The sequence below is a fragment of the Excalfactoria chinensis genome, chromosome 4 (assembly GCF_039878825.1).
Source record: "Excalfactoria chinensis isolate bCotChi1 chromosome 4, bCotChi1.hap2, whole genome shotgun sequence".
Classification (NCBI taxonomy): Eukaryota; Metazoa; Chordata; class Aves; order Galliformes; family Phasianidae; genus Excalfactoria; species Excalfactoria chinensis.
The window spans coordinates 12,556,885-12,628,973 of record NC_092828.1 but is presented as its reverse complement, the minus strand read 5'-3'; the positions used below and the strand labels follow the sequence as shown (position 1 = coordinate 12,628,973).

At 39.0% G+C, this 72,089-nt stretch overlaps 1 protein-coding gene across 1 annotated transcript; it reads left to right on the top strand.

The window, feature by feature from the left end:
- The first annotated feature begins 46,304 nt into the window (after nt 1-46,304).
- Nucleotides 46,305-57,117, top strand: HS3ST1 (heparan sulfate-glucosamine 3-sulfotransferase 1). The gene is made up of 2 exons (XM_072335140.1): nt 46,305-46,454; nt 54,408-57,117. The coding sequence occupies exon 2, from the start codon at nt 54,534-54,536 to the stop codon at nt 55,494-55,496; it is 963 nt and encodes a 320-aa protein (XP_072191241.1). The 5' UTR covers nt 46,305-46,454; nt 54,408-54,533; the 3' UTR covers nt 55,497-57,117.
- The last annotated feature ends 14,972 nt before the right edge of the window (nt 57,118-72,089 follow it).

Below are 72,089 nucleotides of genomic sequence, written 5' to 3'. Positions count from 1 at the left end.
CAGTGCATTCTTGAAAACTGCTTTCTCCTACAATTTCTCCAGCAATATAATAAATCAGTAAGGCACTAATCTTCATGTTGAGTGATACCAATCTAAGCGATCTCCATTTCAAATGAAATATTAGAGGCCAGATTCAAAGACATTTCTGTATTAAAAAGACGGATGTTCCCTGCACTGAAATCCAGATCACAAGTGGCAGATTTGCACCCTCAGTAAAGTCCATTGCATGAGTTGGGCCTTTCAGAATGAGATACAGAATGATCTCGATCTATTAGAGCTTGCTAAGGGTAGTAGAAGCAGAATGCCAAAACCTAGAACTAACAAACTAAGCATCTCTGTACTTTGACTTTTTATTCAGAAGCATCTCACCCTACTTGAGTGGAGCAACTACGTATTTTCTTTCAAGATTAAAAAAATAATAATAATAAATAAAGCAGATCTGTGTTCACCAAATTATTTTAAAACAAAGTAATAAACAAGATCCCCCTTTGCCACAATACAAACACAAGTAGGGCTATTTGCCACAGTATATAAGCTCAGATATGAAATGGTCTAAGTAAATCAATTTGTCAGATTGAAAAGATAAAACTCACCAAATTTCACTGCCTTGGAAACTGCACAAAACATCAAGAGTGTTCTTTTCAGTTAAATTATGACAATGGGGAAAAGAAATCTGAGACTATTATTTAATTCTTCCTCATAGCAAATTAGGATGTACTTCACAAGAAGTTTCAATAAGTGTGTACATGGCCATTTCACCTGAACACCCTGAATTATTTTTATGTTCATTTTTGGAAGGGAAAAAAAGAACAGCCTTAGGGACAACTATCTGTACAATGTAAGTGTGTTGTAGTTAAAAGAACAGAAGTCCAAATGACAAAAGTTGAATATTCACACTAAAAGAAATTACAGAGGGTTTTTCGAAGTTTTGACTGAAACTGTTTTGGAAAATTAAGGGGAAAAAATAAAATAATAAGAGACACTTATTATTACAATTTTATTTATTTATTTATTTATTTATTTATTAATATCCAGTTTAGGTGAGCTAGTAATAAGCCTGTTTTATCGCTTAAGGTCTTATTGTAGTAATAACGCAAAAAAAAAAAAAAAAAAAAAAAAAAAAACATCATCTTTAGTAGTAAGATTCCTTACAATCATAAAACTATGCTTCATAGATATGCAAAAATATTTAGAAATACTGCAACAGACTGTGAAATACTCTAAAATCTAGAAATGTGCATGTTTATCATGTAATAGTTATGAGTATGAGCTGATGAGGTCATCAGAAGGAATTCAATGAGATTTAGTACCATTGTTTTCATCAAAGAATAAGAAAAAAAATGTCCTCAAAGCAGCCAGTAAGTTCAGGAAAACGACAAATTCAAAGGCTTAGTGATATTGTAGCTTTCCAGAAGGAAATTAACCTGGGAAAAGCACATGTAATAAAGCATTAAGTAGAAGATGGGTAAAATACTGGCTAATTAGCAGCTAAGCTAATGAAACAAGCCCACAAAAGATGGAATAATGTGTTGAAAGTTTAATTAAGACATTAGGGTTGTAGACATAAACAATTACAAACTAAGAACTGCTGAGAAAACCTTATTTATTACTCCTTGATCAATTGCCAAGCTCAGTGCTAAAGAATCCACTGCACAGCTCCCACTGATAGTGGGTGATGTGATCCACGAATGCTGGTGCAAAGCCAACTCATAACCATATTAGGCAGAAAACCCACATCAGGACAGTGTTAAAACCTGTTGTGGGTGTTATGCTCACCCTACTTGAAAAACAAGTGTGCAGTGAAGGAGCTGCAAACTAAGCTCAAAGCAAGAACATACAGCAAAAGTGGGTCTCAAAGGTGACAATGAAGACCAGAAAAGACTAGCAGATATCACTTAAAAGTAAAAGAATAAGGTGAACCACAATCTAATTTATCAGTGCAGGAGGTGCATCAGCACAGCATGTCACTGTCAGTAAACGTGCACTAAGCAATGCAAGTCGAAGCTCAACCAATGCAAAGGTGGTTATAACAAAGAATATTAAGATGGTTGTAAAGAGAGGAGATTTCACAGCAGGAGACTCTTTACAATCAAATCAATCTTGTTATTAAAATTCTCATAACTGGGAGGATTTCAGCAAACTGAGAAGTTCATATTATGCTTATAGAAAGAGCTGAGCAATAGGTCTTTGTGTCTTCTGAGCACTGGTACCTGTTGCAAAGTCCTGAGAGATCCACATCCTCAGTTGGCCGCATTAGGGACCAACTGAGAGTGCACTTCCTGGCACATGTGAAATAGGTTTCCTTTCTATTAAGATTCAAGACAATGCCTCTGCTTGTGTCTGGAATGAGGTCAGGATGCATGTGTGACCAAACCAGCCCTTCAGGCACATATCCAGGCCAAACACCATAGGAAGTCAAAAACTTATGGGTGACAGAGAACAAGGCAGCAAAGGGAGCCTTGTGACTAGTGTCTACTACAGGCCACCCAATCAAGTGGAGCCTACAGATAGAGCCTTCTACCTCCAGCTACAAGAGGACTGAGCTCAGCCCTGCCGAAAAAGACCTGGGGGTACTGGTGGATTGGAAGCTGGACATGAGTCAGCAATGTGTCCTCACAGTCAAGAAGGCCACATCAAAAGAAGCGTGGTCAGCAGGGCAAGGGAAGTGATTCTGCCCCTCTACTCTGTGCTGCTGAGACCTCACCTGGAATGTTGTGTCCAGTTGTGGAGTTCTTAGTGCAGAAGAGATGTAGACCTATTAAAGCACATCCAGAGAAAGGCCACAAAAATGATTAAAGGGATGGAACACCTGCCCTGTGAGAACAGGGTCAGAGTTGGACTTCTTCAGACTAGAGAAGAAAAGGCTGCACAGTGATCTGATAGCAGCCTTTCAATACTTAAAGGCAAACTACAAGAAAGAAGAGGACAGAGTCTTCAGAAGGGTCTGTGGTAACTGATCAAGGAGAAGTGGCTTCAAGCTTAAAGAGGGTAGATTTAGGTTGAATATAACAATAAGTCTTTTACAGTGATGGTGGTGAGGCACTGGAACAAGTTGCCCAGAGATGTGATTAATGTCCTCTCCCTATAGACCTTCAAGGCAAGACTGGATATGGTTTTGGGCAACCTGATCTAGCTGTGGATGTCCCTGTTCATTGCAGGGGAGTTGGACTAGATGACCTTTAACAGTCCCTTCCAACTCTATGGATACTATGATGCCAGGTATGATTTCAGGTAGTGCCAAAATTTGCCCTAATTTGTACTAATGAAACTTAAGTCAGAATTTGTCCTTTGCCTAGCACCTCACTCCACAATTAACACAAACTATGCGTTTAATATGTGGGAGAGAGAAGAGAGCACTCTTACCCTGTGACAAGCTCCATACACTTTGCCTGTGTAGTCAGTGAAGTTTGGTTTTACTGAGAGCTGATGTCTACCCAGATCGGCCTTTGCACAGAACCTAGAAGACTGGACCCCTTTTCTTACTAAGAATGGCAGGAGGTTCCTGGAATGCAATGCAGACAAAACATTTTTCTCTCACTCTTGGTTTATCTGAGGTCTTGTTTCTTCTGTAACAGAAATTGTGCTATATCCACATATATGCAACCCTCCATGTAGCAGAAAGGGGAATTTGCATTCTTCCCTTAAATTCCTTCCCGGTAAGCCTTGTATTCTAAGTCAGGTGTCAACAACTTATTTGCCATGTGACTTCCTATTTCCACAAATTCAGCAACCTGCTGTAAAGGTAGCAATAAAAATAGACCCTAAGCAGTGGTTCTCAGTACAGTCCAAACTTGGTTATTGACACTTATTTCTCCGATTGTTCAAATCTCTTGCTAGTAAAGTACTTGGGAAATTTCTTTACTTTTCCCTAAGGCATAACTTCCCTGTTAGTCTGAATACTTTCTGCATGATTAAAGCCACTCAAATTACTTATTTACCTGGCTGTATTCAGAGAACAATGGCTTTGATATAACCCACTTCCTGTTCAGAATCAGGGAAACGTATCAACTGTGCGCAACTCTCTCGCTCCACTGAAGTCAACAGAAGAAAGTTAATTTATTCTGTCCAAAGTTTTGCTGATGTGCAAATCTGAACCCAGCAGCAAAATGCATCATAAGAGCAACAACAAAGAGAGAGCACACTCTTCGCAATGTTATTAAAAATGCTGAAAATGTACTTGTTAAATAATAGCTTTCCTGCTTTCATTTTTATTCTTGGTAGAATGGGCTATAGTCAAAGAATGCTGGTGGATCATTAATTCTGGCTGATTTCAGTGAATTACAACGTGGTACAGTTGAACTCTCAAATTAGTCACTCAGATAACTGATGCAGAGACTCACAGACTCCCCACAATCCTTTCTAAAGAGATAACAACACTCATTTATTGCACTGACCACTACAGTCGGAAGCAGAGAGAAGACAAAGATACAGACCAGTTGCATTTGTCTGTTCATACCATCTAAACTTTAATTTTTCACTGATAAAACAAAAATCTGAAATTAAACATCCTTGGCAAGTATAGGTTGTGGGTATTTTCCCTCTTCCCTGGAACATATTTGTAACTGCTCTCAAATATACCATTTCACTAATTTTATCAGCTACTAATTTCAAAAGCATGGCTGGTATTTAATCTTGCTATGTGCCATGCTCTATAAATGAACTACTATAGAAATTTATATCTCTGTCCATCCATGCCAATGAGCTGCTAAGGCACTGCTGTGCTATATATTTATGAAGGTTAAGCCTGTATGCCATACTAATTCTACACCTTAAAATATGCCTACTTTGCTACAGCAGTTAGCATAGATCAGTTCTATGACAGATGGTATATTACTTATCTGCATACAGATCTGTATTACATAAACTAGCAAGACAACACAAAAAAAGCTACATTTGTTAAATCTTGTGCCAAATTTTGGCTAGTACTGGAAGCAGGTTTAGCTTTTTTCTTTCTCCTGTTACTGGAAAAATAAAGCTCTATAATTGTGAGGTATGCAAACCTGTAGTGTTCCTTTACCTGAAATTTCTATCATGAGAAAGTGAAACTGAAAAACCTGAGGCTTTATACAGCGAGGTGAGAAGGGACTACATTTTCTACTCATCTCTAAAAATAAATGAATAAAGAAAACACAAAGGAAGCCTTTCAAAGGGTTTCACTCAGTTCTGCCACATTTATGCTTAGCTGCAAAGATCTAGGCTTTTGGAGGTTTTTTGCACAGTTCCATGTGAAGACAAGAGTCCAAATTGCCTTAAGCATGCCACCCAGCCTGCAGTCATTATCTTTCATTGACTTCAGAGGCAGAGAATGAGACCTCAGAACACATTGGTCTGGTCACAAAGCAGCTCCAGAAAAGTGAGCGAAAAGTTTAGAATGCACAACCTGTGGAAACAAACTGTATCTGGCACTTTGGGATCAAAACAAAAAACTACAGTCCTTCTGTCATGAGCTGATAGAGCACTACGGCTTTCACTTGCAGAGATACAAGTAAGGTTCAAACCCAGATTATATCTGCCAGCACCTTCACTAAGAGAAAGTTCTTCAAAGAACCTCTAGGCACCCTCAAAATTTGCTGAATGGTGTCTGTTAAATCAGAAGTCTTACAGAGTACTTCTGCTTACACTGGGGCCAACACTGTGATTATCAGCATGAACAACCTGAAGACTCATTCATCTTTATCTTTGAAAAGTTCTCTACTTCTTTAGCAACAAAAGGATTTATTGTTTATTGTAAAGGGTTTCAGAGTAACAGAGAAAACTATATTATGGAAAACTGATAAAGGCCTAGATATAAAGCAAATACACAAATAAGTGTTATCATAAAAACATCCTTTGATTTTCCCAAGAAAGTATAGCTAATGCAAATGAAAGATAGTGGCATGTAATATTTCAATACATCTAAAAAAAATAGAACATTTTACTATTTGCATTACACTCACAGAGAAACAAAGGCCCCAAAAACTGACTGATATAAAGTAGCAAAGGCAAAGTTTATACAGCAAACCCATGACACAATATAATGTGGGGGCTTTGCACTAACTTATTCACATATTTTACAAGACAGCGTTTCATGATGTAATCACTTCTAAACGATCTGCTTCATACAAGAAGCAAAAGGAATGCTGGTGCTCCTTTAGAGCGCTTGTGCTTCTGTGCCCACTCTTGCTTGCACAGCAATGGTAACACACTGACCTTTGCTTGTTACTTCATTAAGCAGGTGAGTATTGCCCTAATAATTGCACCAAATGTGGTACTTTTTGTTCTCTTCCACAGCTTGTTTGTGCTGGCCACTAGCATTTCAGATCTATTTTTGAAGTAAGTGCAGTGAGTGAATAAGCAACAGGTTGGCTCACAGGTCCCATTCAAAATTATTGGGCATTAACTATCTTCAGAAAGCCCATTCCTTCATGAATGCCAACAATAATAAATACAAGGTGAAACAGCAACGTTGTCTGCAGTCTATTGAGCAATAATTGAGAGAAAATTTGAGGTAAAATCAAATTTCTGAAATCTTATGCCTACCAGTACAGTAATCCAGGTGAACAAAGAGAAATCACTATAAGAGAAATACTGTTTCGGTTCATTAGAAAATTCTTTTCTGGTCCAGGGAGGTCACAGAGCCTATCCAGTCACCATGCAGGAGCTGTGTGAACTTAAAGTATGCTTAGACCAAGGCAAGTCTTCAAATCAACAGTTTAATTGTCATGGACGCTACTCAGTGTTTAAGAAACCGGATTATTTTTGGATTCTTGTAAATTGGAAAAACCAAGATATTTTTTTCTCAAATTATAAACACATCTGTCAACTAGTATGACAAATAAACTGAATAATTAAATTGATAGACAGCCCTCAAATTTTTTAACCAACAAGTTCAGAATATATTTAGGGTCTGAAGTAGAGATGAAACAGTTTTTCCTTTAACTTCATTCTTAGAAATGGCCAAGCCATTAAAAAAAACTAATTTCCTGAGTCAAACATTCAGCATGACAAATGTTTGCCCAAACACTTTAAATTTAGCAAAGTTATACACTGCTAAAAACATAGCTTTGCAGCATAAATGCATTTATTTTGATTAATATGTTTACACTGCAGGATATAAACAGCCTAAGATATGAATTGGATTTGGGATTATCTACAGACTGGTAAACAACACAGAATCTTTTTTTTTTTTTTTTTTTTTTTTTTTTTAAATTTATTATAAAATACAAAACATCTTATAAATTTATTTTATTGAAGGAAAACACCATATTTTATACCTATGACTTGAATAAATACACCTGTATAATTGTATAATTTAGGGACTATCTTCTGCACATAAAGGTCCCCATCTCATGTGTACTGCAGGTCACACTCACCTGTATACATATTTGACTAGGGAAGGAAGGAGAGAGAACTGTAGTATTTCATCAGAGTAGTGAGTAGTGCTGGTTACATCCCCTCTATCAGATTACCAGGTTCTAGCACTTTTTGAAAAGAATGTCTGTTGATGAGTTACACTAAAGGAGTATAGAATCATAGAATCATAGAATCATAGAATCACCTAGGTTGGAAAAGACCTTGAAGATCAAGTCCAACCACAGCCTAACCAGTACCCTAACACTAAAAACCCTCCGCTAAATCATATCCCTGAGCACCACATCCAAACGGCTCTTAAACACATTCAGGGATGGTGATTCAACCACCTCCCTGGGGAGCCTATTCCAGAACTTAACTACCCTTTCTGTAAAGAAGTTCTTCCTAATATCCAAACTAAACTTGCCCTGGCGCAACTTGAGGCCATTTCCCCTTCATCCTGTCATTTGTCACTAGTGAGAAGAGACTTGCCCCACTCTCACTGTAAGAACCTTTCAGGTACTGGAAGAGAGCAATAAGTTCTCCCCTCAGCCTCCTTTTCCCCAGACTAAACAGCCCCAGCTTCCTTAGCCTCTCCTCGTAAGGCTGATTCTCCAAGCCCTTCACAAGCCCTGTTGCCCTTCTCCGGACCTGTTCCAGTACCTCCATGTCATTCCTGTGCTGAGGTGCCCAAAACTGAACACAGTACTTGAGGTGAGGCCTCACCAATGCTGAGTACAGGGGCAGGATGACTTCCCTAGTCCTGCTCATCACACCATTCCTGATACAAGCCAGGATGCCATTGGCCCTCTTGGCCACCTGGGCACACTGCTGGCTCATATTCAGCTGACTGTCCATCAGTACTCCAAGGTCCCTTTTCATCAGGCAGCTTTCCAGCCACACCTCTCCAAGCCTGTAGGGTTGCCTGGGGTCGTTGTGACCAAAATGCAGGACCTGACACTTGGCCCTATTGAAACTTGTGTCGTTAACCTTGACCCATTGATCAAGTCTATCCAGGTCCCTCTGTAGTGCACTCAATTCCCTCATCAAGATCATCAATGAAGATGTTAAACAGAAGCGGCCCCAGCACCGAGCCCTGGGGGACGCCACTTGTGACTGGCTGCCAACTGGATTCCACTCCATTGACCACAACTCTCTGGGCCCGGCTATCCAGCCAGCTCTTCACCCAGTGGAGCGTGCGCCCATCCAAACCACAGGCAGCCAGCTTCTCTACTAGAATGTCATGGGAGACAGTGTCAAAGGCCTTACTGAAGTCCAGGTAGACCACATCGACAGCCTTACCTTCATCTACCAAGTGGGTCACCTTGTCATAGAATGAAATCAGGTTAGTCAGGCAGGATCTGCTGTTCATAAACTCATGCTGACTAGGCCTGATCCCTTGGCTGACCTTTAGTTGATCCATGATGATACCTGAGATTATCCTTTCCATAACCTTCTCAGGCACCGAGGTGAGACTGATGGGCCTGTAGCTGCCAGGATCATCTTTCCGGCCCTTTTTGAAGACGGGCGTCACATTCACCAACCTCCAATCCACCGGGACATCCCCAGTCAGCCAAGACTGCTGAAAAATTATGGAGAGTGGTTTAGCAACCACATCTGCCAACTCCCTCATCACTCTGGGGTGCAACCCATCTGGCCTCATGGACTTATAAACATCCAGCTTTCAAAACAGGTTCAGAACCATCCCATTGCAGATCACACAGGGTTCATTTTGTTCCCCCTTCCCATCTACCAGTGTAGGGGGCTGTGTTCCCAGGGAGTTACAAGCGTTACTATTGAAGACCGAGGCAAAGAAGTTATTAAGTACCTCAGCCTTATCCCGATCATAAGTGACCAAGTTGCCCTCAGAATCCAACAAGGGATGGAGATTTTCCCTAGCCTTCCTCTTGCTGTTGATGTGTTTATAAAAATATTTACTATTCTCCTTAACCTTAGTGGCCAAGCTCAGAGAATATAAGAGAATATAAGAGAAGAGACACTCAAAGAAAATGAGGGGATATGTAAAAAACACACAAACAAACAACAAAAAAAAAGTATGAGCAGATGCTAGCAGTGGATAACTGTTCTTTTCCTGATACATTACTTTTCTTCAATTAATACATCAAAATCCCCATTAAGGATAGGTTTCTTAATATATATTGAGAGTTAAAAATGTAGTATTAATTTTGAGAAGTACATATCTGTAGACAAATGTCAATTCTTCATACTCCTTGAAAAGATATTGGTTAATTATTTTGTTGTTTTATATTTTTTGTATGGATTTTTATTGTATTTTATTGTATTTTATTTTATTTTATTTTATTTTATTTTTTTGTACTCATACATTAGTAGGTTTTGAACTTGCAAAAATTGTTTGCAGGAGGATAGACGTTAAGCCCTGTAATTGCTTGATGGCAGCATTCTGCCCTTTTAAGGTTAAAGCAAGACAGCACACGATTTCTTTCTCCTTACCCTCTTTCAACACATGAGCTAGGAGCAGACAATCAGTTGAAACAGTGATGATTACAAATGACAACTTGCAGCATGTGTTATCACAGTCACTGTATATAGTAATTCAGCCAACAATTCATTTTGCTAACAACCATGTGGATTCAGGGAAAACTGTTTATTTTCTGGACAAAATCAACTGCTGTCATATTGTTACAGTATGCTTTTCCCAGGATTTGTATTAGATAAGCAGACTAAACACAGTGTTAGTTTAAAAGGTCTTTGCAGATATTAGGTAAAAGCTGACCCCTTCAAAGCCAGAGACTAGCAGTGCATAGATGTTACGCAGACTAAGGTTATAATTATCCACACAGCTATTGGACTGTCAAATATTTTAAGTTCTATTTAGCCTGTTCACAACTAAGACAAATCTTCTCTCTCAATAGCTTCCTCAGTTATTTTAGTCAAATAAATTACATCGTAGGCTCTCAGTCAGGCAGGGATGTGACAGGCTCTTGAAGGTGTCAGATGTGAACCTTGCTGAGCTTGAAGTTTTCCTGAGGTAACTGAAAATTTTAAATTCATCTCTTGAAGGACACAGTTTCCCTGAGTGACACTTCAGACATATTAAATGTGGGCGATTAAGGAGCAGCTGCACTCCGTGGGCTTGTAGGAAATAAGTGATTAGATGGAATTACCCAGTGCACATCTACACAAAAGCTTTAGACATGTTTGGACAAAGGCATGATACAACTACATAAACTAAAATTTAAGGGATTGTAACTGAGCAACATCAACAATCCCCAGCATAAAATTAAAGTATGAGAAAAATGAGAAACCAAGAAATAGCTTTCTATATCTGAGTATGTAAGTGGCATCTTTCCTCACAGAGAGGCAAAGGGCACAGTGGTAAGGACCCCCCATTAGTCTTCAACAGCTATGGCAGTGTAGTACCAATTAGCTGTCCTATCTACTGCGACACTGTAATGACAACTTCCACAAAATTACAGCAGAAATTCCAGCAAAAATAGCCTCAGTTCACAGGTTAAGTGTGCCAGTGTCATTGTATTGTGTTCAGTTTTGGGCCCCTCACTACAAGAAAGACATTGAGGCCCTGGAACTTGTCCAGACAATGGCAACAAAACTTGTAAGCACAAATCTTATGAGGAGCAGCTGATAGAGCTGGAATTGTTTAGTCTGGAGAAGAGGAGGCTCAGGGGAGACTTTATTGCTCTCTATAGCTTCCTAAAGGGAGGTTGTGATGAGGAGGTGTTCGGCCTCTTCTCCCAGGCAACACGACGCAAGGAAATGGCCACAAGTTGTACCAGAGGAGGTTTAGATTGGACATAAGAAAAAAGAACTTCTCTCAGGGAGCGGTCAGACAGTGGAATGGCCTGCCCAGGGAGGTGGTGAAGTTGCCATCCCTGACAGTGTTCAAGAGGCATCTGGATGAGGAGCTATGAGAGATGGTTTGGTAGCTTATGGTAGCAATGGTTATGGGAGGATGGTTGGGCTAGATGATTTTGTCCTTTCCTACCTTGTGATTTTATGATTAAACTAAATGTAGGGAATAATCAAGCTCCAGAAATAGCAAAGGTTGGGAGGGAAAAGAGAAGCCACTTCTGAGAAAGCAGAAAATGGAACACAGCAAAAACCCAGCATGAGAAATTGCTTATGTTGCTGCGAAAGCTGAGGGCAAGGCTCAGAAAGGTATGTATTGACAGCTCAAAGACTCCTAGCAATGTTTTTTACTAACAAGGGAAGCATTTTAAAAGCATTTGGTTAGATTCTTTAGATTCAGTAATGTAAATCCTTTTGGTGCACTTTGAGCCTCTGTTTTTCATTACTGTCAAGTTCCGCTGTTATTTGAATTAACCAGATCTCTTTTTTCAATATCCTGGTTACATACCAACCCTACAGCATTACTGATGGTAAAAAACACTAAAATCTTCAAAAACAGTACACTGCCATTTCTAGTTGTTGTTTTTGATATGCATTTTCCTAAATTTACCAAATTTTGTGGCATCAGTTCAAATAGAGTTCACAAAAGATGGAGTCACAGCTGCTCCCTCATGTCTCAGCTTGCAAAATAGACATTGCTCTTACTTCTCCATTATTCCAGTGTTTAAATAGTTTTCATATGTATACTTAAGACACAGCCTCAGTGAGGTATCCATTCACATTAACAGGATGATATGAAGCTACAAATCCAAGTTTCCCCTTCAGATGGCCATACCAAATGCAAATATTTTTATATGAAAGATACCGCAATTAAATGTTACTACTATCATAAATGCAAAGCAGAAAATTCACACTTTTCATTCTCATTCCCTCAGGTTGAAGATTCAAGAGTGTATTTGCACTGCCAGGTCAATCTGAACAACTATAATGTACATAAAAAGTCTCTTTCACTGTTGCTTTCCCATTGTTCCCAACTGTAAAGATTGTGAAGCTATGAGAAAAAAATCCTGACTCCTTGAAAGTCCACATATTCTTCCTGCTCATACCCTTCTCTCAAAGCCTTCCCAATGTCATTTGTCTGATAAAACAATATGAAATATACACTTTAATTCCCTTAAATGCAAAAAAATAAAAAATAAAAATAAAATAATAATAATAATAATAAATAACCTTTCTTATATTTAAACTTCCAATTCAACTCAACTTCAACAATTCAACTAGGTCACCGTGTGGGGATGATTATTAAAAATTTCCTCTCGCTTTAGTAACTTGAAATTAATTTAGCTCACTGTGCTGCACACAAAGCTGCCTCAGAGTAGTACACCCAGTGACAGACATTTTCAAACAACCTTCAGTTGTATGATTCATTTCCCTACGGCTCTTTTACATGAGTATACTCAGAACTTCCCTGCCAACAAGGATTGGCCTCTTGACTTACTTGTTTGGTGAGCGTATCTTCTCTTAGGCGTTTATCTCATTACACTCAATTAGCAGTTAACATTTTATAATCAGAATTCACTGCCTAACTGTGCCTGGCTAAGTGTTGCTTTCTCCCCTACATAAATATTACTGACCTATTCTGACATTGCAGATTTGGTCCTTAGATCAAGATTATATGTGCAGACTTGCAGATATATGCTTAACAAGCTTCACCAGGCGAGCACTAGAGACAAGTGTACAATCTCTCCCTTCGGTTTCTATAGTACTTGTGGCCAAAATAAAGCCAGATATTTAAATGGCTGCAATGATCCTACTGATAGTAGGAAGACCAATGCAGAAAAATTCCAGAAAGGACACAAATGAGTCAGTACTTCCCATATAGCATGCAGGCTGACAACTGCATACCCAAACCTGCAGGATTTTAGTAATCCAGAGCAAGAGAGCAATCTCAGCCCAGTGAGATGTCATTTGAATTAGTAGTTTAACACTTAGCCTGCTCTTTACTTATATCTCCTGAGACAGTTACACTGTTTTTGGACACCTTCTAGCTGAAAAACAGGCAGCTTGGAGCATTGCTCCATATGTGCACTGACAGAGCTGGGAGTTGACTTTACAGGTCAGCTGTTTTCCCCTGAGCAGGTGGATACAAGTAAGAGCACAAAGATACCATCACAGAGCATCTGCTACGTGTTGCTGATTAACATAGACCAGAACTTGCCAGAAATGATTAGCATTGTAGAATGAGTCATTTTGCCTCAATGTACTCTGAGATACCATGCTTATCTAAAGGTACATAAGCCAGGACTAAATGAGTTAGTTGTAGAACAAAGGTAGCCGTGCTAGCACAGTATGATACTTTCTTCTCAACAGAGCTAATTAATCTGCACAGAATGCCATGGTAATACAGCTGTATTTTTTCTGGCAGCAGCCCAGCATGGGCCTTTCCACCACACCTTGGCTCTTTGTTTCAGCAACGTCAGCTCAACTTCAACAGGCACTTCCCAAGCATGTCAGGATCTAGTCAGATTACAGAAGTAAATTCTCACAGCAGCTTAGAATTATTATTTTGTAATAACACTTAAAATAAATAAAATAACCTTTTTCTTTATAATGCCACGTAATGATGCCTATAACAAAATTCCTTCCCAGAATCACAGGCCAAACACAAGACAAAACAATGAGCCAAAGAAAGGTGAGCAGAAAGTGGTTTTTAACCGGAGATTCTTTAGCATCTTCCATGACAGGAAATGAGACTTCTTTGTAACACATAACTTCTGAACCCTGAGACAGCCATCTGACATCAGTGGTTGCTTTTCAATGGAGCTACTTCCTTTTCTATCAGTTAAATTTGCTTGACATGGCCATTCAAGTCTATGTATAACAGTAAAATACCTTAATTTCCAGAAGTAGCTGCTTAATGAAGGTAGTGAATACTGATTCATACATTTGCTAGGTTAAAAATAAATAAATAAATAAATAAAATAAAATAAAATTCTATCAGTTTTCTGTTTCTGCTTTAAAATGTATATTATTATTTCTCAAAGGCTACTGTGAGTTCTTCGTTGATCAGGAAAAATTCACTTTGACTGGATTCTTGCAAGAAATGCCTGTTTTCCAGGCTAATTATTTATTTTCAGTTGATTAATGAATTACTCTAGAATGAAACCAAAAAGCCTACGCATGACCTCACAGTGCATATGCACACTTGCACATGTTTATTCATTAAAAAAATGAAAAAGCATTAAGATGTTAGAATAGTTTTAAAAAGTACCAAAGGATTGGCTTTCCATGCAGTCTTTGAAAAATAAAGCTAAGGAAAGGAAAGGCTCCTTCTGGCGATCAGTCTTTTTGCATTGCAGTTCTGAAGATAAGGGAAGTTTCCATAAGTTGTCGCTGCATTGTATGGAGACTTAGAAAGTGATGCCCAGTTCACAGTAACTGGAAGTTTATTGAGAGGAATGTTTCTAAATTCCTGTGTCCCCAACCTTTTAGCACAACTTGCTCCTACATGGCCAATTCACTGTGAGGCTTGACAAAACATCCGCAAAAAATTTAGAGGTGCTCCAATAATTAAAAGAAACATCAATTCTTTCATCATCATTTCTATTGTTTTCACTGAGTGGTGTAATAGACTTTACTGTCATGCACCACCAGCAACTTATGAATCACTTCTACTTAACTCAGCAGGACATGAGCATGAAAAGAAAAAATAACTTGGATGTAATTCCTTGTTGCTCTGAAGAATTCTGACGAAGTTCATCCTTTTGCGTGGAAGGGACATCAGTTCTATGGAAATTCTTGATGGCATAGATCCTTCTTGACCTTGCTGCTTATGTAAGTCAATAACACAACTGTGAAAGCCTATTTTTTCCCTAGCATTTTTTGTAAGATTGTGAAAGAGCAAGAGTAGTGCAGACAAGGTTACTGCAAAAAAACAAAAACAAACAAACAAACAAACAAACACCATTAGATTGCTTCACAGTTCTCAGCCTGCAATACTACTGGAAAATGTCTCATAGAAAACAGTCATTGCTTTTTCTTCCATCTTTTCTACACGATCCATTGTGCTTGCAGGTATTTGAACCAGGCTCCTGTTGAAGTAAAATGATGAATATTCAGTAGATGAAATGTAGTCATGTCTATACATACTAGCTTATGTGAACATTTGGCATCTATACTATGAACTGTAAGCTACTTTAAGGAATTAGTTGATTAATACAGACTAAATACTGATAAAATGTTTTTGCTTAGGTACTTCCACAGCTAAATTGATTGTAAAGGCTTGTGCTATGGAAGGAGTTTCTGTTCAAATGGAAAAAAATAAATAATAAATACCATAGAATCATAGAATTACTCAGGTTGGAAAAGACCTTAAAGATCATCAAGTCGAATCGCAGCCTAACCATAGTACCCTAACTCTAACAACCCTCTGCTAAATCATTCATCTCTGAGCACCACATGCAAACAGCTCTTGTGTTTACATCCAGGGATGGTGACTCAACCACCTCACTGGGGAGCCTATTCCAGAACTTAACTACCCTTTCTGTAAAGAAGTTCTTCCTAATATCCAACCTAAACTTGAGGTCATTTCCCCTCATCCTATCACCTGTCACCAGTGAGAAGAGACATGCCCTGCCTTCACTGTAAGCACCTTTCAGATACTGGAAGAGTAAGGTCTCCCCCTCAGCCTCCTTTTCCCCAGATTAAACAGCCCCAGCTCCCTCAGCCTCTCCTAATAGGACTGTTTTTCAAGCCCTTCACAAGCCTTGTTGCCCTTCTCTAGACAAGCTCTAGTACCTCCACGTCCTTTTTGTACTGAGGTGCCCAAAACTGCACACAGTACTCGACATGAGGCCTCACCAGTGCCGAGTACAGGGGCAGGATGACTTCCCTAGTCCTGCTCACCACACCATTCCTGATACAAGCCAGGTTGCCATTGGCCTTCTTGGTCACTTGGTCACAGTGCTGGCTCATATTCAGCTGACTGTCCATCAGTACTCCAAGGTCCCTTTCCATCAGGCAGCTTTCCAGCCACACCTCTCCAAGCCTGTAGAGTTGCCTGGGGTTGCTGTGACCAAAATGCAGGACCTGACGCTTGGTCCTATTGAAACTCACGCTGTTAACCTTGGCCCATTGATCAAGTCTATCCAGGTCCCTCTTTAGTGCCCTTCTCCCCTCAGGCAGATCAACACTCCCTCCCAACTTGGTGTCATCTGCAAACTTACTGAGGGTGCACTCAATCCCCTTCATCAAGATCATCAATGGGCAGCCAGCTTCTCTATGAGAATGTTATGGGGGACAGTGTCAAAGGCTTTACTGAAGTCCAGGTAGACCACATCAACAGCCTTACCTTCATCCACTAAGCAGGTCACCTTGTCATAGAATGAAATCAAGTTTGTCAGACAGGATCTACCATTCATAAACCCCAGCTGACTAGGCCTGATCCCCTGGTTGACCTTTAATTGGTTCATGATAGTTCCTGAGATTAACCAGTAATAACAGTAATACCAGTAATAACAGATGTGTTTGTAGGAGAGCTGCCTTCCATTCATAACTTGTCTTATAATATCCCCAATTGCTGAAAAGCATTATTTATTTTTTTTCAATATAGTTGACAAATTCAGCTCTTTAGTATACTCCAACAGCATGTGACTAATAATAAATCACAATAACAGAAAGATGTGACTGAAAAAACAATAAAGTGTAACTGTAATTGGGTCTCAAGCTACTTAACTAAATTACAGACTCTATTCATCCTTTTAATGTAGGACCCATAAAACACATTTCTTTTACAAACAAACAAAAGCACACCAATAAAACAACAAAAAGCCCACAGAAGTTCCACTATATTCATTGCGGGTGCCATGAAAATGATACCTAAGGAGCAGGATTAGCTATTCATAGTAGACATGACCCAAGGACCCAACACCGGCAATCAACAATCTGCAGAGTGTATATTCTTTTACCTATTCTATTCCCCCTACCCCTTGTGAGCCTCTGAAGCATTTCACTGAAGCATTTGAGAAGCAGGCTGCACCGATCCTCTCAAATGACACTTGCAAGCTTTAACAAAGCATAAGACATGGAGAAGATACTTATATTACACACACTTTTCTTCATAACTGGGGGCTTGATACATGATTTTCTAGGCACAGCATTCACAAGAGTTTCTATTAGCATTAAAAAAAAGTTCCCAATTTATTAGGGAACTCTCCCAGCCTCACAGTGAGAATTCTCAAGTTTTTGATCGACTCACTAGCTCCTTTTCAATGTTATGACAATTACATGATCAGTGCCATCTTTTGTTATCTAAATTCACAGAGGAATGCATACAATTCAAGGAGCACATGAAGAGATGAATCACGAGCATACTGTAATAATAAGCTATCACTGTCAGTAAAACCAGCCTTAACCATATCTTGTGAAAACAGAAGGATTTATTGGTCTTATTTGTTAATGTCTGAAGATGTTCCCATGTTCATATTTTCATATCAAATTAATTATTCACCTGAATGCTTTTTACTTATCAGTCTCCATTTTAAAATGCCCCGCAATTATTTTTAGACACGATGACCCTTCACAAACAGGAAAAAGAATCTCTGAAACAAAACACAAGCTCTTCACTTGGTGGTAATTTTGATGCATTGCCCTCTTGACAATAAGGCAATAAAAGGAAACAGAGCAGATATTCCCAGAACGGCTGGAGCATTGAAGATATAAGCCTAGGTCATACATGCTAATTTTCTACGTACTTTTCCTGAAGCAAAGGTTGGAAGCAAAACACATTATGATGGTATGTGCACCTAATTTAAGGCTAATATTGTACCAAAGGAGAAAAAAAGTGAAGTAACCTGGAAACTAGAATCTTTATTTCAAAATCTAGATTTCTAAGCAAATCTCCAGCATTGATCACAGTCACTTTAAAGAAATTTCATTACACTGTAAAAGCTACTACTCTGAAAATATGTGTCAAGGACAAGTTCAGCAGGTGATGAAATTGGAAAAATAAAAATTAAAAATCACTTCAAATTTCTTAGATCAGTCTAGAAATTGGAAATTATTTCATTCTGATAACATTAAAAGCATTTCATGCCAGTTCTGTTACTAATTTAACTTAGACTGTGTTGTATTCCATAGAAAAAAATCATTCTTAAGCAAACAAAAAAGTTGAATTTTTTTAATCCTATTAAAATGATAAGTTTTACCTTTTTAAAGGGAAAGCAGGTGATACATGAAAATGAAATCCTTCAGTAATTCTCCTTTCTTTTTTTCTTTTTTTTTTTTTTTAATTTAGAATTTCCCTGGAAAAAAAATAACTACCAAATCTTCTCTTTCTTACCAAGACAAATCCAGTTTCTGATCCTCTTCAGTACATTCATTACTTGTAAAGATTATTTTATTACCTCCTTATGAGCTAAATTGTTCCTGTCTGGCACAGACTACTGGAAAAATCAATGCAGACCCATACTACTCTGGAAGGAGTAACAGGAAACACTGGGGTTTCTCAGAACTCTTTGATTGCCTTGGGAGATGTGTCAAACAACTTAAGGCACCCTTTTAGTGAGGTACAGTATATTTACCACTATTAATCTCACTGTGCTCGTAACAATAAAGCTCAATAGCTACTTTTATGGCCAATTATTTTTAGAAATTGAAATGGAGGAAGGAATGGAAAAGATCACTATGTTTCATGTAAAGAATAGAGGATAGAACAACACTGAAAGGAGACATGACCAACAAGATGTCAGTAATAAACTCACTCCATTAAATATATATATATATATATATGTACAGTATGGGTAGCTATTAAGTATTTTTCCTAAGAGAGAGAAAAAACAGTAGTTTGATACAAATTGACTGTGTTATTTCATGAAACAAGAGCCCACAGTATGACAAAGCATGAGCTACATTTGCAAGCAAATGGGGACCAGAGCAGGCACACAGAGAAAAGAGTGCAAGAGAATATACTTGTGCCACATTTAATTGGAGTTCAGAAAGTTTCCATAAGCATCATATGTCTCAGGTGCATGCAACTTCAGAGTCTCATGAATCATCACTACTAAGCAAATAACACTCAACTTCACAATAGGAAGTGATGTGCAATCTAGAGTTTACTTTTTCTGTCTCACACATTGCTCAAAAGCTTTAGCTTGACGTATTAATTTAGCATTCTTGTTAGGTGTTACTTTTCATTGTTTCATAACTGCCTGAAACCGAGTTGACTATAAAGCAAACAGATTGCCCTTTGTTCATGTGATGGTTATTCATTCAATCATCAGATGAGTTACAGGGAAATAAATACTAGTAGTTTGGTTCTGAATGCAGTATTGCACAAATCATGCAAGAATCCTCTTGGGAAAAGGATGACGATACACTGGATTCTCTGTGACGAATCATTCTGTGCTATCACACCCTTTTCACAAGCAAGATGGCATAACATATATGGCTTTGTAAAAGTATCTGTGTTTCTCAGTTTTAAAAAAAAATAAAAAATCATTCCTTCTTTATGCTCAAAAATTACGTTGGTCTTTTACCAGTTTTTAATTAATCTGATAGAAGTAAAAATTTTATCATATTTTTCTAAGAAGGAATCTTCAAACTATGATGTATATTTCACTAACAGTGTAAATTGTGTCTGTAGAAGGCAGCACTTACAGAGACTTCATACCAAGTAGCTGTCAGCCACTTGGTAAGCTGCTGCAACTAAATTGCTTCACATGGGTCTAGAATGAATCTGAAGAAAGCGAGTTCAAAAAATGGTTCAGGAGGAAATGGAGAGTATTAATGGCACAGACCATTATCCAACTTGTGAATGGAAATGGCGACAGTGTGCTAGCTGCTGCTGTCCCGCAAGCTTGAAAGAACAACACCCATTAGAGAGGTATTCATAGTCCATCTGACTCCAGTATTGATTTAAGCCTATAGGAAACTGGCCAGATTATTCATTGCCTTCCATTTACTCCTGTGCAATGAGTATAAAATGCTATCAGCGTGGGTAATGATTCCAGAAAGGCAGGACTGAGCATAGAGCTCACCCCTAGCCCTTGTGTTAAGACAACAAGAATATGCTATGCCGGGAAGTTTATGTCCTGTCCTCAGCACACTTGAACTATGAATGGCATAACTTGACAGAGCTTGCAGTGTGAGCATCACAGTTAAAGACTCTGTTTTAAAGTAAAAGTGGGGGGAAAATATAATTAGAACTCATTTTTAGGTCAAAGGCAGAACAAAAATAGGTCACTAGAACTCATTTCAGAAAAAAATAGTTAAATATAAATCTTACCACGACATTCATTTTTTGCATCCTAAGTTTCCTCAACTCTGTAGATTTAGTGTAGTAAACATTAAAGATTTAAAAAGAAAAAAGTTTTCAAATAGTAAGTCAGGAACTCAAGGAATTTCTGACTTCTTTTACATATTATAAAATTTCCCCAGAGCAATCATAGCTAAACTATAACATTTTCTGTGTACATTGGGTACATACACATACTTGTGCCAGTTGTTTATCAACTAATACTATATTTTATTCTTTGAGTTCAGAGTCGCAATGCAAGAAGACAGAGCAAGATATTGTGGCAATGACATTGATATTAATGCGCAGAATAGCGACAAGCTACAGTGAATAAGCAGAATTACTTCATTCATCCAAGTGTGAGTCCACAGATGTCCGTGGAATTAAGTCAAATATGAATTTGGTCATGGTCCTTTTTTATTCAGACACTACTGGATTATTTCACTGAGAAAGTTGTGTTTTTTTTCCATTATGCAAGAAACCCAAATCAAGATCTAATGAAACACTATGGGCTAACATGATCTAATGCAAGCTGGAAAGTTCACTGCAGGATCAACACTCCTTACCAATACTGCATTCTTTCTTGATGTTGTACAGGAAATGATAAATGCTTATATTCCTGGCCTGCACTGGATCTGTAAACTGTATGAGCACACAAAATGCAAGTTGAACAAACCTCTTCCTGTGGCACGTGAGCCATAAGTTACAAGCTTGAAGTAATGGCAGATGTGAATGTAAGATACGGAGAACTTAACTAATGTGCTCTAAAGCAACTAGCTTATTTGTTAGGTACTTGCTTGTTTAGTTTTTTAGCTAAAGTTTTGAGAAGAACACAGAAACTGAATCACAATAAACTGCAGCAGTATTTCAGCAAGAGCAGGTTCTTAAATTACAGAGAACCTGAAAAGAAATTACACTTCTTAAAAATACTGATGCTTTTAAAGTTGTGTTAGAAGTCCTGTGCAAAAGTTTTAGAACAGAAGATCCAGTAACTTCAAAATTAAGCAAGGAATACAACTGAACCTTTGATCCATGTGGGTTTTGTACTACAATTAGATACATTTATGAGTCTATATTCTGTGAAGTCACATGCCTGCATGATCATTTTCAGCACTCGTGAAAAATTCCCAATACCTACTAAAAAAGTCATGTCCATATGATCACAACCAACAAATTTGCTCACTCATTTTTCAGCTGAACAAGAGAGAACTCAAAGGAAGTGGAAAGACAGAATTTCTGTGCAGTGTATTTATTCATCAGGCCACTGAGATGAAAATCTACTTCTCTGACTTTTTGCAGTAAACGCAAGCACACAAACTACATTCTGAAAGAAAAATCTTCACATTTGAGAAAGAATAACAACAAACAAATCATTCAGAAGGCTGGTAAATGTCTACTGATTTCCTAGGAGTTTTCTTCTGCAGCAATACAAAAAGAAGTGTTATTTTTCTTATAATAAAGTCAATGCATCAAGTGTTAGTTTCCCTGATTGTAATTGTTGAGCCCATCCTCACTCAGTGTTAGCTACACTACATAAGGATGTCCTTTGTTGCCAGGGAACTGCTTGCACTGAGGGCTCTGGAAGTTGAAGTTTCTCAACTGAATATTGTATTTATTTGCAATAATCCAATGTGACACCTATAACGAGATGCTTATTCATTGTGAACTAGGATAGTACCAGGAAGTACACCATTTTAAATGGCTGCTTAAATGCCTTAAACACAGATGCCCTATTGAGCAGTCACAAGTTCCTCCCAATTCTCAGTTTCCAGATCAACCATTTAATGAAGCTGAAGCAGTATAACAGGAACGGTCATGTTCTCATACTTCGTACATTCCCTCAGTTCCTAAGTACCCACATCCTGTAATCCATCCGATAACTTCCCACCTTCAAAAATAACTATATATTCTTGGCCCTTATTATTTCTATTAAGGACCAGTTCAAAGATTTTCTGATGGTTAGAGATTTCTTTTTATCTCCCCCCGGCTAAATAAGCATTCACAACCACTCAGACTCATTTGTTTTTAATATCAAAATTTGCCCGTAAGTAACTCACTTCCCTTTCTGCATTTTCCTCCTCCTCTGGTTCTGAAATATTTATAGTCATATCCCTTTTCACTCTTAATTTTCTGTCAAGGCAGGCAAGCTCTGTTAGTACCTTCTCAGAAGATTATCATCCTAAACCATCTTTGTACAAGCTCTGGATTGTATTCTTACTGTCCCACACATCTCTCAAGCTGAGATATGGACTGGAGCGTGCAATCTTCACACAGTTTTACAAAACATACACATAAATTAAATGCTCCTATATATCAGTATGCCTTTTCATTGGAAATATTTTCTACCAGTTGTCTACAAGCAAATTAAACTGCAGAATCCAAATTGGCATATCATGCAAGCTTATTACTTTGTCATACTCTTTGATTGTTTGGGGACAAACATTTTGCCAATCCAAAAGACTCCCTGGACACTTTTTAATAAGGTATTTAATTAAACAGCTGAGCTCATCTTCACTAAGTATGGCTGAAGCCAGGTATCTCATCTTAACAAAATATTTAAGATTTGGGCATTTGAATATATAACTAAATCATCAACAATTAAAATCAGACTCAAAGAAAGGAACAGAGATGAAAATCTCTGCACTTCGGGGAAAACTTTAACTGTTTTTTGTTCAGAAGAATTTTCCTCAACACATTACTTCCATAAGGTTTCCTCCAGTGATTATTTTACATTTTAGTATACTATTTGAAGCAGTGGCTACAGAGGATTAGAAACTTTAAATAAGGGGCAAGCTCTGCAATGGGAAATTTTGGAGTTCTCCACAGTCCATAACAAGTTTCTCACAGATCTCTGTGATCAAGCCTTCCTTGACAATATTTTAAGAGCATTATTTATATAATTTTATATTTTTTATTATTTTTCAGTTATAATTTTTGCGATATTTATAATTACCCCAAAGTCCACTAGTGACTAACATGCTACAGCTTAGGAAACTCTGAAACATCATTTGACGTGATATATTGATAGTCATTGTCCCAATCACTATCTCCCTTTCTCCTAACATCCTTTCTTGTTTACGCATGTGGCAATGAACTTCTGAGCCAAGCCCTGAGCCATGCTCAAAACTGACTCACACAGGAATGCAAACAATCATTTTCAAGCACGGATTCACAATAGTGAAATTTGAAGCCCTTACCAGAACAGAAGCTTGTACTTCTCAGATTACTTTCATTTCTATTTACATATATATTTTTCCACACATAACTATTAACAATATCTAGATAACACTCAAGCACCAGGAATGACAATGGGTACATTATATTGGCCACATTCTATAGACAGGTTAGGGCTCAGATACAGAGACAAAGCTCTCCTGGATCTCACTGCAAGAAACTGGCAGGATCACATTAGAGATGGCAGGATGAGTTAGGAGGCAGCTACCTGACCCAGGTGAGAATCTAAGTACTGCCCAAAATAGCAGTCCTACTTTAGATGGGCAAACACTATCTCCTGCTAAGATCAACTCGTTAAAGGGAGGAAGTGACATGCAGTGCAGTGACAAAGAGCTGTTCCTGGCTCCAGTGCCTGCATCTCTGCGAGGAGTCACGCAAGCATACCTCCTGCCTGACGGACTGTCATTGTGCTGTGTGATAAGCCAGGCAATCCTGTGTGATGATTTCTCAAGATGAACCCTTCTCTCTGCTGAAGCCTCATCCTCATTAAAAAATGCTATTACGAACTGTTTTAGATACTGATGTGAAAGGTGCCCTTTCACTTGCATTTGCTTCCCAATGAATAAGTTAATGTTTCCTCAAGTAGTGCAAACTGCTTTACCCTTGCCCTTCAGTTCTGTGTTGTTAGGTGAGAAAAGCTCAAGAGCATTCTCTCTTCTCATTTACTTCAATTATTTACAGTCCTGCTCTCACCTTCACTGCTGTAATTGCTCATGAGTTACACAGAACCAGTCACTTGCCCTTATTCATACTGAACAGCACCACAGACTATAGGGGAAGGCACTTGGTGTTGTGTACTTCATTTTACGACACTCACGAATTTCACCAGACTGGAGAACTAACAGAGGAAGTAACTCAGAGAGATACACCTTCTCCCCCAACTGTCCTTAGAATCCCTGTCTCTAAAGTTAACCCATTCAATGAAAGATCTCATTGTGTCAGGACACTGTGTTAATTCCAAATAAAATGAATGACTCCAGTAGAAGAGTACCATAGATATCAACAACTGTATGCCTTTTTTCTTTCTAAATAAAACTTTACAAAAGCACGTACCTAGAAAAGAAGCAGCTATTTGCAAGTAAAGACCATAGATTTTAGGTTATTCAGATATGAGGATTAATAGGAATTCAACTGAAGTCAAAGTCTAAAGTCCACTCTCTAGTTCCAGAATGGCTATTAAGTTTAAGCATGCCTTATTACTGTGCAAATAACGTATATACACACACTAACTGCACTGAGAACTACTTAGGAAAATGCATCTGAATCCAACAAGACTCTTCCACTCTGATCTCTGCTCAATGCTCTATTATAAGCCAAAAAACACTTCATTTTTAAATTAACCTAAGTCCAAACAAAACTACATCCCAAAGATTTCACACATTCTCTGTTTATGACAAATCTCCGTCCCTTCCTTTCTTCTTCCATTTTAAACGTGACCAGTAGTGTTTCATTGAAGAGAGGTGCATTTATGTTGAGAATGTAAGCTACAGTGAATCACAGAATATAAAACCAGTGGAAATTATTGCATGAAATTGCAGCTACTTCACAGCAACCAAAACAAAATCTCTCCAGAGTTTGTGAAATTTCTACATATAAAAATTGTGATATGAAAGCTGTTAGGTATAGAAGTAGGCCAGATAACTATAATTCAGCAGGTTCAGGACAGAGGAAGAAGGCTACTCCTGTTCTGAGAACCAAATCTCTCTCCAGTATCAAGCCATAAAAGCAAGTCCCAACAAAGTGCCAGCAGCAGCATTGGAAATAAACTATATATAAATATAGTTTGCTAAAGCAATATTCCACAACAGGAACAACCCAACTATTCCTTTGCACTCCTACCTTGAGTTGTGCCTGGATGCTTTTTTTTTTTTTTTTCCAGCTCTGCTAGGCATCCAACAGAAGGTATATTACCTGTGTTATCAATAAAACAGAAAATAAGCACTATGCCTGTGAAAAACACGTTCATTTGGGAGATAAATACTGACACCCTAATGTGTAGACTGCATCCTCTGTTCTCTGAGCTCTAAGGAGCTTTATTATTTAGGGCCACCTCATTCTCTCAAAACAGAAGAAATTCAGATGTGAGTTAAACTGTACGTATTCTTTAATGTAGTATACACAGACTACACTTATACTGTATTTCAGTTTTCCTGCCTGAGAGATTCTTCACTTCAAATTCAGTCCCCCATTGCTTTTTTAATCCTTGCTCATATGCCACTATGGCAGTTGTAGCTTCTCAATACAGTTTTCAGAGCATAGGTTCATAGATATCAGAAGCAGTAACTGGTGCTGTTTGTTTCAAGCAGCTCAGCCTGTTGGCAAGACTTGTTGTTAGTTTTGATTGTAAACAAGTTCTGACTGCATTTCAGGTTTATTTAGAGTGAAACCCTGAGAAATCCAGCAAGAACCACAAAATAACTACAGACATTCTTATTTAAGAAACCCAAGTCGGATAAGAATATAACTCCTGAGAAAGGAGTTTAATTTGAACTTGCCCCCCATCACCTTTCCCTTCACACACATCTTTTCCTTCTAGTGTCTTTAACAAATAGCCATTAGGGATTCAAATGATTTTTTTCCCAAGGAAATATTTTGTTAACCTGTCTCCTGGTCCTAAGTTTGCTGATAATTGCATTTACTATGAAAGACTAAAGACTAAAATATCCATATTTCATATTAGCACAGCTCAATTGGGTATGCAGACACCAGATCACCACAGTAACAGCTTGGCAGCTGTTTACCATTCCAGCACCATCACTGCAACCACACTATAACAGCTGTAGAACAACTCTTGTCTACTCTGAAGATCTTGTAAGCTATAGAAAAGCAGAAGTCTAGAAAATATTAGTTTCCCCACTTGTTTCTCTACTGTCTTCTTTTTTCCCCCACCACTACCACCCCAGAGAAACTGAAGCAATTACACTGGATATCTTTCAGCACATTTTTCCCATTTCATAGATTCTCTTCACATTGTATGGTGGAAAAGCCCACAGATTGCAGAGCACTCAAACTATTCTCCTGGAGCCACAGTAAAGACTAAAGAAAGAGTTTCATCAATATCTGTATCATTTAGTTGAGTGTTATTTTGCAGATAAGAGGTTCACAGAGCTCTACTTGCCAAGGCAAGTACAATCTAGCTACTCTTACAAAAGTACTTATATGTCCTCTGTCCCCACAGACAACTATATTAGTAAAATAAAAAATGCCAGAGAATGTTCTTGACATGCGCATGTGATTCTTCATGCTGTTTGAATTATTATTAGGACAGTTTTGGATGGGGTCAACCAGCAGTGTCTGGATTAATTCTCAGACAAAGCTTGATTTTAACAGAAGCCAACAATGTTTTCTAACAGGCGCTTTGACACTGTGTTTGCAAGGGAGAGCTTAATCCTAAACTTCTGACTAGATAATATCACTGACATCAGGGCTAAAAAATTCCCAGGCAATTTCTTGTAAAAATGCAGTAAAAGTCTCTATGTATCTCTCTATTGAGTTTTGGTTTTAGGTGTGAAGAAGGGAATAAATATAGCAAAAATATCTTACAAAGATTAATGTATAATGATGTTTACTTTCTCAATAACATTTAGGCATGCAACTCTCATATCTTCAAAGGTCTAGGTAGGTCTAAGTTTATTCACCAAGGATATCACTGAGCAGAAAGGGCTCTGAACCCACCTGAGGTTTCAATCCAATCAAATAGAACAAACTTACTTTTTGTGGCAAAGCCTGAAGCTACAATTAATACTCAAACTGATCCTGTAGTTTTGCCACTACTGAGCCACAGTAAACACAAAAGCTAAGTAACTTTAGATATGACTCATCCCATATTAAGACAGCTATCTAAAGTATGCAAGCTAAGTTTTTGCTTAGGATATGTTTTTGTTTGTTTGTTTCTATTATTTAGAAAGTCTGTCTTGATGGCCATTTTGATATATATACCTAAATTCTAGAAGATTAGAATACGTCAGACAAAGCTCACATTTAAACCATCTGTGGGACTAAAACCACATCTGAATAAAGAATGAACAAGGGGAAATATGTCCTAGGAAGGTTAGATTTAGACACTTGGCTTAATACTTCGCATGAACAACTTGAAGAACATCCATAAGATCCAATCATTTTACTGTTTTCACCATTTCTAACCTATAACCTTCCTCATGTAAAACTTTAGAGGCTTTTTCTCTTTTTTTTCTCCTCATTGTCACAGACTCAGTGACCTCCAGATAAATCAAAACAATTTTAGAAAATCCTTACCAGTTCCTTTTATTTCTCACAACCAAAGGTAAACGTGTATCTGTAGCTAAAGGTTAAGAAGTCAGAAGGATTTATCACTGAAATGACTAAGGAACATCTGTTCTAAGAAATTTATTATTGCAATACTTCGTAAGTGCTCTCTTGATTATCTTGCAAAGGTCTGCATGCTAACAAATCTGCTGAATATCAATTTATAATGGCTGCATACTTACTTCCTAGCACATCAGAAAAGCATAAATGCGTGAAAATTTCAGGCACAGTCTATCACAGGCCAGCCTTGATTATAAAGGATAATCTCCAGCACCACATGTTACATTCTCCATCCCAGATCTTTATTTCCTCTTTTCATTCTTCAAGTAAAAGATGGAGGCAAGTTGTTTGCTACAATAGATCTTGGATCCCCAAGCAAATGAGAATGAATGTCTTGTTTTCTTTTGGTGAAAACTGTCATTCTCAGCAATGGAAGGATATAACTAAATATATATCAAATTATATAACATGCCACAGAGCAGGCAGTCAGAAAATAAATTCATCTTTTTTTAAAGGCATAGTCTGGATATATATGTTGAGAGAAATGAAAACAGTACTGCAAATATAATCAACATCATTATTCCTTTGACCTGGAGGTAAAGGAAGACAAAGCAACAAAGGCACATCACTCCAAAGGGTATAAAACCAGAGAAACCTCCAACCCTGGCTTTGTTTATAAGTTTTCTGGAAAGAAAAAACCCTTTCCTTTAGATTCCCTTGTCTTCATCAATACAGCTTTGTTTCCAGAAAGCAACACTGCAGGTCACTTACAGAGAAATCACTCACTGTTAATGGAAAAAAAGTAAATCAATGATATATTTACTTGGCTAATACACTTCCCTAGGTTACATTATGCAGAAAAGCCTTTAAGAATCATTTGTTTGCCTGATCATGTTAGCATTAGCACTTCTAGCTGTTCTGAGTAGCAAACCTTGTTTTAAGGCAAGGACTTAAAAGGTACAGCCAAGATTCACTTCCATACAGGAGGAAGGACCATCCCTGGAGGTGTTCAAGAAACATGGAGTTGAGGCACTGAGAGACGTGTTCTAGGAAGCATGGCCTGACCGTTGGACTAGATCTTAGCAATCTTCTCTAACCTTAATGATTCTACATATATAAAGCAGATGGAAAGCACCCCAGGAAAACCCAAACCTCCCAGAAAGCATGCTGTGGGAAGGTACCAGGAAGCCAGAAGTATTCCTACTGGCTTTAGAAAGCCAGGAAGATGTGTCAGGAGAGTGAGATTTTTCTTGGGCATTTGAGCAAACCAAATAACTTCATTATGAGATTCATGCATAATTTTAGCGCCACTTCATACATCATCCTGTGGCCTACTGGAAAGCTCACTGCAACTCCTCAGCACTTGGAAACTTGCTTCAAAGGTCACTACTAAAATCAGCAGTTCCACAGCAACCAACAAGAGAACAAAGGGCAAAAGACAGAAACTGGAGCCCAGCCATTCCATTCTAACGAATGGAAGAACTTCCTTCCTCTGAGAGAGGTTGTGAAACCTCCTTCCCTGGAGATATTCAAGACCCATGCAGACACCTTTCTGTGCACCCTACTGTAGGGAACTGCTTTAGCAGGGTGTTGGACTCTGTTATCTCCAGGAGTCCCTTCCAACCCTTACATTCCATAAGCCATCTCTCCACAGGAAAAGAAAGCCCTGAGCTGGCAGCCCTCATGAGAAGGGTTCAGCAGCTCCTCACAACTCTCTCTTTACTATCTGGATCACAGGGGACAGTGCTGGTTCCAGTCTTGTTTAACATCTTCATCAATGGCCTGGATGAAGGGATAGAGTCCACCTTCAGCAAATTTGCTGATGATGCTGCCATTCAGTGAGACCTGGACAGGCCAGAGAGTTGGGCAGAGAGGAACCTTATGAGGTTCAACAAGGGTGAGTACAGAGTCCTACACCTGGGGAGGAGTAACTTTATGCATCAGTACAGGATAGGGGATGACCTACTGGAGAGAAGCTCTGCAGAGAAGGACCTGGGCGTCCTGATAGACAACAGGTTGGCCAGGAGCCAGCAGTGTGCCCTTGCAGCCAAGAAGACCAGCGGTATCTACTTCAACTGTTTCTACTAAATATTATTTCCCTTTATAGTGGTTGATATTTCAGAAACCAGTTTTCTCTAACAATCCGCTACCAACGGCTGAGTAAACCAAATACTTTATTATTAGTATGGAATGCAAACACAAAAGATCTTCAATGCAAAGTAAGTGATAGGTAGGAGAGGGTTACATAATAACCAGAGGAATTATGCATTGCCCAACCTATTGCAGCATGCTTTTCTTCTGTCAGACTAACTCACATTCACCATTTCAGTCTTTTTTTTTTTTTCAAGGAATGCTTTTATTATTATATCAATCAAAATAATCTCACATAAGGTATACAGAAATTGGCAGTATAACAGTAAACAAACAAACATGAATTCAAAACTGTTATGATTTTCAAAAGTGAGAAAAAAGAAGAAATTTTTAACTACGAATGTCAAGATCAGAATTAAATCTGGATTACCTATTTGTATCCTTTACTTTCACTATAAGAAAATACATTCTTCTGAATCAAAATAAGTATTTCTCCATATCCAGTGTCACTGTGCCCCAAACCAAAATGGAAGAAATCTTTCTGTGTCAGAATTACACGTATTTAGAATTATATATATATATATATAAATTATGTGTTAATTTACAATCTTGAATACGTTTCTTTCATAATATTTTGTGTTACATGGTAATGCTTATATCTTTTAAAATCTGGTTTACATTTTCATGACCAAGAAATTCTAGCCTCATCTAAATTTACTAAGACTATTGCTGGTCCACATTCTAGAAATTCTCTTAAAACTTTGGAAAGACTGCAAGAAGGGAAGTATATCATCTGCTCGACCTACCCTAAATTGACCACAGTAGATGATACAGCAGTCTGAATAGGCTTTTGGTTTGACTCATTACACATGCTCTTATGTTCTAAGCTTGAAGATAATTGTTTTATAGAAGCAAGTGTATGGCTTAACTAATAAGTTTTGTGCTTTGTTTTGTTTCAAAAAGCAATAAAAATGTCAGTCTCTTTTTTAATCTGTTTTGTATTGCTTAGTTCTGATATTCTGCACTCCCAATGTAAACAGATTGCCCATTGATGTCAGGAATAACTCCTTGCATGTTGATGGAGCAGAATATCTGAGATGAAATCAATCACATGGCTCTGAGACAAGAATCCATCTGTATCACCATGCTAATTTGAGAACAGACTTGAAGCCAAGTTAAAACATAATCCTTTGTGGAGGTGAACACTGTACAGATCAGCAAAGACACCACTAAATGTCATTAAAACCCAAAGAAAATAAAATCAGTGAATAGATTGAATCAAGTTGTCCAGCTGTATTTCTCTACAGGTATAAAAAATATGTGCAGTGTATATATATGCACACATATTAGTAAATTAATAAGCTGGAAAATGTACTTGCAGATATATTATTTGGATTTGCTGTACCCTGATGGAGTTTCAGGACTAGATTTTGACACTGTGGTTCAAACACAGTGCTCCCTGAAAACAATGGAATGTTTCAGCATGAAATAAGTCAAGCCTAGAAAGTTTTTCTTTGTGGCATTTGGCACAGAGTAGACTTAACTAACAATAGTATTAGCATATGAACCTTAGTCAGCCCTCTAGGATAAGGGAACAGCTTAGTTCTAAAAATGGAGGAGTACCTTGTGCGTAAACAACCAGTCAAGCCTGTTGAGAGTGGCTGTGTTGAAAGTCTCTGAGGTGGGTGGAATGTGAACATTGGTGACAGTTGATTGGTGGGCACTAAGGAAATCTGTGTAATCCAACCAAACAAGAATCAGATATTCTCAAACTGATGCTATAAAGATGGATGTCCAGGATCACTCAAGCATGGAAAGAAAACACCAGAGATACCCAGAAACCTCACTGCCCTACCTGATGACTATGTGCCATGCAGCTGGAGCTGCTACAGGAACACCTCAGCTTCTTTTCCAGATTACCTTCTCTCTTCTGTGGAGCAGAGTAGTTTGTATACTTGCATACGTCCATGACAAAAGTGCTTTGGCATCAAATCTGTTTAGTCTCTGCACTCTCAATCAGGTCTTAAACATGTTTCTGCAACACCTGCATGGATGCAGCCTGCCTCCTCCTTCACACACAGTTAACAGCACTGGACACAGAGCAAAATTCGTCTTCTCCAGAATCTCCTTAGTTCTCATCTGAAGTAAAGAGGAAAGATAAGAAATGTACTTTCCATGCAGCTTTTTGCTGGTCTCCTTGGTATCCTCCTTAGAACAGGATCAGCCTGGACTAGGGAGACTAGACAAGATTTAAAAAATAAAAATAAAAAAGTCACAGCATGATGAATCTTAGCAGAACCTGACTTTTATTGGATTGTTCAAATCCAGAAAAGCAATATCCTTCATCTGTTATAAAAAATGTGTAATATTCTTCATGTCACTTACCAGACTCTGAACACTGTGTGGGAGAACACAGGACAAAGATTAAAGTAGGCTAGGAAGATTTTGTAACATTTCATAGCATCTCCTTTCAGCACAGTAAATAGCACTGTCTACTGCAGCTCTTCACATACTCACATTTTTATCCTGTGGTTTAAAAAGCCACAAAGAATGACACATGCCTTAGGGTTAAATTCACATTCACACAATGGTAGCAAACATTCGCATAGCTACTATCAAAAATCTCAGCAAGCTTTATCACTGGTATTCAAGGTAATCTGCAGGAACTGGAAACTGGGGAAATAGGAATGGTGAGCACTAAAACATTCAAATACAGTCAGCCTAAACAGAAAGACATTTTTTTACTGATGAAGTGACTGACTGTCACTGGCTTATACTAGGTACCTGACTTTTAAATATTTAGATTTGGCAAGGCTTCTCTTGGGAAAGCTGTAAAGTCATTCTTTCCCAGATGCTCTAGAATGATTCTGGGGAGCGGAAAAATGCAAGCGGGGGCTTCTGCCACACACATCTCTCTCGGTATCAGTAATCCCCTTGATTTTAACCAGCAGATTTTCTGAGACTTTGGACTGCTGTTCTCCTGCATCCCAAGTAGCTTACCAAAGAGGGATTATGAAATCATTTGATCTCACGTAGCCATAAACTGTCATAAGTGTATGAGTGCGTATAATACTGGAGTTGAAGGAGAACTACCTAAATGTCAAATATTAGGCATTTTTCATAATATCCAGACTGAACCTCTCCTGGCACAGCTTTATGCCATTCCCTTGTGTTCTATCACAGGTTACTAGAAGAAAAGATGGGTACCTCCTTCTCTGCTTCCCCTCCTTGGGAAGTTGCAGAGACCAGTGAGACCCTACTTTTCTCCCAACTAGAGAAGCCAAGTATTCTCAGCCTCTCCTCATAGGATATGCCTTTCTGCTAAACACAGAAGTCAAGATAAGGCCAATATTAAATATAGTGGGAGGATCAACTCTTGACCAGATGGCTATTCTGTTTTTAATGCAGCCCAAAATGCAACTTACTCAGTTGGTTGCCAAGGCATGTTGTTGGTTCATGCTAAACCTGCTGTCTCAGGCAGCCGCAGGTCCCTTTCTGCTGAGCTGCTCTCCAGCCACTCATCTCCCATTCTGTACATACATCCAGCATTACTCTGTCCCAGGTGCAGAACTTAGTATTTACATTAGTTGAATTTCATGGCACCGATGACTACCTAGTGCTCCAAATTATCTAGCTCTCTCTGCTAAACCTCTGGTCCCAGACTCCCATGACTTTTGGTAAATTGATGAGAAGCATCCAGCAATTGTGTCTGCTATTTCCCTTGATGCTCTGGAGTAAATCCTGTCATACCCCATGGACTGAGGAACTTTGAGATGATAGAACTGATCCCTCACAACTTTGGTCACCGTGGATGGAAAGTCACTGCTTACCCTGTCAGGGTCCTCCAGCTTTAAGGACCAAGCAGCCCAAGATGTCATTACTGTTCTAAACTGAGGCAAAAAGACAATAAAAGCTTCCACTTTTTCCTCATCCTTATTTGTTAGGTGACTGTTTGCATCAAGTATCTGTCCAGTGTTTTCTTTTGACTTCCTCTTGCAGTTATTATACTTGAAAATCCTATTTTGTTGTCAAAACACAGCCTCTCATTCATAGGCTACGGTCCTCATGGAAGAATTCAACCATTTCAACATCTGCTGGAAGGGCAATGCAGCAGGACATAAGCAATCCAGTAATTTCCTTGAGAACACGGTTAATAACTTGCTGACCCAGATGATACAGCAGCCATTGAGGAGAGGTAATCTGCTGTTGTACTACTCTGTCAAGCAAGGGTTCATCAGCAACTTAAAACCTTGTCTGGCAGTGACTCCAGTCAGTGGAGTTTAGGGGCCTGAGAGAAGGGAGAAGGATTAAAAACACAAATCACAGAATATCCCACAATGGAAGGGACCCACAAGGATCATTGAGCTTAACACCTGCCTCCATACAGGACTACCCAAAAATCACAGTGCTGAAGTCAGGAGAGCAGACTGGCCTAATCATAGTCCTATTGGGAGAATCAAGGGATGAGGATATTAAAATGAAGTATATAGAAGGTGAATGCAGAGAACATGGCAGGACTACACCATCCAAGCATGCAGAGATGCAGTTAGGAAAGCCTAAGCCCAACTGAAATTGTGCAGGACTTCGAAGGCAGCAAGTGCTTCTATCAGTACTAGGGTGATGAAAGGAACATTAAAGAAAATATGGACCCATTTTTGAATGAGACAGGGAAACTAGTTGCAGAGGATAGGGAAAAAGAGGCACTGAATGCTTTCTTTGCCTCCATTTTTACCAGTAAGACCAGCCTTCAGGAATCACATGACCCAGAGACCAAGAGGAAAAACTGGTCATACGCTTAGTGGAAGCAAATCAAGGACATGTTTAAGCAAGCTGTACAGACATGAGCTCATGGGCCCTGACAGAGTGCACTCACAAGTGATGAAAAAGCTGGCAGATGTCATTGCCAGGCCACTCTCAATAACTGCTGATTGGCTGTGGTGACTGGGAAAAGTGCCCAAAGATGGAAGGAAAACAAATGTCATTGCTATTTTCAAGCATGAAGAAGGCAAGAAGAAGGACCCGGGCAACTACTGGCCTCCTAGTCTTACCTCAGTCCCTGAGAAGGTGATGGAGCTACACCTGGAAATCATTTCTAGGTACAAGAAGGGCAAGAAAAACATCAGGAGTAGTCAACACAGCTTACTTCTGCTCTTTCTGGGAGTGATTGAGCAATGCTTCCCAGAGTCCATTGACATCCCAAGTGGGTGGGTGGGGTATTTAGCCTATGTACACAGAAAAGGATTTAGTCCCAAATGCTGATTTTCTTTGCTTGACTTTTAACTAAGGACTTTTGACCTTCTGTGTCTGAAGAATTTGAATAAACATCTTTTCTGTAGAAGCTGTATACCCTCTGCACATCTGTCTGCCCAGAGGTTTACTGCAAACATTTCCATCTCTTTTAGAAAACAGGTCATTTGTCTAGTTGAATCAGGCTTATTCAAGATCGTTCACCAGGGTAGCCAGAGTACATTAGCACACTTTTATTACTGAGTTCTACACAAAGAAACTGAACAGTTCTCATTGTTGCTCTTCCAGCGAACTAAGAACAGACCAGGGGTTTAAAATGACTTTCTAATCAAGCTGCAGCTCATTAATGAAGTCTAATTTTAATAGCTTTTTATAGTGGGGCTGCTTAAAAATACACTTTAATTAACTCCAGTTCATTTTTGCTTACATTTCCCTTCATTTGATTTAGAAAAAAGACTGTGAGCTGATGTTCACAAACTGGAAGGATCCTTTCATGATAACATGAAAAAAAAATAGATATAATCTGTTTAACTGGAAAAAAAAATGTAAATGTTACATACAAAGACTTATATACAGATATATTAACCAGACACATTTTAGTTTTGAAATACATTCCAGTACATACAAGTATATGCAGAGAGAAATACTAGCCTAGCAAATTTAAATATTAAAATGTATTCTTTGTGAGGAAGGAGAAATAAGTAATTAGACCAATGTTTTAAAAAATCTCAGACTTTCTTGTTGGAAAATGGAAGCTAAGTTTTATCTCTGTGGGTAAAGATTTACCAGCTCTAATAATGAATTTTGGGGGCATAAATGACCTCCCTGCTGAAAAATGTCTAGGCAGGTTTTTAAAAGAGAAACATTACAGACTAATGTGGCAGAAATGTTTCCTGTAATAAGAGAGGGTAGGATGGAAAATTCTACAATAAAGGATATAAATATATTAAGCTAGGCCCAGAAGAGACTATAGCTGAAAATAAAATAAATGGGGAAAATGGCAGAGTAAAAGAAAGTAACAGAATGCCAAGTAAGTTAAGGTAGATACAGAATAGCCTTCCCAAGATATATGCATTGACTGTATAGCTGGACATCATATGTAGACAAGAACATATGCAAGAATTAGTGGAAGAACATGACAGCTGACCCCACACCTGACTTTCCAACCTTATCTTTCCTATGATGTACATAATAATTAATGCTCTTGATGATGCTTTAAAACAAAGTAACTGTAGGGGGAAAAAATCATAAATAAAATAACTCCCCTCATTTTACAGACCCTTTCACCCAGAACTCAAATCCCTTTCTGCAGTTTCTGTATAAATATTTAGTGATTAGGAAGATTAATTATCAATATTAATTACTGAGGTTAAAACTCAAGCTCATACTCTCAGTAGTAGTCAGATATGAATATCTCAAGTGAGATCTCTACTGAAACAATTGGTCACTCAGCACCTGCCTCCCTCCTTGCTCTGTCTCCTTTCAGCAGCTTTTGGCTGTGCTACTTTCTGCTCATCCCACAGCTCTGAAATTCAATCTCTCTTCCTCAGAGTTAGTAGTAGCAGAAGCAGCAATTCACATTTAGATAGATTTGCCTCATTTTTCACCTCATCCTTAACTATGGCTTTGTTGCAACCTAAGGACAAAATGTTTCTTAATTTAGGCTGCAAAACTATAGTAGAAAGGCAGATTAAATGATTATTCTAACACTTTTTTTTCTAACAGTGAGAAAAAGAAACTGTTAAGAGAGAGATAAAAGCTTTTATTAGTTAGCCACAGATACCTTTAATTGCTGGTAGCTGCTAAGGCAGGCTTATGATGACTCTGTGCCTAATAGCAGGAGAGAAGTGCCCACAATTAAAGTTAGTTAGCTATTCCCAACCTAGCTTAGCACTTGCAGCTTGTAATTCTGCTCACTTCTTGTTGTACTAAACTAAATGAATTGAGATGCTGCTGCTATTTTATTTGCTGTGGAGAAACAGGTGGAAGGTGAGGTAGAAAAGGTATTTATACAGAGACACATGAGCATAAGAAGGGGCTGAATTTTAAAAAGTGGCAGAATTGTAAACCTGTCCATTTTAATGAAATATTGTCTTGGAGTAACCAGGTAGTATTCATATATATTATTTCAATAATCTACCCTATAATAAATTCAATGTATCATACTCCTCTCTAATTGAGAGAGAGAAGTAGGAAAAAGGAAGACAGGGGGAGAGACAAAGCAATTTGTTCTTTGGAGGAAAAAGAAAAAAAAGAAAGAAAGGGAAAAAAAAGGGAAAAAAAATACTTTTGCCACAAAAAACTCAAATCCTTGGATGAAAATGCATTTCTTTCCTTCATTTCTGTGCTGATCATCAAAATGAGACATATACCTGCCACCGAAGCAAGGACAAAAACTGTAGGGGAGGAAGCAAGTCTTCAAGAAAAGTTATTGTTATAGTAAAATACATTTTTTCTTCACATTTTTGTTGTGGTTTTGTTTGTTTGTTTGTTTTTGTCAATAAGGCTTCTTCAAGGGATTTAGGGACACCTCCAGTGGAACCTCTGGAACACTGTCTCCTTATACAGCCAGTGCACACCCCAAAGGCACTGCCATTGTTACAACTCAAACTGCACTGAAATGGATTCAAATGGCAATCAGATTAAGACTTGAAAATGATCTTAACAGTGAGTATGACAGCATAGTGGTTTGGGGCTTCTCCCTTGCTCCATTAAAGAACTCCGCAGTGATGCTGGTCCATCCCCAGTACAGCTGTCTTTCAGTCAGGATGGCCCTATAAGTGACACACTGCACTATGGTTAGGCTGATAAGAATAACCTCATTTTTCTGATGACTTTTCAAAATGGGGTTTCTTGTAGTTCAGCATTTAACAAGTCCGAAGACTGCTAGTGGATGTTTGCAAGCAGGGAGTCAGGATGACCTACAGAACTGTCAAATGAAGCCAGCTCCCAGGATGCTAAGTAACTAGGGTGAGAATCAAGCCCAGAAACTTCGAAAGCTCTAGGCAGAATTTCACTAAGAATTTGGTTCCCTTCTTTTTCCAACAAAAGCTATTCTCAGCTGAAGTATTCTGACTTGACAATATGATTTGGGTAAATATTTCAGCTGAATCTGTCTAACCAGTTTTAGTTTGTACCTTCCAAGAAAGCCCACAGAGAGCTGGTGTCAGTCCTGTCCTTCAATGTCTAGGCAACCTGATTCCATCTCTATACAATTCAAAACAGGCAGACTGAGAGAGGTAATGAGTTTCATTAAAGCTGTATTTTCTAGTAAACAGATAAAAGATTTGCTTTTCATTCTTTTTAACAAGTGAAATAGGAAATAAATGTTCTTCCCCTCTAGCTAAAGAAATTTGAAACAAGTCCAAACGGCTTCTCTATTGAATTTATACAAACAGCAGCTCTAAGCCCATAAAAATATATCACTGTGAAACTTACAAATATGGCTTCATTTTATTACTCTTACAACGATAATTTAGAGCAATATATATTTTACACTGAACTTGACTTATGTCTGCAACATGGGTCATCTCATTTCCTTGGACTTCACTCTATATCTGGAACTCATAACCCAGTTGGTCTGTGCCTGGAAATCCTAATGACTGTAGTGGCAGCTACTTAAATGTAACAAAGACAGACATAGTCCAGCCTACGTTATACACAATTGGTATTTAATAAGAGCCTGAGTCAAGCTTTCTGTTTCTCTATTGAACATACCTTTCTCTGCAAGGTCAGCTGATTTCTATGGAATCACTTGCAAACTTAGATAATGCTTTGAATCAGAGTGGCTGAGCTGAGCCTTAAGGGTTAGAGACCATTGCGGAAAAAAGAAGAAAAAAAAAGTATTTTACAAGCAACATTGTCATTAAAGGAGCACAGTTATGCTTGATATCATCTGTCAGGTTAAAGCATTCAACCCTGAACATGTTGTCTAATAAAAAGCACAAAGTACACAGGTTCCTGGCCGTGTTCTTTTCATCTAAGGTATCCATACCTCTACTGTAGCTACTGCAAAACATTAAATGCTTTTTACTCTTTTAAGAGCAATCACTGCTTGCTTTAGGCTTCCAGTCCATTCTGTGATGTTGTAGATGTTGTATTCCATTTGAAACAATTAAAGACCATTCAGTCAAAAGAATATTTCCCCCAGTATTAACTTAGGGAACAGATGACCATACACTGGGTGCCAGTCTTGGATTACATGTTGTATAGGGAAAGGATGGCTAGAAAGTGTTACATCCCTCCCCAGTGCTCATGAAAACACACAGTATGCTTCACTTCCTGCCAACTGTGTGAAAGGAAAGTGGGCCATGGCCTTACTCACTCTTAGCCCCTTCAAAGCTGGCAGCCATCCCAGATAATTCAACTGGGAGTAACGTGCCTCATCACTGTGATGCTCTCAGGCTCCTGGACAGCTGTGCATGGCACAGTTCTCTGTGCCCTGCCTGTGTCACACTGGAATTTAGGTAAAGGCAATTCCTTAACAACCTGCATAAGAGCTAGAAGATATGGGTAGGTATTTCCAAGCTCACGCAAGTGTGTATTTGAGTTAAGGAGAATAAATTCATCCTTTTTCACATAGTCAAGAAAAACCAGGAGAGTATTAATTAGAGTATCAGATCAGCTTATATCTATTATTTATACATTAAGTTTTCACTGATAATACAATATTGGTATGACAGGGATTTGCATCTATAGCACACAGTGATACAAAGGAAAATCCAGTAACAGATATTCCAGCAGGAGGAAAACATGGGAAAACAAAAAATGCAAAATAGTACCCTTAATCACAGTTACACCCTCTAAAAACTGAGATGGAAAACAGGGAAATGCTGCTATTCTGAAGAGTGGAAATTTTTTTCTCTTCAGATAATTTGAGGCCTGGCATTCCTAACTGAGAATAGCCCGAAGACTGAGCAAAGAATTAAGTTGCTTTATGGAGATTGTCTGGCTATTTCCTTACATTTCTACACGGCTGTGACTAGAGAAACTTCTCTCTCTGGCTGAACACATAATAATGCATGAGGCTCTGAAATTACAAGTCTGGAAGGATAATGATGCTTGAGTGGGAAAGCAATTGTACTCAGCCATTTGCCTTGCCTCCTCTCTGTTTTTTGGGTGTTTATTTTTTGGATGTTAAACTGCATAGCCAGGCTCAGGTGTTTGGACTGCTGTCACCTCACATCACTAAAATGGCCTGCATGCTGCAAGTAACTCCCAGGGGAAAAAGTAGCATTTAACTTTTCTCCCTCCAGTTTCAAGTGTAAAATACCCACACAGCTCAGAATCACTGAATACTGAGCTCCCGGCCATTGCGCACCAGCTCTTGGCCACATGCTGGCTTTGCAGGACCTAGCTGGGGCAAAGCATCAGTGAGGAATGAAACCAGCAGGAAACAATTCTCCTGCTTGTGGCACTGGTAGTTTTCTGCTCCTTTGGCAAATGCTGCCCAGCCAGTGGGTCTGGCAGCATGGAAGTGGAGATGGACAGATTGGCCTTTTCAGCACTGTAAGTCTTGCTGGCCTTTCAAGGTTCTGCTGTCTTTAGGATGTCAAACTGAACAGAAACATGGAAAAATCTGCACCACAGCAACAACTCCACTCTCACCTCTCACTCTGCCTTTCCTACCCAGAGCTCTCACTGCCAGCACACACCACATCAATTATCACTGAATTGCTATTCCTCTCCTCTTTATATAGCAAACCCGTACCTTAAAGGGGTATTGCATTCTCAGAGGTAAAACTTTAATTACTTGCAGAACTGTAATAAGTCTGACACATCTTCTAGAACCTGGATCTCATCCATTGTCAATTTACTACTAATCTTTTATTCTCCCTTTACTTTGTTAAACCAAACATTCTTCAGATCAGGCAAAAGCCATCATCCCCAGTCTTGCATAACTAAGTAATAATCCTTATTTTCTTATTACGAACAGCACTTCAGATATGGAAAGGAAAAGATGGGTTTTAAATGTTTATACTGAACGATAGGATTTTGGCAATCCCCTTACTTAACAGCAGTACAAAACTCATTGCTCCTCAGTGCTTCTCAGTGCTCCTCAGTGCTCAACTCCTGGAGCTTAAAATACAAACTTGATAAAGTTTTGTCCAGAGGAAATGTAGTAGCAGGCCACGGTATTGCTGCAAGTTTAACAGAGACCATTCTAAATCAAATTCTCAGCTGTGCTATGAGGTGGTGCAACGTGGAATCTTCATACTAATCCTCTACTTATTTCACTGGGTAGGTTCAATGTTATCACTGAATTACAATTCTCTTTCCATTTTAAGAGTTCCCTTTGTATGCCTCACCTTCCACCCAGCTTTTGTGAGGGCACACATGTGACAAGGCAAGCTGTCACACCGAGCCTCAGCACCTTGTTAGTTCTTGCCTCTGGGAAGAAAAGAAATCCAAAGTGTGTAGGAAACAGGAACATTGTCAATGTATGTCAGCTGAGCAAAGGCTGACTTAAACCTCATGTGCCCAACCACCTGAAAGGAGGTTGTAAGTGAGGTGGGAGCTGGCCTTTTCTCCCAGGTAACAGTGATCGGATGAAAGGTAATGGCCTTAACTTGCATCAGGGCAGGTTCAGGTTGGATATCAGGAAGAATTTCTTCTGGGAAAGAGTGATGAAGTACTGAAATGGGCTGCCTAGTTAGGTGGTGGGGTCACCATCCCTGGAGGTGTTCCAGAAACACACTCACTGAGAGACATGGTTAGTGGGCATGGTGGGGATGAGCTGGTGGTTGGATGATTTTAGAGGTCTTTTCCAACCTTAATGAATCTGTGATTCCATCATACTGTGATACACATTATTCCATACTTTCCTTTTCATGTCCTTTGCTTTTCACACCTAATCAGCACATTTCTTGTATCTTTACATACCAGTCCTGAATTCAACCTGTCTTCTTGACATTTCAGACCTACATTAACATACCTATTTTTTCCTCAGTTTAAAATAGGTTTAGAATATGTCTATTTAAATGTCTTTTATAACTCATCCTCTGAATTCCCTTAGCTGCCAGGATTACAGCACTACTTCCTTCCTGCTTTCCCCTGTGCATTTCCCAGTGACAAATCTTGAAATCTGTGAGCTGGAATTGTCTTAAATTGCTTAAGTCATAACTGCATTCCTTCAACCTGACAAATCTACACTTTGTTATGTAACAGGCAGCCAATGTAGACCATACAGAGAAAGCTTTAAGTGTTGTCTCAATTAAGTAATCTTCATGTCTTTGCTTTTTCAGCTTTTTCCACCTCTGCATTTCCAAAACATGGTGAGTAACAGTGGAGTGGTGGCGCAGGGCTTGAAAGAAAATTTGCAAATGCAGTTGAGAAGGAGCTCACCCCTTGATGCATGAATCCATGGCTCTCCAGACTGTGCTTGAAAGCCTCAGCCAGTCCTAGAGCTGCAGAGGCAGCTACACAGCACACCTCAGCCTCTCTGTGCTGTGGCCCCTACTGGAAGCTGCACTGCTTCCCATGAGTCATTACCTCCTCCTTTGCTGCTGCAGAGGCACCCGCATCTGCTAAGGGAAGCCCGGTGCCTTCCTGTCGCCAGCACTGCCCTTGTCTCCTGCTCTGTCCCCAGATTTTCTGACCCTAGCTCTGAATGACTGGTCATCAACACATGCAGAATTGATTCCTCTAAGCAGCTCCCATTTCACCTATTGTATGGGTAGAACAACTCTTCCTTTAGAATGCACGGGACATGTCAGTCATCCAGGATATGCTGGAATTCTAGTGGCATCCAACATCCCATTTTCACATCCTCCTTTTCGGGAAACGAGGGAAGTGTAAATGAATATTGGCAGCATTGCACAGATAATTTTAATTTCCCTTCTCATTCTTTTGACTTTAGGAATTCTCATTTCCTTTTTTTTTTTTTTTTTTCTAGATTAGTCAGTCCTCAATCAATGGAATAAAAACACGGAACATGAGTAGTTACTGTATGACTTCTACCAGTCTTCCCACAGTTGAAGGGAAGCTGCCCACCATCATGTCAAATCTGCTTTGAGGAAATTACAGATCTGCTTCATAAAGAGAAATACGCAGTCAGAACAGGTCTAGACTTTCATAAGTAATCACAAATTTAGAATTTAGAAAGTAAGGAGTACATGTCAATGGCAAGAGAATTAGTTTAAGAACGGAGAAACTGATAGATCTTAAAACCTCATTGTCAACTGGGGCTCCTTATCAAAGCCTTGTGAAAATGTTTCCAATGTGAAAGTTTGAGAGTTTCAATTTGGAAGTTTTTTTTTAGAATAAGAAAGTATATTTTGGAATAACATATCTTTAATCTACCAGGATAAGTGATTAATAATATTCAAGCAATGGCTTGGAGCTACGTGTAGATACCTTCAGATTAAGAGGTGCAGATACTCTCTCTTGTTATTTTGATGGTTCACAATTGGAACAAACTACTTAATGGCATTGTTTGTTCATCCTTTGATTATTTTATATCAAGATTTGATGTAAAACATGGAATGGGTATCATCTGATCTAGAGATCACCTGGAAGAAAAATTGATTCCGTGTGACTGAGTTTTTAGCAGCTGAACAATATTTATGCATTTGGATTTTTACCTGTCTGCAAGAAAGCCAGGAGAAACTAATATGCCATAAATTGTAGAGTTAATCAGCAAGGCTGATCTCCATTGCAAAGTAAAGAGCACTGGTCCCAGTACTGACCCCTGGGGGACACCACTTGTCACTGATCTCAATACGAAGATTGAGCCATTCACCAATACTCCCTCGGTAGGTTCTCACAACCCGTTCCTCGTCCAAACAAACAGTCCACCAATTAAAGTTATTAAATATAAGTAAAAAGACACCATTACTGTTTTGTTTTGCTTTAATAACAAGCTATTTTACAGATTAAAAGTACAGTATTTGCAGATGTCTGTTTCATTAAAAAAAATCGCTGATTCAGTAAGCTTAAATACAGAAAACATACACTAAATATGCAGAAACATCAAATTAAAGAAATTTGGTTGTTCTATCCTGCTTTTCTTAAAGAATCTGCACTTGACTCTTGCAAACCTTTGACAGAATTCTATTTAGAGATACCACTCCTAAATCAAATGGAGTGATGTTTATTCCTCAGATTTTCACTTACATATTTATCTTACTAATTAATTTGGCCACACCAAAGTTTGCCTTCTCAGGGCTTGAGGCAGACAACCATTTGTAAACAACATAACTCCCCCACACACCTACATCCTTTAATCCACTTGAAATTGCTGGTGATATTTAAATAAACATTGCATCCTCGTTCTGCATCTCTCAACAGAAGTCAGCAAGCAAAGTCCCGTAATTGATTGGTTCTGTTATAATGCCACTGCACGCTAATACTGAAGGAAAAGGATTTAACAAAACACACAGCATGAGAAGTTTGACATAGCAGCAGTGCACTGAGCTGCTTTTTGGTGCAGGAGGCACGCATGAGCTGACATTCCTACTGCTGGAAATCAAGGAGTGAGCAAACAGTGAGTGTGTCACAGTCAGCGTCCCAGCATCCCGTACCAAAGGTGATGGAAGCCTCTCTCATTCATGGCGTATTTAAGGAGACTGCTCTATAGTGCTTGCATCTGGCTCACACCAACCCGCAGTCCCCACACAACCACCACAAGAAGCACTTCTAGTGGGAGGGTGGAAAACACTGCCTGGTACACAGTGGGAACCCAGCCCTGCAGTGCTTGTGCAAACAGCTCTGCCAGCATGGGCAGAACTTTAAACACCAAACCCTAAATCAATAACACTGCCTGCTATTGGAGAGCAGATTTCCAGCAATGCTGATGCACAAGCAGCTGTTCTTTTCAAGCAAAACTGTGGAGTAAAACTACAGAAGAGTTTATAACAGGAAAACAATAAAAAGAAATATAAATGATAAATCAGGAAATTTTATACTGACCCTCAGCTGCAGTGAGGCCACAGGCTGCCATCCAACCACAGCTAGGAGAATGCTGATCTACTATTATGCTGGTTATCTTCCTGGGCAAACTGTGCTGAGACCTGTACATAAATGGTGCCAATCCACACTCCTTAGGAGCAGCCCACACCTGCACACAGGAGACAAGGTTGCACAAACGACTGCTGTGTCGAGGACTGTATCCTTAGGATGGGAGCGGGGCTGAAAAAAAGTCATCCTAGAAATGAGCTACATCCCTCTTTCAAGAGACTTTGGCTGCTGATTAAATAGAGATGGCAACATGTTATTGGTATTTCTAACGTACTGCCTCATGAAAAAATAAAATAAAATAAAACAAAATAAAATAAAATAAAATAAAATAAAATAATATATATATATATATATATACACATAGGGAGAGATCAGATTTTGGTAAATACAGATCTATTTCAATAGATTAACCCCGTGCCTTATATATATTCCTGGAAAGCCTTTTTCCCACTGCCCTTCCCACTGGGGCTTCCAGTTTTTTCATTCCATATAACCATTCCACTTCGAGTTGTCCTGGCAGCACAAAGAACGCTTCTGTGCAGGGAAAGAACAAATCAAAGCCACCTTGTAAAGTCCAGAAAACGTAAGAAGTGCCATCAGTGGAGGAGGCAGAGCTCACTCAGGAGACCTCGTACCGGTGTTATTTTTATAGGTACAGGAAGGAAGCAAAATTATTCCTACAGGTCTGCATTATTACTTGTATTAATTGTTATTATATATATATATCTTTATTATGTCTTTTAACTACATACAGGCTCACGGCAGCGCGTATAGAGGCACACGCACACACCGCACTCTGCCCAGTACTCTCTCGACCGCTTCCCCCGCCCTTAGGACGCCCGGCACCGCCCCGGCCCACGGGGGAGCGGCGGCGCCCGGCCCGGACAGCCCCGTGTGCCCGCCCTCGGGACGGGGCGGGGGAGCGCGGCCGGGCGGGCCGAGGAGGACGGGCGGCGGGACCGTGACGCGCCGGCGGGGCGGGGCGGGGGCCGTACAAACGCGCTGGCGGCGGGCGCCGGGCGCCGCTTCCAGGCGGGTGAGGCGGGCGGCAGCTGGCGCTCGCTCCGCAGCCGCTGCTTCTACCACCGGGAGCGCTTCCCACGGCTGCGGTATCCGCGGGCGCCCATGGCACAGCACGGCGGGTGCTGCCCTACGGCTCCGCGCCCTGGCGGTGAGTGATGCGCGGGGGTCCCGTGGAACGTTTGGGGTGCTGGCTGCTGGGCGAGCGTGGAACCCCGCTCGCTTAGACGGCCTCCGGGAGGCATCGCTGTCGTGGAACGAGGGGAGGAAGAGTGGGAAGAAAGTGGGGTACTCAGCCAGCAGGTCTGTCCCGACCCGTCCCCTGGGCAGATTGTTTCCTTAGCTCCCGGTAGGTGATGTGTCGGAGCGACAGAGGCACTGCAGGCGGAGTGCCGGGCGTGGGAGCGGCGTGGCGGAGCGCAGGGCTTCATCTACCTGGCGGCAGGGCAGCTGGTGTTGCTCCGCTCAGCATCTCTGCTCCGTTCCCACGGTGGACGCTGGAACCGGGCAGGTGCAGCGCGCCGAGCTGGAGGGCGGGTTGGGCTCGGAGCAAAACCTTCCCTGGAGCTCACTTCTATTTTGCCTGTCAGAGGTGAGCTGCCCAGAATAGAACAGCGTAGGCATCGGGCACTGCTGGTCTCAGCATGTTCTAGGGCTAAGGATGAGAGAGGTTCAAATTTTGGGGTATGAAAAGATGCTGGGAGGCTGCGGTGGCAGTCTTGGTCTGATCTTGTCTTTCAGTCCTTGATAAGGGAAAAGCACCCAGCTAGATACAAGCAATTCCACCAGCTTCATTGGCTGGGAGGTAATGTAGAGGGCTCTCCTCTCTGTGCAGTAAGTTGAGGGCTTTTGTTGTTCCTCTCTGGGGGAGCAAAAATATCTGGGAAGTCCCCTGCAAACCAGTCTTGAGTGGTGTGGGGATGGGGCGCCTGCAGGGACATCATCTGGGCACGGGAGACCCCTTCAACTGCCTGCTCTCACAGTGAGCCTCTGCAGTGTGTGTGGCAAGAGGCATGCTTAGTAAAACAGGTTCTGTTCAGTATATGCCCATAAATTGTCTGGCTTTCAAACTCCATATGCAAATGATAAAATATTACTATATTTTATTTCTTCATATCTGCATACGCAGATATATATCTGCCAGCATTCCTTGTGCTTCTGAAGAAGTGCATTTCCCACCTTGCTCAGAAATGAGCGCCTTTCAGTAGCAGCACAGCTACCAGCATCAGCTGTAGATCTCTCACATATCCAGCCATTCAGCACCCACCTTTTTTTTTTTTTCTTCCTTTTCCTTTTTTCTTTTTTTTCTCCCCCTTTTTGGAAAAATGCAGTTTTTTGATAGTACACTGTCAAGTGAGTGCCTGCAGTAGGTCATTACCAAGATTATACATCTGAAGCCAAGCCAGCTGCTGCAGTGGAGAGGCACTGATTTAACAGAGCAAATTCCAACCCCAGAATTGCCAGGTTCTCATCCATGCCCCCTCCTTGCAAGGACGCTACCTTGGTTATTCTGAATTAATTGTAAAAATGTACAGACATCAGACAACATGAGAGTGAATAGAAAACAGTTTTCTAATCCATGAGAATACCTTCATGTATAGATACACAGAGGAAGACAGAAATGTTTTTAGCCTACTGACCAGCCTGGGATTTCTCCCTCCCTGCCCCAGAAATGCCAGCCGGAGCCAAGAAGCTACCACAGCCCCAGATGGATGCGTTTCCCTGAGAAGTTTTGATAATTAAGAGAACAAGAAAGCTGTAAATATCCCTGAGCAGCCCAGGATGGAAGCTCCAGCTGTGTCACCTCACTTCCCACTCCCGAGCGGGAAGGTTCCCTCCAGGTCACCATGCAGTACTCTGCTTGGTAAAGGGATTGGGTTAGTTAAGTCTAATACAGGGACGACCTCACCACTGCTCTGCTCCTGTATTATTCTGAAGTTGTGTGCCAGGAAGGAGGCAGACAGAAATCAGCTTTGAGTATAACCTGAAAGATTACTTAAAGGGTTACTTATCTTTATTTTTATTTTTTTAATTTTGTTTCTATTGCCATTTTCAGTATCTTGCTGGTGTTTGAAACAGGGCTTGTGTTGGTAGAGTGCTAGTAAAGTGTTGCTTAGCAGGGGTAATGGAAATGGGATTGCCTCATGCGCTGTGTTCCTCTTTCAGTACATTCTGTTAAGGTGAGCCTTTGTACACAAGGGGGGCAGGACGGACAGAGCTGCCTTTCACCCGGATTGTTTTCCTGGGGAAAGGTTAGGTGAATTACAAAGCAATGCATTTCTGCTTCCTCATTAGGTCATGACCCATTTTGAGGGGGAATCTGAGGCAACTTCTGCATTTTGGATGGATGTATAGACTTCTGGGGGTACAGGGAAGGCAGTGATACAGCGTGTTTCCCTCTCTTTATGGGGAAAAAAGTAATGCAAGGTGCTAAGTAATTGCTAGAAGAAGGTGGTAAGGGGATTCCATGTTAGCATTCAGTACAAAAAGGTTCTGTGCATTCTGAGCTTTTCAGGTTTATTTTTATTCTGCTGTAATGTCCTATTTTCCTTTTACCTGCATGAGGTTCTCAGGAATGTAGGGTATTCTCTCTTCTAAAAAATTTTTATGATCTCCTGGCATGAAACGTTGCAATGGTCCCTTCTGACCTTAAGAAAAAGAGTGCAGCGTTATATATAACCACAGTCTATTATAAATCTCCTACTTTATTGCTCACACTGGAGCTGAACTCCTTCTTTAAAAGGGGTGAACTGGTGACCTAGCTAATTTATATAAACTGTATTTATCACAGCAGGTGCAGACATGGAGCAGATCTCAGCCAAAAATACTCCCCATCAAGTCAACCTTGCTCAGCTTTGCTAAGTTCCCCTAACCAAAATTTAGGGACTTTTTAAGAATACTTCCAGAGTCTCGGAGCAGATAGGTAATATATCTCCCTAAGTGCACTGGAATGATTATTAGATTTCTTAACATGCTGACTATAACAGTGAAACCCATGGTTTAACCTCTACTATCTGTGCAGTATATTTTAATATAAGTGATGGAATGTAGACTAAGGAATAGGTGGGCAGTATCATTTAGGCACTGCAATACAGATTAATACAGTTGCTTGCCTCTTCACCTCACCTCTTAACTCACAGATTGCTATTTTTAATATCTAATATGGTGATCAATAGTTTATGCCCCTAGAGGTCCATGGCTTCGGTTGTACGTAGTTCTGGTTAATGTAGTTCGGTTGTTTCTGTGACACTCACTAAAGTAGACAATTGCCTGCAGTTAATTAGTGGAAACTTAAGTTTATGCATTTCATTGGCACATGTTGCTTTAAACTTTTTTAAAACGTGATTTAAATACAGTATGTGGGTAAGTGTGGGAAGCACCTCTTCACAAAGAGGACGTTGGGAGGCCATATAACAGTTAAAAACAGCAAAACAGTATCTTTCCATTCTTTTTGAAGAAAATAAGCTGCTTTATAAACTAGATCAGATGGGAAAATATATATATTTGCTTCTTTTCTGTTCAGGAAAAGCTCTTGACTGATCTGTAAGTGATAGCTGTGTGTTTTGTGCTAATGGGATACAAAAAGCCACTTGAAAGAGCTCATACAAACAACTGAGGAATGTATCTTAATGACAGACACCATCTCCTCTTAGAGGGGACGGTATACACTGTTCATTTCAATGGTCTGATGAGTTTCAAGTACACTTTGAATTGATCTAGTTTAGTTTTCTTAAGATGCGTCTCTGAATACAAATGTTCAGGTCACTGGCTTTTCATCAGTACAGTAAGGTGTTTGTAGGGTTTGCTCAACTATGGATTTTTCTCCCGACAGAAGTCCACATAGTAGATCTGTGAGCACAGACAGTGGTGTTAATCTGCTGAGTGGCCAAACTTGCAGTTCTAGGGCAAAAGGAGGTGCAGCCCACGAGCTGTCCTGGGGTTCTATCCCATCTGCAATACTGAGAATACCTTGAAAAGCAGAATGTCTCCATCTGATTCTCAACTCTGATCTCCCTCTAGAGACAAATATCAGCAACTGATCTGTAGTTCTCAACTGAGCCAGCCTGGGTTTTTGCAGATGTATGTGAAGATCCCTTCAGTGAAGGGCTTCAGCTTCATAAGGAGCAAGTGAGGATGCCTGAAACTTAACATGGTTTTCTTCAACACCTGGGGAAAACATAAAACTATATTTTCTGTATAATGAAGTTGGAGACCTCTCCACATGCATGGAAGGGTTCATGTAGTCATCTTTTTCCCAGTCTTGGCAGCAGATGTGTCTATTAGCTCTGCTACACCTCTTAGTGTGTTGACTGTTTGTTTTGTGAAGTATTCACTGTCAGGTTGCCAGCAGCCTGTATCTCCCACTTAGGGCTGCCCCACAGACAGTCCTTATGTTTCTTCCCACCTGCTCCAGCAGCCAATTTGATATTCTTTGGAAAGTTCGGCTCTGAACGCACCCCCACACCGCTCTCTGGCAAGATGAATTATCAATCTTATTTTGTTAATGCTAATAAAACTAACTATTATATATAATTCAGGTAGTTTATACCATCTTATTGCGAGAAGATAAACATACCGAGGCATTAAAATACCGTGGTAATGTGTTAGGAGATAATCAGAAGTCATAAAATGGCAACATAAATTTCAAAGAGTACTGTAATATGCTTAAAAGTCATTGAAATACGACAGCTGCGCCCTTCATTGTGCTTAGTGAGAAAAGGTTCCATTTATTCCCAAATTACTGCTACTTTTGGAAGAGGTTTTAATCATGAAAGCTGATCTGATTGGCACTGTCCACACTGAATCTTGTTGAATAAATAGTATGGCACAGTTTACTAATCAATTGGAGTAAGCTGAAGAAAAGCTTAAGAAAAAGCAATTAGACTTCTTGAATAGTCTTGGTATAATCTTCAAAGCGTCATTTAACATAAACTGTTTCTTTTACCAGCTTGCTCGTTTACTTGTAGCAAATGCAATGGTAATGACTGTCAGTTAAATTTTTGTATTAATCTGAACTACAAAGTCACCGAGTGCAGTCATGTATGCTCTGCATGACTTGTGGAGGCAGTGAAGAGAATTCTTAAAGCAGAAAAGTAATTTGGCAGAGTAGCTGCTATAAAATCTTCAGTGCATGCTTATTATTGTTGAAACAGTTTTTCAGACCCACAAATTATAAAGCTATGGAATACACGTTTGCATCATTTTATATAAACTGCAGTAATTCTAGCCACCAAATTGCAGATCTGCTCAAAGCATTGAAGAGGGCAGAGAGAAGAAGGCTGAATGACAACCAATTTACATGTAGTTTTATTCCTGGACACCGCTTTGCCCACACAACATATGTTTTGTGCTGAATTTAGAGGAACACTCATGTCCATTGTGTTGCATTAGTCTAACACAACGCAACAACTGGTTCAGATCTCACCATGTACTGTTTGAAAGAAACAAAGGAGTCCAGAAGGAGAAAGCAGACAAAGCTTTATTGTTTGCAAGTAAAACAACAATAGCTTTTATATATTTGGAATGACATAATTACTGACATGGTTCATTGGATGTGCATAAGGACAGTAAATGCTATGGAATACTCCTACAGAATCCATAGCATTTACTGTGTTCATGCTGTGGAACACTTTATGTATTCCTGATTTGCACCTAAACAAGCAGTTGTAGAGGGGAAAAAAAATAATCAAACTCTATATGGCTGAATTATAGGGCACTCTGTCCTATAGAGGTACTTTAAACCAGGTCTTACTTCCCCTAAAACTTTCCTATGCTATACTCAGCCATAAAAAGGCTGGAGTAACATGGATCTGGTGGTGAAGTACTATGCAAACTATGAATTTAAAAACAATCCCAATGAATTTAAAAATAACAATCCCAAATAAAATAGCATTGCTAAGATCACTGTATTTGCTTATTAATATTTGAGATTAGCAGCTAATCTTAGCTAACCCTAAATTAATCTTTCCAGAGGAACAGTGCTTATCACACAACTCTACTGAAAACAGAACATATTTCAAACTGACTGCTATAGAAATAAGGGTTCCTACCATTAGGTTTTAACTCCTTTCAACATCAATTCAACCTGTTCTCTGAAATCCTATTATGCTTTTCCAGTAAGGTGTTAGGACAACGACTCAGGCTTACTATTTATGGAGCTTGTAACTCTTAAAATATACTCTACAGTAAGTGGCTATTCCTTTAATCTGTGACCTTAAAATTCAAGAAGAGTTGATGTTTTCTTGCTCTTATGTTCTGAGCTGCCCATTGGGCACTGATCTAATTAGGCCACTTGCTCAGACTATTACTAAATGTGATGGCAGAATATTTAGTGAGGACATCAACCACGTATTTACCAATACTGAATTATTTGCTGTCCAATCCACAACAGCCCCCCACAACAACTTTAGTGAAGGGCTAATAACTGGGATTATTTCTTTTTGAAACTGAAGTATATTTAGTTGAGAATAGTGAGGACAGGGAAAGAGCTGAAAATTGACAGCAGAAATGGAGTTCTTTCAACCACATCAAAATTGTAACAGAGACAAAAACTGGAAGAACAACAAATTTCTCTGCCAAGTTTTCTCATGATCCGACATCATAGAACAGCCTAGGGCACAACTTTGTGTCCAAGATAGGACATGGCCATGAGCTCACAGCCCACGGGCACCCAGAGAATCCTTGACTACAGATTTATTGAGGCACACTGCTTCCCACTCCTTCCAGCATTGATTTCTGCTTCCTAACAATACCACTGCCTTGTAGCTCTTTACAAGTGGTTAGAAAAGGGAAAGCAGAAAAGTAATAATCAGTAGCAAGCATCAGGAAGCCAGCCTGCTCCATTCAGGATGGAGTCGTGACCTCTGTAAATGCAAAGCTATCAAACAACTTTCTAGATGACTTGGAAACACGTCATTAGTCCCTGTCACACTGGGACTTAGCTTATTGTGGAAAAGTCATTAGCTTCTTTTCAGATTCTCTGGAGAATTTCCAAAGCCTAACCCTTGCGGTTCATCAGGTTGTTCATACGTAATTTCTTATTTCAGCCCTCATTAGTTATTACAGTATGCATTGTTCTGAGCTTAAATTCATAATTATGGTAGCCCAGTAAGGCAGAGCAGTCAGATGCTCTGCCATCATGGCTTCCAGTTCTAAGTGGAGTTAGACAATACCACAACAACACTTATAGTACAATAACGCCAGCCTTCCACTGAGCTTATATGACTTATAAAAGCTTCCAAACCTAGAGAACTGTTATACACAGCCAGCTCATAACATGACCATCCAACAGATCTGTTATGTGAGGCCACTTTAATTTCACTTCAAGCACTCCATTTAAAATCTGATCTTTACCTTAAGGATCTCTCTACTTTAACAAATAAATAAAGTTAGTTGTTTACATCGGACTGGCTGTCTGACTCTGGAAATTACCTTCAGCAATATTCATTGCGTATTTTGTCCATGAATATTTCAGCTGGGACCACAGCTTTTAGTATTTCATTGGTGTAGCCTTGCTATGGTCTGCTGTTTCACTCAGAGCCCTTCCTGGCTTCTCTGTGAGAATGTGGCCTTCTCACATTTCTTTTCATATCACATGAACCTTTTTCCCTGGAGGCTTTACTTTCAGGCTACTGTCATAACATAAATTCATAGATGGCTTGGACTGTGAGGATCCTTATAGATGATCTAGTTCCCTTAGGAGACTACATGACCTTCTTTGAGGAAGCTTCCTTGTTCAAGCCCTTTGTTTGTTCCTAAAGTAGATCTATTCTTGCACATTTAGAAACTAAAAAAGCGCCACTTCAACTCTGCTGAAATTAAATTTAAAAATAATAAAACTCTAAATCTTGGGTCTTAGAAAGAGATTGAGAATATTCATGTCTCCTGGTGACTTGCAATCATTTTTTTCATGGCATTATTGTATGTGGCTGTCTTTAAAGAATTTAATTCTCTCTAGTGATTTATGAGGCTAGAGTTCAGAAATCTAAAGAAGTTGGTTCAGTTTTGAAAATCAAAAGATACTTGCAGTGTGGCTTTAGTACTAATATAACCGAGTATAAAATAATGTGCCTGTCTTATTTTCTTTTTTCTTTCTTTCTCTCAGAAAAGTTTCTGTTTGAGAAATACGCATCCACTCAGCAAAACAAAAACGACTTTTAAAGGTTGTTCTGGGTAGAAATTGCTCCATGCTCCATTACCTGCTTGAGTGAAACCAGACTAAAGTTCTGTCATGGCAGCTTTTCTGCTGGGAGCTGTGCTGCTCATTGTTCAACCTCAGATAGTGCCTTCCAGACCGGCTATAAATTCAAAGGCTGAGACTTCTGCTCAGTCTGCTCAGAGAGAGCTTTTAAAGAAAACATCTCAGAAAAATGACTTCAAGGAAAACATTCATTCTAATGGATCATGCCGGCAGCTGCCACAGACTATCATTATTGGAGTGAGGAAAGGTGGAACAAGAGCTTTGTTGGAGATGCTGAGTCTTCATCCTGATATTGCAGCAGCGGAAAGCGAAGTCCACTTCTTTGACTGGGAAGATCATTACAGAAATGGATTGCAATGGTATATTAATCAAATGCCATTCTCTTATCCCCATCAGATCACCGTGGAAAAAACTCCAGCATATTTCACATCACCTGAAGTGCCTGAAAGAGTTTATAACATGAACCAATCTATGAGACTACTCCTTATTTTAAGAGACCCAAGTGAGAGAGTACTGTCAGATTACACCCAAGTGTTCTATAACCACATGCAGAAGCACAAGCCGTATCCCTCCATTGAACAATTCCTGATTAAAGATGGTGAACTCAATGTGGACTACAAGGCAATAAACAGAAGCTTATACTATGTTCACATGCAGAACTGGTTGAAGTATTTTCCCCTTGATCATATCCACATTGTAGACGGGGATAAACTAATCAAAGATCCCTTTCCAGAAATAGAGAAGGTAGAGAGATTTTTGAAATTATCACCACAGATAAATGCTTCAAACTTTTATTTCAATAAAACTAAAGGCTTTTACTGCCTAAGGGACAGTGGTAGGGAGCGTTGTTTACATGAGTCAAAAGGACGAGCTCACCCACAAGTAGATACTCGGTTACTTGAGAAACTGCATGAGTATTTCTATGAGCCCAACAAGAAATTTTTTGAGCTTGTTGGCAGAACATTTGACTGGCATTCATTTGTGGCAAGTTAGTGGTAAATGTGAGAACCTATGTTCTGGTGTAAATTTAGAAACTTTAAAAAGGGCATTTAAGCTATAATTTATTTGTAAAAATTCATAAATACTTCTGTACAGTATTAGATTCACAATTGCCATATATACTAGTTATATTTTTCTACTTGTTAAATTTGAAAGCATTTTGTATTGTTTTTCATGGTTGTTAACATTGTGTATGATGTGTCTATATGAAGAAAGTAAATTATTTCACTGCAGAAGATGCTCTCTTGAGAATGTGTTGTCTTTTTAATAAATAAGAAATTCGTTTCAACAAAACCCTTCAGAATTACTTGAATACTTCAGTCTTTCTGAACTTTATCCTATAGTTGCTAATGAATATGCCAAACTTTACATTTCCACTTTTATTGCTCTAAATTGTGGTCTAATGATTTCTTCTTACCTGAAAATATTCTTGTAATTTGGAAATTGTTCTATCCTGCTTTATGAAATTATTTCTTGATAATGTGGTATTTATACGTGTTGGGAGATGCACACCTAAAGGACAGTGGAAGACTGTGTCATAAAGCACGTTAACAGCTGTACTTACCTTCCTATTTAATGCTTTAGTAACTGCTCCTCAAATTCCTTGGCAGAACCCTACTAGTTTCATGGCAAACTTTTAAAGATTCTGTGGGGAGCAGATCATGAAATCAGAGTTAAGTGCAGATATTGATTAATCTAAAAAGTTTCTACAATCTATGAATGTATATGTCCTTCATTATGAAAGAGAGAAGAATATAAGCAGTATGGGGACATTTTAAAGGCTGCTAACTGCTGTTCCTAAATTTTATGGCACACGTTCTTTCCCATTACTGAAAATCAATGGATACACCAGAAGAATTAGCTGGTCTACTTTCTAGTAAGCAGCAGCTTCATTCTTATAAATATTAACATACTTTTACTGTATTGAACACTTTTCAATGAGTTGAGCAGCTGCTTCATGTAACTTAGAAGTGCCCATGGGCTGCTATTCAATTAATCTCTTTCCAGGAATTGTAAAGCCAAGCTTTGGATCCAGCCTCGGGTACCATGGAATTAACCCAAATTCCAGGAACTGTTATGGTCTTCCATCTGCTAAAAATGGAAGTTAGATACTAGTACATTGGTAAAAGTTACAGTCTTTTCTATCTATGTTGGTTCTGATGTTCCATTAGCCATCAATTTCTGGCATTAGAGTTAATCCCATTTTCACAGCAGGCTTACTATAGTACTTTCATTATGAGCTCCCAGTTTTCATGTTGTGATCTAAAATACACCCTTTGAACATTCAGTGACAATACCCTGTACATTTAAATTTGTTACTGATTGTTTCAATCCTTCATAAAATTTAAATAAATGTAGATAGGTTAATTTTTCCCGGTGAGATGGTTCAAACTTGGGCACTGTGACAAGGTACCCTCTGGATGCAAGTATCCCATATTATGCTGCTTGCATGAAAATTTGCAGATGCTTCCCTTCTATATCCCACTACTTGTGCACCTGCCCAAGCTGTATTCAACCTCAGAGAGGTTGTTGGTGTTTGTTTCATAAAGTAGACCTTTGATGAAAGCCTACTATGAAATGGTATTGTACTCAATAAAATATTTTCTGAATTGCATCTTTCCTCTCTCTTTGTTCACAATTTTCCAGTTTGAAAGATGAGTAATTAGGATCCAACTTCAGTTTAGTCTCCAGTTAAATGCTGCTTGTGAGTTCAGCTGCAGCCCAGTGGATTTAGTGAAAAGCAAGTGCTGGCTACTGTATTGCTGGCCTGCATAGTCCATTGCTGGGTCCACTCAGAATATACAAAGAAGAGTGGATAGTTTTACTGGCAATAATGTTGCACCTTTCTTAAGACAGATACCAAAAACAACAGGCTTTAATTAAAGTGCCAACATGGAAAGAGAAACATTGGGAGTTTTGTTTAAGGAGGAACAGAAGGGATTTTGCTACTCATTATCATACAATTTTCTTGCTAAATCCATAGGAGCTACCTTGACCTAAAAGATTTTGGCTCACGAGAAAGGCTCCCATCTTAGTGTAGTCCCGCCTTCACTTTTGTCTCCTTCTTGTCCCTGTTTCAGCTTTCTACCTTCAGTGACTTTCTGCTGGGAAAGAAATTCTGCTGGGGTATGTGGCCATGTGGGTACTACTTTTTCAGTCGCAGAGCTGGATGAATGTATGAAGGCAGGGGTGCATCAAGTCACACGGGGTGGCGCAACATATGGCATAAGCATATAGTAATACCCTCAGTATTGACATCTGCTGGTACTGAGAATGTTTTTAGATATACAGTGGTATTTAATACCACTTTTTGACAGTAACAGCAGGGCACATCCTCTCACTCCCCACATCTGTGTGGATGTACCTCTGTAGAACAAGAAGCAGAGTAAGAACAGTAAGAACCACCAGCTCACTGTTAATCTGTTAGTAGTAGGACCATGCCATATCCTCTGTAGGATCAGGAGGCAAAGTGACCGCATCAGGGGGCCATCCTGAAGCACAAGCTCACGGGACTCATGGCCAAGGCCTGCAGTTCAAAGGCATCCTCAGGCAGTATATCATATGCCTTGTGCAGGGATGACATGATTGTGCAGTACCTCACCCTGGAGCTTACTGTGTGGTAGCTGTGGGAATGAACAACCGCTCACACCCTAACAAATAATAAAGGTAATATATACCTGCCACTTACAGCCTAAATTCAAGGGTTACAATGCTTAAAACTTGGCTTCTGAGTATGAATTCTGTTTGAGAAGAGCTACATTCACATTTCACACATGCATCATGGTATTTTCTTAAAACGTGCTAAACAACAATAAAAATTCAAACAGAAGAAAGTGATGAGAGAATGAAAGAGGCTGATGTTCATTCCAGTTGAGACTGTAGAAACACAATGGGCTTTGAAGCCATTCCATACTTGTCTGTTAAAAAATCCCTGAAAATACCTGTCCATTGTCATGCCATACAGGTATTTGTTTCTGTAATACTCTACCATCTCAGGTTTAAAGTACAACCACTTGGGTGTAGCTACAGAGGCCTGTTTCTGCAGGGCTGCTATCCAAGTCTGTGATCACTCTTGCGATTGTAAAATAAATACATTTTATGAGAATTCAGCGTAATTCAAAGCCTACTGCGCCCCTTCTCTACAAGAAGAAAAGCCAATCAAGCTGTTAATCAGGGTGGCACCACAGGACTAAGCTGTGCCCTTTGCTTCACAACGTGGATTAGTATGAGTCTTTGAAAGGAGACACTATACTCACAGAGGACAAAGTTTAAACTATAATGATTATTCTGCAAACATTACTAATGGGTATCGAAAGAGAAAGAAGTCTTCTTGGAGAGAAAAAAAAACACAAACAACTATGTATATAATTCCATTATAAATATAGCTACAAATTCTGTTGGTGCTGCGTGTTCTTTGCTGTTCTTTATATCTTGCTTCTGATGTTTTGGGTGAAATAATGTCTACTCCGTGTAAACCAACAGTGTTTTGGAGCAAATAATTGAAAAATCCTTTTGTAAATCTTGCTTGAGTCTGTTCAGTCCAGAAATTTGGCAGTGCTATACCCACTGATTAGTGTGTAAGACTTGCCAGCACAGAATATTTTAGATGGAAAATTCCTTGCCTTGAGTAGTTAAATCTAATCACATTTCTTTGCCTGTGTGCATTTTCAGAATGGGCTTCCACAGAAAGAAAGGCTTCTTACTCCTTGTCATCCACACAGATTTTGAATGTGTATAGAAGCGTAAGATGCTTCCTTCTGCTTTGTCCAGGATGGCCTGGCTTCTAAGGAAGTTCAGACTTGCACCCTTCAATTTAGAGGTTCTGCATTAAAGCTACTCCTCAAAGAAATACTCCTTCTCCTTTCTCTTTTTCAAAGACTCTAACATCCAAACCCTAATTTGGCTTGCATTGTGAATGATCTTGCAGGAGTATATGAAGAGATGTTATCTAATACAACAATAAAGTAATAAAAAGTACAGTAAAAATGATAGATTAAACTAATATCTGTAAAAAAAAATGTATTGAACTTGCTACTAGGTACATACTAGCTGAAATATTTGCAAGCACTTGCCCCCAGAGCTGTAAGTATCATTACTGTTTTCTCATTCTAATAACTTGTATTCACAGGGTTCTGCCTGAGTGCACAGTTGCATTGGATAGACTGTATGTTCAATCTTAATTCTTACATTATGCAATTGCATTGGTAAGGCCAGTTACAGAGAGAAGCCATACAAAGATATCTGAGTGGAAAAAAAACACCCTCTTAGTGATATTTTGCTTACCGAAAGTAAATGAAATTTTGTTTATGTATCTTAGTTAATTAGTAAAAGAAAGCAGTGCTCTCTTTTCTTATAACAGTAACCCATCTATGGTAAATTTGCTGCTTAACTCCCACACAACAGTTTATACCGTTTTTAAGTCAATAGCGCAATAAACTCAAAAGTGATGCTGCAGATTTTAAATGCCTTCTGGAATATATAAAATATGCAAGTCAGAGTGGGGAGCAGCTGGATGCAGAGGAACAGCTGGTCTCATTGGGCTGAAAACATTTTTGTTTAATGATATGGGACATGAATTTTTTTGCTTGGATATCACTTTATGATGTCTGTGAAAGCAATGTCTTCAACTAACTTCCAAGTCAATAATACTGTCAGAATGACATCATCTTTCTACTTGTTACTGATACTGTGTTCTGCCAAAACACACCCCAAACAGCAGGTGCATAGGGGATCCCCTACAATAAAAAAGCAACTGTAATGCAATGCTGACACATATCTTCAGTTATGAAGGCACAGTGGCTTGAACAGAGAGCTGTTCTGAAGAGAATGGCAAAATTCTTCTTGATTTAATTTGGATGTGGGCTACAGAAACAGAAACCTTCATGCATACACAGTAAAATGGCAGAGCAAATAACACACCCTCCCCCCTGGGTTCTCAATCAGTCACCATTCTTTCAACAATAATAATAACAATCTGTAATTGCATTTCCTTTAAATGAACAGGCCTGCCTCCAGGACTGGGTGCCATTCACACCAGATAAGAGCATCAAACAGCAGAGTCCTTATTATGTTTTTTATACCAGGCAGAATTCTGAGGGAATCTCCTGTTACTGCGTTTTGTGAAACTCATTTTTCCTCTCCAGTATGCTGCTGTCCTTTAGATCACTGAATTAGCTATGTTAGAATGCAGAGAAATTGTCTGACAGTATTTTAAATACTGTTCAAATGAATGGGAAACTACAAAATGATGGAATCTAAAATGTACCTTGTGTAATTTGTGAATGTTTGTCCTGATATGTTTTTAACTTTAACTGAATAAAATTCAGCTTGTTTGGTCTGCATCATTGCAATGCAGGAGCAACTATTGTCACACAGCCATAAGTGAGTAATTACCTAATGCACTTGGTAAATAGAAATGCATAATCAAAGGAACATATTAGTCTTACTGCTAGCACAGCGGTTTTATTATTGTCAATAGTATGGCACTTAGTTGTGGTGTCACTATAAGTGGTAGCAGTATTTCTTTTGAAACAATGGAATCTGAGAATTGTTCCCTAGACGCATGTAGGAATGGGTCTGAACAGGAGTGCATGTTATGTAGTCACATAACAAACGTTTACGGAAATGAAACCAGTCCAAAGGTCATACAGTAAGCATTCACGCACTGCACACATGCACATACACACACACACACAAAACCTAGCCATAGTGTATGTTTTTTAGTGTCTTATCATTCTCTTACCTGAATTTGTACATTCCCATGCAAGGAGAGTAAAGTAAAAGGGACATGCAGCTGAAAGCAATCAGTTAGTCCATTTCTACCATCACGCTGTCTGGGACTAGCGCTGGGCTGCCACAAGTGACAAAGACACCAGGAGTAGATAGTAATGGAACACAGGATTCAGGGGAACAACTTACCATAGCTTCATTCCCTCTGTTCATATCTTTACATATGAAAAATAAGTGCTTTCATGAAAAAAAAAAAAGAAGAAAAAAAAAAAAAAAAAAAAACACCCAGCTTATTACTCATTTCTTGTCTGTGCAACCCAGAGAAAAGGCATCTGAATCCATCTCTGAGTATTGGTTCATTCTCATGCCATAAGCCCTTTTTAAAAAGTCAGTACAGTATAATGCAATTAGGCTTATTATTCACCTAACTGTCTATTCTTCCCCTGTTTTGTTTTTAAATTTCTAGCAAGTTTTCCATCTGCTACAAATAAAAGGATTTGATGAATAAATGATTTACAGCCTGCAGGAGGAGAGGAGTTCATATTAAACATCCTTCAGACAGGAGACTTGCAAAAGAGGATATTTTCTCGTAGAAAAAAGAGCATCTGTGGACCAGTTGGTTTCTTGCTGAATAAGCCAACTGGATATGATACTACTTTTGGCAGCTTCTTTATTCTTGTGTGGGCTTCATTTATCCGAATGCCATAAGATATTTATTATTCAATACAGATCTATATTCAATATCATACATATCATGTTTTATGATGTTGGCATTAGTTTCCTAGGTTAATTATTTAACATCAAGTGGTGATAAAATTCTAGTGCTTTTTCATACTTAATAAACTCGAATCAGCTAATGCTCAGGCATTCATAAACTGGGAGGAAGGGAGCAGGGAAAGAAGAAGGAAAAGGAAAAAAAGTAACAGCAAATTGCCTCAAATGCTCCTTTCCTGGGAGTCACTCAAGAACTCCTTTTTTTACTGCCTTATGGAAAAGAAGTTAAATTTCAAGCATAGTAAATAAAAGAAAGGATTTACAATACCTTACAAATACAGCAATGCATAAAAATGGATTTTAACAAGTGAATGAAATGGAACAAGCGTTGACAGCTCAGGCAGGGGAAGAGCCTTCTCTGCTTTCATAGCAGGGTAAAAAGGAAGTCACAGATGCTGCAGGGATGGTCCCTCCACCTTATTACAAGCAGGAAAGTTTTACTGCCTCTCATCTGTCACCAAAGGATGCTTTTTCTTCTGCAACTCAGATTATTAGCCTTGAATTTGTCTGTTTAGCTGCGACTATACTGGAAATAATGCTTAAAATATAAAGGAGAATATAACTTACTGCAATTAACTCTCTTCTCTACCTACATAACCTGTGGTTTTCTGATACAGCTGGGATAACTTGCTTAGTGCAGAGAGCAGGAATACACTGCACTGATACTGCTGCTAAGCTTTTCATTGTCTTATTCAGGAGGCAGCTTTGGCAGTGCTTCTGTTCACTGAAGAACCTTGGCTCTTTCCAATTGCAGCCTTTTCTTTGGCAGACCATCATTTCTTGTGTTTGGCCATCATTTCTTGTGTTTGACTGTCCCATAATAACTGTTTACTGAGAGATGACGCCTTCTAAATTCCTTTTTCCCCAAACTAGTGATTCAGAAGGCAGTTTCAGCAGACATTATCAGCAGCTGGACAATCAAAGACAGTTGTAGTAAGATCTGTGCCAGGACAGGACTGTATTCAGCCATAAAGGAATCTAAACAAAAACTGTTTTCTCAGCTGCATCAGGTCATCATGCAGTTCTGTAAACAATCTTTCCTACCAGTGCTGTCACTAAACTATTGAACTACAGGTATTACAGCATATACAGGTCTTCAGGTATTTCAGCACTTTGAGATATTCCTGTCCTCTCATCTCCTAATAATTGTACTGCCAGACCTTAGAGCAGTACAATGTTGTAGGCAGTTATCCTGCATACTGGATGAAGATTTTTTTTAATACATTTGCTTTAAAGTGCTGGCCATACAGAAACAAGAGAAGGTGGCTAATGTAGGGTGCATTCCTTTAGGACTAGAGGGAATGGTTTCAAGCTGCAGCAGGGGAGATTCAGGCTGGCCATTAGGAAATATTACTTCTCAGAAAGGGTGGTGAGGCACTGGAATGGACTGCTCAGGGAGGTGGTGGAGTCACCAACCCTGGGGGAGTTCAAGGAGCAACTGGATGTTGTGTTGAGGGACATGGTTTAGTGGGAGCAATTGGTAATAGGTGAAAGGTTGGACGCAATGATCTTTTAGGTCTTTTCCAACCTTGGTGATTCTATGATTCTAAATGGTATGAATGCCCATAGCTCATTTTTACATCTTCACTGTTGTTAGACATAACAGTATTCAAATGGCCTAGGTAATGAAGAGCATGACCTCAGAACTTGTTTGTGAGGACACTACATTGCAGACCGGTCTAGTGAGAAGTTGGTAGGTAAGAGTAATATTTTTAAAAGATATTTAATTATCTGGAAATGCAGGAATCTAGTGAAAGGAATTTTCAAAAGCACTTTTGCAAATACTGGGTTCTTTGTACATGCATGTAGCTCTCATAGCCCTCTGAAGGTTTTGTGAATATTGTCACCTGGAAATGGGCTCTACCTCTGGAAAAAATATAACATTGATTTTACAGCTGGCACAAAAATGTATCATTTAAAATATCTACAAAATGGAGCGATAAAAATAAAATCTTCTATTCTTTAATGACACCTACTGAAAGAAAGGTCATTTCACTGTAACAAATATCATTATTCTGTCTATGCCATCTAGAGTGGTAAGTTTTATGTAGCTTAGAGAAACTTCTTAGCAAAGTCTTGCTTTCATCTTAGGTGAAAGTTGAACAGAAAACCAACCAGTGGATGGGGGAAACTTCGTCAGTTATGTTGCTTTTGGAATATTTAAAATCCTTTTACAGGAATTCAGGATTATAAAAAGTAAAATAATGGAAGAAACACAAATCATCACATTAAATATACAGGCGTTAGACACCCTAGATTTTTTCAGAAAATAAACTAGACTCTCAACTTACTTAAATCACTTTGTTCTCATATGATTAATACTTTTCATCTACAGAAAGAGGACTTAAATAAAACAGAAACTATGTATAGTTGTTCCACAGTCCCTCTGTATTGCTGTAATGGTATAAAGGACTTTATCAAAATGAGACTGAAGTCGTCCTTCTCTGGACCCAGAAAAGAATAACAAAGGATATTCTGAGGTTATTTGGACATCCTTCCTAAAGCAACTGTTAAAACTGTATAATAGAGAAAAAAAAAAATATTAAAATTCCATAGCAGAGTTTGGTAGATCCAGATATTGGTCAAAGAACAAATATGACCACATATAATTTAGTTAAGACTCCAAGCACTCATGAAACAACTCGTGTCTCATAAAATCCCCTCCACTAATATAAGCACATTTCAGTTTTTAGTTCCTGCCTGTCAATCTAATGCATGCTATGCAACTTCCTTGCACATATTTAACTTGTTCACTCTTTTACAGAGCTAATTTAAAACCATGTCCGCTCTACACATTTTCCAGCAGGGTAGTCAATAATCTGCTAACTTGATATGTTGCTTTACAGGTTATCACAAAAAAGACAATGAAGTTAAATGCAGCAGAAGGATGCAGACAGTCCCAGCAGTTATGGTTCATGGCTAGTATGTTCTGCAGCCCAAACTAAAGATTTGTGGTGGATCAAGTTATTTCTCTTTTTTATCCCTAGAAAAGTCTACTAAATTACTTGTATTTTGACAGCTGTAACTCAAGCATGAGGGAGAGGCAGCATCTGAATGAAAACAGATTTTTCTTCTGGCTTTCAGGGAGTTTGTCTGTCAGTAAAGAAAGTAGGTTTTTTTTAATATATTTTTTAAATGTTTTCCAGTGTGGTAAGTGCATGCCTTATGCAACAGAAGTGTCAGTTTTCTTCTTTACAGTTCATACTTCAAAATGAAACCAAAAGAATATGCAGATGTTGCTACTGAGGGAAATGGCAATTTGCTTATGCAAGCAAGCAGTAAAGCAATAAGCGGAGCAGACAACTACAGGCTGGTTTGTGAAATATGGACCATGAGAACAGCCCTCATTCCTTTGCAAGGCATCTCTTAATCACCTCGTAACAACTTTTTAGCCTCCATGGACAATCTCTGAGAAAAAAAAAAAAAAAGAAAAAAAAAAAGTCTTCTCATCTGACTGTCCAGGCTAAATTAATAAAAATGGTAAAAAGCAGATGCTTCTACAGCCACTGCCCTTTATTGAGTGCAGCATGTCTGGAGGACCATGCTTATCTGATAAGAGAAGTCTCTGACACTACGGACATGGTGATCAGAGGAAGTCTTCTGGAAACTGGGGAGCAAGGCCACAACTATGCTCAGATGTTTAGATAACAAGATGAAAAGATGTATACATGTGACATTGTTAAACATGTGTGCTTTCTTTTTTTCATGCTATGAAATCCATATGGACAGTCAAGAAAAAAGGGGAACCAGCTCTCTAACATTTTGAGGAATACTGTGGAATTCCTACTTCCCCTCAATTAGATCTCTATCAAGAGACGTTCTCTAAAAGGCTCTCTCCTAACACATTATGTTACTGTCAAATATAGATCCAGCCATGGGGTAAAGGTGAAAGAACAAACTTTAGTGCTAGATGTTAGTAGTTATCCCATTACAAACTGATGTTTTGATTCATTTCTTTTACGAGATGGCTTTACTTGCCTCGTATCTCACATAATAGAGGTTTTCTCTCAAAATCACTAGAGTGTGATATCACTGATACATGGTGGTGCTGTTCTTGACGAGTGTATACTAAAGCCACTTGTCTTGATTGATAATCTGTTGAAAAAATAGTATTCAGGAAAGCAAAGTGTGGCTTTAGGTGAATCTTGAAGTTCACAAAAGGGGCTCACTGCCTTGCGTCTGCTTTCTGCAGAAATCGTGAACAGGTGCAGAAAAAAAGCAGGCAGCAGCACTGCGGCAGTGAGGTCAAGGTGAGATCAACTACAGTGATTATTTTGATTAGATTTATAGATTTAACTAAGTTTAGGTAAAGACAGCAGTACATTCTTTTCTAATAAAGCTAACAAAGAAAATTAAAAGGTAATTAAAACATAGTAATTGAAAATGTTTGTAAATAAAATAATAAAATGCTGAAATTGTGAAGTTCTTGAGCAACTGTGAAGTGCTGCTATTTCATTCGTAGGTGGTAACAGAGTTCCTTTGAAACTTTGAGTGTAACTGAACAGATCTGGCTGTTCTGAGGATAAAATATAGGAAAAGTCATTGTTCTATAATTAATGGCCCCAAAATTATTTTTCTACTTGACTATTGTGGGTGAATATCAGAATGACAATTAATATTTCTTCTGAGCAAACTACCATCAAATCATTTAAAATTCTGTCTTCTCAATAGCAAGATGCACCTTACTGTATAATTGCAAAAAATAGCCAGTGCAACTTGTCACACTGTTTACTGTACTGTTTACAGAAGTTATGTTCTGCTGCTATTCTCCATGGCTGGCTGTAAAAAAAACATGTACAGGATTTAAACAACTTCTGAAAGACTTTGACAACATTACTTCAAGATGTCCAAGTGATGTATAACAAAAATCTTCACAGCTTTACTTGGGAAACCAGTCACGCAATACTGACCCTTTTTATGTTATACTTTCAGGTAAGTGTAATTTAGAACATGCTTGCATTAAAGTTGTCAGGCAGGATTCCAAGACAGAATAATAACACTACACGTGACTTACCATCTTCCTTTAAAACTGCGTAAGAATGGGAGTTTGGAAAGAGGCCTCTCTGGATTTGGACTAAGGCTTCCTATGAAGATTTTTGAAGCAAGAAACTTTTCCCCAAACAGTTTTGTTAGAAAGATCATGTAAATTAGACCCTTAAAACCTATATTTCTAAGACTTACCACTTACCGTGTCTTTCAAATGAGTGAGCTTTGAAGAAATATAACTGGAGTTCAGGAGCCTAGATAAGTTGCTTGCTAGAAATGTAAAAGCGACTATGCTTAAATGCTAAGTGTTTAATCTATGCTGAATTCCTCAAATACACTACTGGTTGTCCATAATTCTTAGGGTTTCAACAGCAATTAAATTATTTTGAAAAACACAGAGACTATGTAGCATATTTTAAGAATGATTATTAACTCAGTAGAGTAAATATAGCATATTTTATCCTGAGCATGTTTTCTGAATCTAACAAACTGGTTCTTAACTTACTGCCCTGTCAACTGTTTGTTGCCTGGGAGAAGAGGCCAAACCTCTCCTCATCACAACCTTTCCTTCAGGTAGTTGTAGAGTGCAATAAGGTCTCCCCTGAGCCTCCTCTTCTCCAGCTCCCTCAGCTGCTCCTCATAAGACTTATGATTCAGAGCCCTCACCAGTTTCATTGCCCTTCTCTCGACCTTTTCCAGGGCCTCAGTGTCTTTCTTGTAGTGAGGGGCCCAGAAACCACTTATCAGAAACTAATCAGTAATAAATATAATGCAATGTTATTGAGACACAGGGTTCAATGTTAATCCTTTATGCACTTATGAATGCAAATCAGCTCAGGGGGTGGTAAGATAGATTAGAAGAAAGCCTCTTTTACTGGATAAAAAATAAATAAAAAATGAGAATAGATAAAAAATGGATAATGGATAACAAAGGTCAGACAAGCTTCTAGTTCTGTTATCCAACAAGGATAACTTGTACACAAGGTCACACCTCTCAAAACAGACAGAATCCAATTCACTTATCATTGTAGTGGCAGTCATCAGTCTGCCTTTGCTGAGCACGATCCCTAGAATAATTCAAATTTATACATTGTAATATTATAATGTAGTGCAATAACAAAGGTTAGTTTCACAGCTAAGAAATATCTGATACTCTTTCCTTTGGATTTTCCTGAATGTACCTCAAAGTTTCAAGACCTTATTTCCAACTCTCCTGAGTGGGTTTTCACAGCTCTCTCTTCCATAGGCTTGATCTAGGTGACAATAAGATATTGGTCATGACTGTTTTATCAAAAGCATCTGCAGATTTGTATTTATATGACACAGCGGTGACACCTGTGAAAGGAGAAACAGAGCATGAATTCCTGAAAGGCAGAAATGTCTACTGAACTGCATGAAAGCTTTGATTCTTTGTATATTCCACTGAACTGAGCTAACCTCATTCCTGGAGGTAAAACAAAACAAGAAAAAAAACATCTCCTCACTCAGCCCATTACTGCTGGTGCTTCCCATGTCTCTTGCAGTCTGTCAGCTTTTCATTGATTCATCCTTCATAGCCTTTCCTAATCTATTCATGCCCCCTCCCCTTTTCTGAAATCTTTGAAGTTTTGGATCTCTGCTGAACCCAGGCATAGCCCTAGGAAGAGTACACCGGTTCCAGCCTATATGGAGTCAGTTTGTCTCCTCATAGCCCAGCAGCCACTCCTATCTAAATTTCTTTGAAGTTGTATACCTGAGGCTGCCTTATCTGTGTCATTGTTCTGCCATCTCTGCTCAGCTCTTAACAACTTTGTTGCCTTTTCTGATGATTTAACTCTATGTTTTCAGGATGTCAGCAGAACAAAGCTGAACAGAGAAAGAATCAAACAATAGCTACATCACAAATTCTGAATGTATATATTCCCAGATTTATGGTTTGGATAGAATAAACAGTAAATGTCAATTAATACATATATTTTCAAGTCTAAGCATTTACTTAAGTTGCAATCAAATAAAGCAGACTAAACTTTGTTCTAAATGTAAAATGTTCTGAATCGAGTTTGACATCAATGAGATGCTTATAGCCTTTGGAATATTTTCAGTATGCTATGGAAAGCCAGGCCTACTTTGGATGTAAATGTATACCTCGTTTCCCAGAGTAGAGCTCACACCAGAATTTGGATCTCTATGTTCTCTGTCTATCACACAAGAAACAAGTCTCACAAACACCTCTGCACTGCTGATATATTTGCACAGAGATTATCAGCAGAAAACAGTGTGCTTCAAGGCACTCAGCTCTGTGTAAGGATGGTCCTTCCAGCTCTCCTGGAGCCAGGATCCAGAATTTCCTCTTGATGACTGAGATGTTCCTTTTGCACAGCTGAGGAGGATTTGGTTTATTTTAGAAAAAAGCTGTGTCTTGGTGGTGCTTTTATGAATTCCAGTGGGTAACATTCATTCCATACAGACTTAAATGGCTGTAGTTGAGGCAATTCTGTCACAGACAATGGAAAGAAATGCCCATTTGTTGAGGTTGGATGACCTGACCTTTATCTGACATCTGTTCTTGGATAAGATGAATAACACCTTAAATTTGCTGTTCATTGACTGAGATAGCTGAGATGTTCTACCTCAAAAGCAGGCCTAGTTTGGATGTCTGTTGTTTTTTTCTGTTTCACAAAGGAAAAACAACACCGTTTAAATTAAATTCGAAGTATATAAAAAAACCTTGACTGTCAGATCACAGGCAATACACCTTTTATGTTAAGCTTTCTAGTAAATCTCTTCAGATAATAATACTTCTAGCTTAATTAGTTGTACAGCCTACCATATAACTATGGTGAGTCCTACATTATGCATGACATGCACTGACTACATTAACGTACAACTGTTTTCCTCCTTTTTCCATTAATTTGATTATAGAATTGCAAAAGGTGACAAAGAGGGTCTGTAACAGTAATGTTAAAACAGGGACTTAGGCCAGATCTCCAAAAACAACTATAAATTTGCAAGCACCAGCCAATTTTGGGTCATAAAGTGGGCTTTGGTTTTAAATCCTCTACAAGTTTATGGTAGAATTTCAATGTCAAACTGTGCTAGCAGGAGTATTAAGTTTAATGTTAATGTTCAATATTTGCCCCCGGTGGCGCAGTGGTATGAAGTGCTGCTTGCGGCACCGAAGGGCCCGGGTTCGAATCCCCCTGTGGCGCAGGGGGTAGAAGTGCCGCTTTGCTACACAGGGGGCTCGAAACCTGGGAGTTGGACTCAGTGATCTCTAAGGTCCCTTCCAACTCGCACGATACTATGATACTATGATATTTCCCCAAATTTGGCTGTGCTAAAACAAGACACAGAGTGACCTAGCACAAACACTAATACACATGAAGGAGAGGAACACAGTATCTAATCTTTTGGAGAATGAACTGTTTTCAATTTATTTATTTTTTTGGTCCAAAATGAATAAAAAAAGGAAAAAAGAAGAAGAAAAAAAATTAAAAACCAACAACTACCCACAGACTATTTATATACTTCTGTTGGCCATGCTGCACAAATATATGAGACTTGTAAAAACCTTATGCCTGCCTGCCAAGGAGGAACCCCCCTTGATTATTGGCATTTCAATGCAATTACTGAATTCGGGTTTAAAAATTAGACTGAATGATAAAAAGCACATTCTTCATAAATATTTAACCTTCTTCAGCATGACAGTAATTATAGTGTGGAGCTCAGTAGCTGCATATTCCATTTAAAAGATCTGTCACACCTTCCATTCTAAATGCTTCCTTTCAAAGGTTTGTAATGCCAAGATAAAAAGAAAACTCCCCCAAGGTGGAAACTTAGACTAAAACCTCAGCTTCTAAAAAATATTATTAACAGTAGATTTTGAGGATGAGAGGGACTGTTTGAAACACAGCAAGATTTTTGAACCACTGCTTCCTTTTTCCTGAGCAAAATATTTAATAACATTGGAGTCAATTCCATTTTTTACACTCCCAAAAATATCTGCAAAAGACTGTAAATTTTTTTCATAATGAAAACACCGATTTTTGTGACACATTTTTGGTTGTTTGTTTTTTTTTTTTGTTTGTTTGTTTTTTGTTTTGTTTTTCTTTTGGTCCCTTGATCTCGTTGGCAACTCATTAAAAAATATTTCAGATAATTACTTGCTGTTGAATACAGTTGTTTTACAACAAATGGAATGTTTATTTTCCAGAAATTCTAAATATACCTAGAAAGGACTATCCAGTCACGTTTAGGTAGGCATAAATACATTTTGAGAGGTATAAACATAGCATGGAAAGCTCATGAATAGCTTTGAAGAAGGTTTTGATAACACTCAAATCCAATTCTCAAGTTAACTGGGGGCAGCTAATTCATCCATTTGAAGCCCAAAGGGATGGGGATAAGGCGGGAAGAGCAAGAAGTACTAAAGCTAATCTACACTCTTTAGTTAAGCAACATTAAGGTGTCTCATCAGAAAAGGATAATATCTCTGGCTGCCCTGGCATCCATGCATTTGACCCAGGTGTTCCCTTGTTACAGAAGCAGGATGGAAGTCCCTCTGCAGTCACTTTTGCTGTTCAGCACATGCTGTCAGGACACCCAAGGAACAACCAACACTCTCCCCCTTTCCTGCAAGGCGAGGGCAGGAGCAGCTCCCAGAAGCTTCTTTTCCCATTCCCAACCCACACAGAATGGATAAGAACATTACCTAGTTTATGTGTGGGTGGTGGGAAGGTGGAGGCAAATAAAAATGCATATGTTTATATGGCACTTTATCTCTACTGGAAGTCAGGTTTGGAGCCCAGCTGCTGTTCATGTAGCTTTGAAAATCTTCTGTGTCCTTGGAGCTGAACTATCAATCATTAAAGGCTGTATCAGTGAAGAGAAACTGACATCTCTCTGAAATGATAGGATTAGCCAAAGGAATGCAGCTGAAACTTAAGTTTCACTTCAGATTCTTTTAAGCACTGAAAAATTTAATGAGTATTTGTGTTTCCCATCTTTTCACTGCTAGGCTTCCTCTAAAAAAACCTCAAAAAAATAATGCTTTATACCTGTATACCACCACAGACTATTTTTATCCATGTGCATTACTTTGCAATTATGTCAATTTCA

What these genes read in the sequence shown, in the direction of transcription:
- HS3ST1 (XM_072335140.1), top strand. Translation starts at nt 54,534, where the DNA reads ATGGCAGCTTTTCTGCTGGGAGCTGTGCTGCTCATTGTTCAACCTCAG.